The 72,089-nt window shown below is 44.1% G+C and overlaps 1 long non-coding RNA gene across 1 annotated transcript; it reads left to right on the top strand.

Annotated features, from left to right (window-relative positions):
• Positions 1-19,295: 19,295 nt before the first annotated feature.
• LOC141112302 (uncharacterized) lies at positions 19,296-43,399 on the top strand. The gene is made up of 3 exons (XR_012236565.1): positions 19,296-19,373; positions 42,516-42,675; positions 42,759-43,399. It is a non-coding gene; the product is annotated as an uncharacterized lncRNA (long non-coding RNA).
• Positions 43,400-72,089: the final 28,690 nt, after the last annotated feature.

The following is a 72,089-nucleotide window of genomic DNA, read 5'->3' as shown; positions in this document are numbered from 1 at the left end:
GTCTCCCTTCGGGCCGCGCATCCGCTCTGATCGCCCCCCAGAAGACATAAGAGTCGCCCAGAATCCACACCAGGACTTGAGGAAAACCTGTAACAGATAACCAAAGAAAAACATATAGCCCAAAACATAACTCCAACAGATCGATAACATTATGAAAAAACATTATAGCAGGTGCGGACGTACATAAATTTTAAAACGATCAGATTCCCACCTCCCTATGCGCCTAACCATCTGTGGACTCAGACCCCAATGAGCTGCCTCCGTAGCTGCCCCTACCCTAAAAGAATGAGTATTAACCACTTGAGCCCCGGACCATTATGCTGCCTAAGGACCAGAGGTCTTTTTCCAATTTGGCACTGCGTCGCTTTAACTGCTAATTGCGCGGTCATGTAATGCTGTACCCAAACAAAATTTGCGTCCTTTTCTTCCCACAAATAGAGCTTTCTTTTGATGGTATTTGATCACCTCTGCAGTTTTTATTTTTTGCGCTATAAACGGAAAAAGACCGAAAATTTTGAAAAAAAATGATATTTTCTACTTTTTGTTATAAAAAAAATCCAATAAACTAAATTTTAGTCATACATTTAGGCCAAAATGTATTTGGCCACATGTCTTTGGTAAAAAAAATGTCAATAAGCATATATTTATTGGTTTGCGCAAAAGTTATAGCGTCTACAAACTAGGGTACATTTTCTGTAATTTACACAGCTTTTAGTTTATGACTGCCTATGTCATTTCTTGAGGTGCTAAAATGGCAGGGCAGTACAAAACCCCCCCAAATGACCCCATTTTGGAAAGTAGACACCCCAAGGAAATTGCTGAGAGGCATGTTGAACCCATTGAATATTTATTTTTTTTGTCCCAAGTGATTGAATAATGACAAAAAAAAAAAAAAAAATATTTACAAAAAGTTGTCACTAAATGATATATTGCTCACACAGGCCATGGGCATATGTGGAATTGCACCCCAAAATACATTTAGCTGCTTCTCCTGAGTATGGGGATACCACATGTGTGGGACTTTTTGGGAGCCTAGCCGCGTACGGGGCCCCGAAAACCAAGCACCGCCTTCAGGATTTCTAAGGGTGAAAATTTTTGATTTCACTCTTCACTGCCTATCACAGTTTCGGAGGCCATGGAATGCCCAGGTGGCACAAAACCCCCCCAAATGACCCCATTTTGGAAAGTAGACACCCCAAGCTATTTGCTGAGAGGCATGGTGAGTATTTTGCAGCTCTCATTTGTTTTTGAAAATAAAGAAAGACAAGAAAAAACTTTTTTTTTTTTCTTTTTTCAATTTTCAAAACTTTGTGACAAAAAGTGAGGTCTGCAAAATACTCACTATACCTCTCAGCAAATATCTTGGGGTGTCTACTTTCCAAAATGGGGTCATTTGGGGGGGTTTTGTGCCACCTGGGCTTTCCATGGCCTCCGAAACTGTGATAGGCAGTGAAGAGTGAAATCAAAAATTCACGCCCTTAGAAAGCCTGAAGGCGGTGCTTGGTTTTCAGGGTCCCGTACGCGGCTAGGCTCCCAAAAAGTCTCACACATGTGGTATCCCCGTACTCAGGAGAAGCAGCAGAATGTATTTTGGGGTGTAATTTCACATATTCCCATGGCATGTTTGAGCAATATATCATTTAGTGACAACTTTGTGCAAAAAAAAAAAAAAAAAAATTTGTCTCTTTCCCGCAACTTGTGTCGCAATATAAAATATTCCATGGACTCGACATGCCTCTCAGCAAATAGCTTGGGGTGTCTACTTTCCAAAATGGGTTCATTTGGGGGGGTTTTGAACTGTCCTGGCATTTTATGCACAACATTTAGAAGCTTATGTCACACATCACTCACTCTTCTAACCACTTGAAGACAAAGCCCTTTCTGACACTTTTTGTTTACATGAAAAAGATATTTTTTTTTCCAAAAAAATTACTTTGAACCCCCAAATATTATATATTTTTTTAAAGCAAATGCCCTACAGATTTAAATGGTGGGTGTTTCATTTTTTTTTTCACACAGTATTTGCGCAGCGATTTTTCAAACGCATTTTTTGGGGAAAAAACACACTTTTTTAAATTTTAATGCACTAAAACACACTATATTGCCCAAATGTTTGATGAAATAAAAAAGATGATCTTAGGCCGAGTACATGGATACCAAACATGACATGCTTTAAAATTGCGCACAAACGTGCAGTGGCAACAAAATAAATACATTTTTAAAAGCCTTTAAAAGCCTTTACAGGTTACCACTTTAGATTTACAGAGGAGGTCTACTGCAAAAATTACTGCCCTCGATCTGACCTTCGCGGCGATACCTCACATGCACGGTGCAATTGCTGTTTATGTTTGACGACAGACCGCCGCTTGCGTTCGCCTTAGCGCGAGAGCAGGGGGCGACAGGGGTGCTTTTTTTTTTTTTTTTTTTTTTTTTTTTTCTTTATTATTTTTTTGCTTTTTTATCTTATTTTTAAACTGTTCCTTTCATTTTTTTTTTTTTAAATCATTTTTATTGTTATCTCGGGGAATGTAAATATCCCCTATGATAGCAATAGGTAGTGACAGGTACTCTTTTTTGAAAAAATTGGGGTCTATTAGACCCTAGATCTCTCCTCTGCCCTCAAAGCATCTGATGACACCAAGATCGGTGTGATAAAATGCTTCCCCAATTTCCCAATGGCGCTATTTACATCTGGCGAAATCTAAGTCATAAAATGCTCGTAGCTTCCGGTTTCTTAGGCCATAGAGATGTTTGGAGCCACTCTGGTCTCTGATCAGCTCTATGGTCAGCTGGCTGAATCACCGGCTGCATTCTCAGGTTGCCTGTTGAGACAGGAGAGCCAGAGAAAAACACGGAAGACGGTGGGGGGGGGCATTCCTCCCACGGCTTGTAAAAGCAGTCTAGAGGCTAATTAGCCGCTAGGATTGCTTTTACATGAAAGCCGACCGCTGGCTGAAAAGAATGATACCAAGATGATACCTAAACCTGCAGGCATCATTCTGGTATAACCATTCAAAGTCGTGAATGGCGTACCTGAAGACAAAAAAATGATTAACAATAAAGCACAGTAAACGGTAAAGTATAAATAATTACATACCTGAAAAACAAACATGATAAAACATAATAACAATAAAACATTGCAGAATAGAATACAGTAAAAAAGAGCAGAACAAGAGAGAGAGAATAGAGAGAGAGAGAACAATAAAACGACAACTATTTTTTTTTATTTTATATATATATTTTTTTTTTTTACACTTTTTTTGTAACTAACTTTTATAACGGTAACCGGTTCCAGGTTTAGGTCTCTCAAAATGCGATGGCATCTTGGGAGACCCTGTGAAAGTGTGCCTAGTCTGTGCAATGCTGTACCCTACGCTAATACTCAACTAGTGAATGGTAGCGTTCAAAACATTCACCAATGCAAAGACCAGGATTGTCAGGACAGGAGGGACAATAATAGCGGGTGTCACGCCTATATCCGCGCTTGCTGCAGACACAACATCTTTTTTGGGGGGCGTTGGGTAGGGGTACTCGGGAGGACATAAAGAAAATGCCTCTCATGCAGCCGACTGCATTTGGTTGGGGATGTGAATGGGGGAAGTACGGGTGCTGCAGAAGTGGTGGGTTCCCAATTAGGATTGGCGAATGCAGCAGGAAGGGCACTATGGGCACGACGGGCCTGTGTTTGTCTTTTTGGTGGCAGCGGGACACTACTTGTGCTTGCCACCTCACCAGCTTGAACTGCACTTATGGGACTCGCCACGTCACCAAGTGTTACTGCAGTGCTGGTTTGACTACGACCGGGGTGTACTAGGCCGCTGGCGCTTGCCAGTTCAATAAAAAGCTACCAAAAAAACTGTTAGCGATCGCAGGGATCAGGCCTGACTCTGCGAACGCTGCAGTTTAGTTTAGTGTTTTGTAAGTGACAGTGATCGATCGATACTGCACTTGGGTGGGCTGGGCCGGGCGGAGGGGCAAAATGCAGGTGCTAGCAGGTATCTGGGCTGATCCCGCTAACACTGCGTTTTTGGGAACCCTAAACTGCTGGGGACGCTAGTATAGATCTGATCGGATCAGATATTGATCCGTTCAGATACTATACCACTAAGGGAGGCGTATGCTGCATGCGTGGGTGTTAGCGGTACTGGCGCTAATCTGACGCTGCTTGGGGCTGGTGCTTGCCAGTTCACCAAAATACTACCAAAAAAACTGTTAGCGATCGCAGGGATCAGGCCTGACTCTGCGAACGCTGCAGTTATGCATTTAGTGTTTTGTAAGTGTCAGTGATCGATCGATACTGCACTTGGGTGGGCTGGGCTGGGCTGGGCCGGGCGGAGGGGCAAAACGCAGGTGCTAGCAGGTATCTGGGCTGATCCCGCTAACACTGCGTTTTTGGGAACCCTAAACTGCTGGGGACGCTAGTATAGATCTGATCGGATCAGATATTGATCCGTTCAGATACTATACCACTAAGGGAGGCGTATGCTGCATGCGTGGGTGTTAGCGGTACTGGCGCTAATCTGACGCTGCTTGGGGCTGGTGCTTGCCAGTTCACCAAAATACTACCAAAAAAACTGTTAGCGATCGCAGGGATCAGGCCTGACTCTGCGAACGCTGCAGTTATGCGTTTAGTGTTTTGTAAGTGACAGTGATCGATCGATACTGCACTTGGGTGGGCTGAGCTGGGCCGGGCGGAGGGGCAAAACGCAGGTGCTAGCAGGTATCTGGGCTGATCCCGCTAACACTGTGTTTTTTGGGAACCCTAAACTGCTGGGGACGCTAGTATAGATCTGATCGGATCAGATATTGATCCGATCAGATACTATACCACTAAGGGAGGCGTATGCTGCGTGCGTGGGTGTTAGCGGTACTGGCGCTAATCTGACGCTGCCTGGGGCGACGCATATCACCGCCGGGCGATCAGGGGGCTAAACCTTTATTCGGTAATAAACGGCGGGTGCCCTCACACTAAAAAAAATAAACAAACTAACCAGCGTCACCCGTAACACTTATACGGTGATCAGTGGTGAAAGGGTTAACTAGGGGGCCATCAAGGGGTTAAAACATTTATTAGATAGTATATGGGGGTCCCTGTCGCTATAAAACGCTGACGGCGAACCTAAATATTTACGTCCCTAACTAGCGTCACCAGCGACACTAATACAGCGATCAGAAAAATGATCGCTTAGCGACACTGGTGACAGGGGGTGATCAAGGGGTTAAAACTTTATTAGGGGGGGTTAGGGGGGTATCCTAGACCTAAAGGGGGGTAATATTCACTGTCCCAACACTGTAACTGTCACAAACTGACACCAATGCAGTAATCAGAAAAAAAAAAAAACTGCTGGTGTCAGTTTGTGACAGGGAGGGGGGGGTGATTGGGGGGGGATCGGGGGGCGATCGGGGGGGGGATCGGGGTGTTTTGTGTGCCTGGCATGTTCTACTGTGTGTGTAGTGTTAGTGCACTCACAGTGATGTCTTCTCTCCTCGGCGCTGCAACGGAATACCGAGCCGAGGAGAGATGACATAATTTCCTTTGCTGCTGTTTAGCATACAGCAGCAAAGGAAGTTATCTGATTGGCCGGCGGCGATCGCGAGGGGGGGGCCACGAACGGATGGCCTCCCCCTCATCTCCGATCGCCGTGGGACCAAAGACGACCGCCTCGGGCACCGGGGGGGGTCCGATCGGACCCCCCACCCGCGGAAGGCAAATCACGTATATATACGCGATTTTGCCTGTCCGTGCCACCTTGCCGACGTAAATCGGCGTGAGGCGGTCGTCAAGTGGTTAAATTGAGAGGCTGGCATTCCAACCGTCAACAAGCAGCGCTTAAAAATTGCCACAAACTGAAAACGCGACAAGGATGAACCATCCTCGTGCTGTAAAAAAGGCCCTTGTACGCCCTTCCGAACCTGAGCGAAGCACTGAACAGAAAGTACCGGACACACTGCCTCCGGAAGTACCTTAAATAACGTCACATAAACCCCTTTGCCCAATTGATCAGTTTTAGATCTACTGATAAGGAGCTGAACGCTATCCGCATTGATCTGTACCTCCGTAAACATCAAACCCCCCACACCGCGTTTATTTTTGCTCACCAGCTCCCTAATCCTCAAGGCTCCAAAGAAGCCAAAGGAAAGGCTGGCGTAAACAGTTGAACCTCATAAGGCGAGGAACAAACCCTGGGCAAAATTCCTACCATATCCTGTAGCAGCACAAAGGACACAGGGCGCCTGGTATCTCTTACCACGCGTCTGCGCCGAAAACCCTTCATGGCCTGACGCACCATAAAGTCCTTCGTAATATCCCGCAGGCCTTGTAGCTTATGAAGAAAAGCCAACGCAGCCAATCTCCGGTTCATTTTCGATACCGACTCTCCCTTGGAAAACTGCATCCCAATCACATATAACAACAATGAGAGCCTGTCCTGATCCGAAACACAACCCCCCACGGAACTTACCAGTTCATCCCATTCACGCCAAACCGAAGAGTAAGCCGCCCATGTTCCCACACTCACCGAACGCTGTACCAAGCCCCCAGCTATTCCAATGCCAGTCTCCACAGATGCGTAGGACAAGGAACCGACCTCTGCTCCGCCGCCGGCGCCAGCTTCCGGAACCTGTCCCACTGAAAACGAGACAAGGCATCAGCAATGGAATTCTCCACACCTGGCACATGCACAGCTTTTACGAAACAATTCAAACTCAAACAACGAAGGACCAAAAAACGTAATAAACGCACTACGGGCGGAGACGAAGCAGACAGACTAGACACAACTGCCACCACCTCCCATGTTATCACAGTGAAAACAAACTCGCCGATTTTGAAAGCGAGACCCCCAGTGTCCAATGTCCAGTGCCACCACAATCGGGAAAAGCTCTAATAACACCAGATTACTCAAGAAGCCCGCGACACGCCATTCCTCCAGCCACGCCTCCGCGCACCATGCCCCTTGACAGTACGCCCCAAAACCCAAACCGCCCGCTGCATCCGTGTACAAATCAAAATCAAAGGCCAACACCACCGGGGCCATCCACAAGGACCTCCCGTTATATGTGGCCAGAAACTCCTCCCATACCCGCAGATCCGCCTTGTGTTCGGCCGACAGCCGAATAAAATGATGTGGCATTCGTACCCCAGAAGTAGCGGCATTCAGGCGACGGCAAAAAATGCGCTCCATCGGCATGATGCGGCAGGCGAAATTAAGCTTCCCCAGCAAAGACTGTAATTGCTTCAGCCTAACTTTCTTCGCCTGTAAGGCCGCCCTCACCAACAATCGCATGTCCTCCAATTTTGCCATCGGCAAGCGACACTCCATTGCCTGTGTATCAATGATGATACCCAAGAATTGCATCTCTGTCGAAGGCCCTTCTGTTTTTTCTGGCGCAAGCGGAATCCCGAAACGCCGTGCAACGCCTTCCAATGTCCGTAACAAGACCGAACAAACCGTGGACTTCGGGGGACCAATACAAAGAAAATCATCAAGGTGCAGCACCGAGCGCACTTGTGATTCTTCCCGAACTACCCATTCGACAAAGGTACTAAACATCTCAAAATAAGAACAAGAAATAGAACAACCCATGGGAAGACAACGGTCAACAAAAAACTGACCACCCCAAAAACAACCCAGCAACGGCTGGCTATCCGTGTGAACCGGCAATAAACGAAAAGCGGACTCAATGTCCGTCTTAGCCAATAATGCCCCCTGCCCATATCTCTGAACCCAACTAACGGCCGTATCAAATGACGTATAGGACACCGACGCCAAGTCAGGCTCGATCGCATCATTCACCGAAGATCCCTTAGGATACGACAAGTGATGTATCAGCCGAAATTTTTGTGGTTCCTTTTTAGGCACCACCCCCAAAGGAGACACATGCAACCCAGGTATGGGTGGGTGATCGAATGGGCCAGACATTCTACCCATCTCCACCTCCTTAGCTAACTTATCTGTCACCACCTGAGGAAACTGAGAAGTAGATTTCAGATTCTTGGGCACAGAATCCCCAGACAAGGGTAGCGAACAAGGAATGCGAAAACCAAAGGCAAAGCCCTCGGCAAGAAAAACCGCCACCTCCCTTCTGGGATACCTACTTAGGTACGGCAGCATCTCGGACAGATTTACCGGCGTCTTCCCTTTTTGAAGCGGACTCACTAGATTGCAGCTTCCCTTTCTTGAAGCATTTGGCAAAACCGTGAGAGCCTCCGCATCCGGAGCACTCGTGACGGAACCGACAGGTTGTGCCAAAGCGGCACGCTCCTTCGTTGAACTGCCAACAGTAGTTTTTTCGTTGTGAGGCCGGCTGCCCAGTGCCTGAACCGCCGGCCCCCCCTGGAAAGGGCTGGCCCGAAGCCCGAGCCTGCACCATGAGCTTCATCCAAAGCCCAATATCCTTATGGTCCCATCTCAGCTGAGGCCTGACAGCTTTTCGCTGGCGAAACTGCTCATCGTAGCGAAGCCATGCCAGCCCTCCATATACTCTATAAGCCTCCCCAATAGCATCTAAATAGCAAAAAAGCGGAGAACAATTCTCCGGCTCCTTTTCACCTATGACGCTGGCCAATATCGCAAAGGCTTGCAGCCAGTTAGAAAAAGTCCTAGGGATAAGCCGCCAACGTCGCCTCTCCTCCTCCTCCTTTTTACTCTCATCTGCTTTACCTTTATCTATATTAAACTTCTCCAGGGGCAAGAGGGAGAATATCTCCACATATTCCCCCCGCCAAATCCTCTCCCTAACTTTGGGCTTAAGGTGCACCCCTAACGGACCCTCGAAGCACACAAAAACCTCGCCATGCGCTCTATCACCCAAACGAACCCCCTCGTCCCCCGCCTCCTTAGCCTTACACGACTCCGTGCCACTGACCTTCATCGTCTGAGAAGCAGACTCAACTACCACCGAGGATAATGGGATCTCTGTATCTGTTTGTCCTTCCCGCTGGGACGCCGTGCTCACTGCCGGCGGCAGCGTAGAACTACGCATAATGGGAGCATCACGGCCCAAACCATCCGACGCGGTCACGGCAGGGACCCACGCCCCCGTCGGCCCCGCTACTGGTCCCGAGGGCCCAGACGGAGCACAGCGGTCCAACAATTCCCGAAAACCCGCAAAAAATTCCGCCAAACCTGCCACACCAGGTTCCCTACCCATCTGACCTGCTCGTTCCCTGCCCTGTGACCCCCCCAGTCCACCCTCCGTGAACCCAACCCCTTGCCCTACAGAAGTAGCAGAAATAGAATTGGACTCACCAGGCTGCCTGCGCACCGAACCCCGAGCAGCCGCACATCCGGATCCCAGTTGACTCCGCACAGTAGGGCGCACGGGTGGTGATCGCCCATCGCCGCCATCGCTGGACACCTCGCCGGATTCTGCTGACGACTCACGCACGGACTGTGCCGCAGGCGTCCTGCCCCTCGATTCTTCCGGCTCCGCATGCCCCGGCGTATCAGCATCTTCATCCGCCTCCATCTGACAGCTGCGGGGTTCGCGTGCACCCCCAACCGTGGAAGGGGGTCGCCGGCCCTTTAATTGAGCTTGGCCACTCCCCTGTGCAGCTGTCACTCTATCATTGCTTGAAGATGACTGTAATGTCTGTGGAGAAGCAGCAGAGGGCGCCAACTGCCTTCTGCTGCCTGTTTCACCAGCCTTCCCACGCCGAGCCGACGCTCCAGCCACAGGAGAGGGAGCTGAGCCTGCAGATTCCGCTGACGAGCGCAGGTACCGTACCTCCTGGTACACCCGGTCCGCTCTGCCCACCGCTCCAGAAGGGACAGGGCTCCCGCCCCTCCCTGCATCCGCCTGTGTCCCGCGCCGAGCCGGCCTCCTGCTAGGCACATCAGCAGGAGAGCTGGCCGCATTGTCCTGTATCCCTGCAGAGGGGGAGGAGGGGGGAAGAGAGCGCAGCGTCCCCCCCTCCCGCAGGTCCCGCCGGTGTTGGGGATTCCTCCCAGGCCCTCCGCTGGAGCCAGAAGCTGATAGCCCAGCAGGGGACACTGAAGGGTTCCGTGTGGAGCTCCCATGCGGCCGCCGGACCCGGGGGGTATGTGATGGGCTCAACCGCTCAGGAGGGCGAACCCTCCTAGCGCGCTTAGATGAAGGGGGGGATCCAGGAGGAGATGGATCAACCCCCGACCCCCCTAACATGCCCAATAGCTGTTGCTGGAGCCACTGAGGACCCCGTGTAGAGGCTGCAGCCCTGACCTGGTTCCACAAGGCCTCCAAATCGCTCATCCTGCCTGTATTTCTCTCCGCAGGGGCCGACAGAACTTCTACCAACAAGGAATAATCTGGAATGATTTCCCAACAGCCTGTGCAACTTCCCAAGCCCTTTTCCTGCTCCACCCCAAACACCTGACTTGCTCCTCCAATAAGGTAAGCTATCCTTTTCCCAAACTAACTCAGTAAAAATATTTTAACCCCTGCCGACCTGTTCCTCCCATAGTCATGCCGATCCTCCGTCTAGATTTTCCTCCGGGTCACACTTAACCTATCTAGGAGTACTATTAACAAAATCAACGAAAAGCCTTTTTACAAATAACTTTAACCGCTTGCCACCCGCCAGCTATCATATGATGGCCAGGCGGCGCGGCTCTCATTCAGGGCGGGTGTCATATGCACTCGCGCACACCCGCCGTGTCACTGGGGACCTGATGCGCGTGCCTGGAGGCCGCTCTGTCCGTCGGGCACCCGCAATTGCCCAGGAACAGAGCAGGACCGTGGATCTGTGTGTGTGAACACACAGATCTACGTCCTGTCAGGGGAGAGGAGAGCGATGGTGTGTTCTCAGTACAGAGGAACACCGATAGGTCTCCTCCCCTTGTGAGTCCCCTCCCCCTACAGTTAGAATCACTCCCTAGGAATCATAATTAACCCCTCGATCACCCCCTAGTGTTAACCCCTTTCCTGCCAGTCACATTTATACAGTAATCAGTGCATTTTTATAGCACGGATCGCTGTATAAAAGTGAATGGTCCCAAAAATGTGTCAAAAGTGTCTGATATGTCCGCCGCAATATTGCAGTCAAGATAAAAATCGCAGATTGCCGCCATTACTAGTAAAAAAAATAATAATAAAAATGCTATAAATCTATCCCCTATTTTATAGACGCTATAACTTTTGCGCAAACCAATCAATATATGCTTATTGCAATTTTTTTTACCAAAAATATGTAGAAGAATACATATCGGCCTAAATGGAGGAAAAAATTTGTTTAAAAAAATGCACTAGGGCCATAACTTCACTGAAACACAATGGCAGACAGCATTGCGTTCTATCTACAAATCCACTCAATGCTCTGCGCTTTGGGAACTCACCCAAAAAAATCTCTACATTGGTATCTAACACCCACAAAATTAGCATAATTTAGTAACAGTACTTCAGACATCTGTTGGAGATGTAATGGAGCAAAAGGAGACCTACTACACATCCTGTGGTCGTGCACATCCCTACAAAGCTATTGGGAATCTATCTTTCGCATCCTGTCGGATATTACACAAAGCCAGGTACTTCCTTCACCAGCATTAGCACTACTAAATCTGTCGATATAATTGATCCCCACCCTCCTCAGACAGGCAGTAACTCATATTCTCCTAGTAGCCAGATAAGCTTAACCAGACTCTGGAAAACTAGCCAGACATCAACTATAGAAAACACTCTTGACCTAGTTAACCCACACTACAACTATGAACTAACCTTAGCCTCTAGCAAAGGCCTGATTACTAAAATACAATCAGAATAGCTCCCCTGGTCACAGTGGTCAAGAGCAGCGGTATTCATATAATTCCTGTATCTCTGATGGTAAACCCTGTACTATACTCTTGAGATTAGACATGTTGATTAAGCTGAACTAAATGTTTTGATGTTATAGAAATCGTAACCCACTTAAACATTGAAGATTCTACCTGTATTACTGAGCTGAACTACATGTTTTGAAACTATGAAAATTAGAATGTAACCTCTATTTTATTCTTGTAACATTAAAAAAAATCAATAAAAACTATTGGTTAAGAAAAATAAAAATAAAATTGCTGGTCTTTATTTGTTTATAGCGTAAAAAATAAAAAACGCAGAGGTGATCAATTACGACCAAAATAAAGCTCTATTTGTGGGAAAAGGAACATACATTTTATTTGGGTACAGTGTCGCAAGACTGCGCAATTGTCAGTTAAAGTAACGCAGTGGCGTATCGCATAAAATGGCCTAGAGATAAACATTTCGGAGCTGAAGTGGTTAATAATACAGAACAGCCATGAGATGCATACAGCACAGACACATGGATTTCATGGGACAGACAAAAGACAGAAACAGAACGAACTCTGGAATGACACAGGACAGACACACGATAGAAAGAAGACCGTCATACAACAGACACAATAATCACCAAAGACCTCTGAGGCTCCATTCACACTAAGGCTCCATTCACACTAATGCGTTTTTTAATGCATTTTGCATTTTGCAGAAATGCATGGGAATTGTTTAACATGGGTTCCTATGGAACATGTTCACATCAATGCATTTTTGTGCCTCTGCGTTTTTGGAAAGCATCGGGGACTTTTTTTCATGCAAAATGCAGCGTTTTGCATGTAAAAGAATTCAATGGACCAGCATCAAAAATGCAAGTACAGCGTTTTTGCAGCGTTTTTACAGCATTTTTGCGGCGTTTTTGCAATGTTTTTGCCGCGTTTTGCGTTTTTGGCGGTCTTCTTTCGTTTAAACTGTATACAGTCTAAAAAAAAAACTGTAAAAAAAAAAAAAACGCGGCAAAAACGCTGCTTAAAAACGCGGCAAGCACCACAAAAAACACTGCAGAAACGCTCAAAAGCAACATGCATAGATGTGAATGGAGCCTAAGGCTCCATTCACATTAGCGCGTTTTTTGATGCATTTTGCATTTTGCAGAAATGCATGGGAATTTTTTAACATGGGTTCCTATGGAACATGTTCACATCAATGCCTTTTTGTACCTCTGCATTTTTGGAAAGGGTCAGGGACTTTTTTCATGCAAAATGCAGCTTTTTGCATGTAATAGAATTCAATGGACAAGCATCAAAAACGCAAGTGCACCGTTTTTGCAGCGTTTTTACAGCGTTTTTGCAGCGTTTTTGATGCGTTTTTGGCTTTTTTTTTTTTTTTTTTAAACTGTAAAACTCCAAAAACGCCCAAAAGCAACATGCATAGGTGTCAATCGAGCCTTAGGCCTGGTTCACACCTATGCGTTTTTTAGTGCGTTTCAGTTTTGAGAAACACACTACAGTCCATTTAACATGATTTCCTATGGATGTAGTTCACATATGTGCATTTTATGGAAATGACCAGGGATTTTTTTCTGTTTTTTGGTTCCATAGACTTCAATGGATCAAAAATGTGTACTGAAAAATGCAAAATGCATCTGGAATATGCAAAATGCAACCTGCAACCTGCATAGGTGTGAACCAGGCCTTAGATATGACCATTGACAATATAGAATAAAACTATTATTACATGACTGAAATGGACACATATCCTAATTTTTCTACTACATATAGACAATAAGGCCTGGTTCACACCTATGCAGGTTGCAGTTTGCATATTGCAGGTGCATTTTGCGTTTTTCAATACACGCTTTTCATCCATTGAAGTCTATGGAACCAAAAACCTGAAAAAAGTCCCTGGCCCTTTCCATAAAATGCATGTGAACTACATCCATAGGAAACCATGTTAAATGGACTCTAGTGTGTTTCTGCAAAACTGAAAACGTACTAAAAAATGCATAGGTGTGAACCAGGCCTAAGCCTTGATTCACATGTATGCAGTTTAAGGCTCCATTCACACTAGCGCGTTTTTTTATGCATTTTGCATTTTGCAGAAATGCACGGGAATTTTTTAACATGGGTTCCTATGGAACATGTTAAACATTTTTGAGCAGCGTTTTTGTAGCGTTTTTACAGCGTTTTTGCAGCGTTTTTGCCGCGTTTTGCGTTTTTTTTTTTTTTTTTTTACAGTTTTTTTTTACAGTCTAAAAAAAATTTAAAAAAAAAATAACAAAAAAAACCAAAAAAACGGCAAAAACGCATCAAAAACGCATCAAAAACGCTGTAAAAACGCTGCAAAAACGGTGCACATGCGTTTTTGATGCTTGTCCATTGAATTGTATTACATGCAAAACGCTGCATTTTGAGTGAAAAAAAGTCCCTGACCCTTTCCAAAAATGCAGAGACACAAAAAGGCATTGATGTGAACATGTTCCATAGGAACCCATGTTAAAAAATTCCCATGCATTTCTGCAAAATGCAAAATGCATCAAAAAATGCACTAGTGTGAATCGAGCCTAAGGCTCGATTCACACCTATGCATGTTGCTTTTGAGCGTTTTTGGAGGTTTTTTTTTCATGCTTGCCACGTTTTTGAGCAGCGTTTTTGCCGCGTTTTTGCCGCGATTTGCGTTTTGCGTTTTTTTTTTTTTTTTTTTTTTTTTTTTACAGTCTTAAAAAAAAAAAAAAAGCGGCAAAAACGCATCAAAAACGCATCAAAAACGCTGCAAAAACGGTGCACTTGCGTTTTTGATGCTTGTCCATTGAATTCTATTACATGCATAACGCTGCATTTTGCATGAAAAAAAGTCCCTGACCCTTTCCAAAAATGCAGAGAAACAAAAAGGCATTGATGTGAACATGTTCCATAGGAACCCATGTTAAAAAATTCCCGTGCATTTCTGCAAAATGCAAAATGCATCAAAAAACACGCTAGTGTGAATGGAGCCTTAGGCTGGGTTCACACTAGTGCGAAATTGGATACGGATTTACCAGCATCCAATTCACATGACAGGAGAATGTGCCCAGTTCTCAATGGAGCCGATTCACACATCTCCGCGGCGGGTGAGGAGCGGCTTGCACAGGGGTCCAGTACATCCTCGGCACCGTTTCAGGTCCGAATTAAGGTAATAATTCGGGCCTGATTCATCCCTGAAATGGAGAACAGGGACGCACCGGATCCCTGCTGTGAGCCGCATGAGAATTAAGTGTGAACCCAGCCTCAAAGATCATCCTTAAAGCCCGTACACACGATCGGGCTTTATGTAAAAAAACATGCAAATTAGCTGTTTTGGGGCAACATCCGACCGTGTGTACGCTCCATCGGACAAACTTTTTTGGTTTTCATCAGACTTTTGTTGGCTGTGCGAATGGACAAACTTTCCGGCAACAAAAGTCCGATGGAGCAAAGTCCAATCGTGTGTACACAAAGCCATCGGACTTTCGTACAAACTACAGTACCAGCCCACGAGAATGTTTCTCGGTGACAGGGTACTGTACATCTCGCGCTGGCTGCAATAGGAAAAACACATTTTCCTATTGCAGCCAGCGCAAGAGGGAATTCCCCTCTGGGAGCATACCAGGCCCCTAGGTCTGGTATGGATTTTAAGGGGAACCCCCTACGCCTAGTCCTATCATGCCCCAGGACTGTGACGTCATAAGGGGGCGGGGTCACCGGGTGACATCACCCGGTGACCACGGTGCATGCCTATATAAGTCATTGCGCACCTCGCACACAGCATTACAGCAGGAGACAGCGTTGTGTCAACATCGGAAGAAGAGAAGAGGGAACAAGATGACGGAGAAGACCAGGCCACCGCTAGCAAAAGAGTGGCAAAAGAGCAGAATATAGCAGGGGAGCCCGGCAGAAGAACCGGAGAGAGGAAAAGAGGCTGGAGAGCGGCAGAAGAGGCCGGAGAGCGCGGAGAAGAACCGGACACCGAGAGAAGAGGCCGGAGAGAGCGGAGAAGTTGGAAGAAGACCCCCGAAGTCGGAAGAAGACCCCCGGAGCTGACTAATAAATTACTTCAAAAACCTGTCTAGTCTGTTTTTTTATTGAAGCTTTTTCCTCCAGGTGAATGGGAAGGGGTACGATGTACCCCATACTCATTCACATAGGGTGGGTTGCTGGGATCTGGGGGCCCCCTTATTAAAGGGGGCTCCTGGATTCCGATAAGCCATTCGCCCACAGACCCCGACAACCAACGGCCAGGCCAGGTTGTCGGGAAGAGGCCAGGGTTGTCGGGAAGAGGCCCTTGTCTTCATCAACATGGGGATAAGGTGCTTTGGGGTGGGGGGGCCCACAGGGCGCCCCCCTGCCCCAAAGCGCCCCCCAATGTTGAGGGCATGCAGCCTGGTACGGTTCGGGAGGGGGGGCGCTCGCTTGTCCCCACCCCCTTTCCTGACCGGCCGGGCTGCGTGCTCGGATAAGGGTCTGGTATGAATCTTGGGGGGGACCCCGCACGCCATTCTTTCGGTGTAGGGGGTTCCCCTTAAAATCCATACCAGACCTAAGGGCCTGGTATGCTCCTGAAGGGAAACCCATGCCGGTTTTTTATTTAAAATTTGGCGTGGAGTTCATGATTCATACCAAACACCTGTCGGCAATGCTTGTCGCTCATCGCGAAAGGAAAAAACACATTTTTCCTTTCCCGATGAGCGAGCCAGCCGACGGGGGTCGCAGGTGTCAAATCTCGCCGATACAGAAGTTGACCAAAGGGTGGCAGTAAAGAGCTGAAAAACCACGTGATTTGGTGAAAGTTGAATGAAAAAGTCCTGCCGTGTGTATGCTTAATTAGTTTAAGGCCAACGCCCTTTGTACAAAAATCCACAGGAAAGTTTGTACAAAGTCCTATCGTATGTATGAAGCTTTATTGTCACTATTCTCACTGTTATTGCTGCATATTGTCACAATAGCTCATTTGTTACTCTTTTATTATCATTATTGCCTGTTTGTTGCCAACGTATGGTTGTGATTGCTTTTGTTACCCATTCTAATGATTGCTTGTTTTAGTCAAGATATTATCAGGAATGGCTTTTTTGCCCCTGTATTGTCAGGTCAGTGCTGTTTGTTTATAGAACCATATTACCATATAATTTAATCCCCTGCAGGCCAGTAACTATCAAACCACAGCATGTTAGCTGCATATCAGGTTGTGACACCATTTCTCTGCGTGCCACTATTAGCCACTTTCTTTGGCCCACAGCTCAGCCCACCTCAATCTAAGCCTCATCAGTTTCGGAAAGTTCCCAGATATGCACACTTATTGCAGATCAATAATGTATCAAGTTTTGAAGCCAGTGGACCAATATAACAGCCAGAAAACAAAAAATGCATATCATTCATTTATGAAAAAGGACATTAAGCATGTTATTTAAGTGAATATTTTATTGATGGAATTTGTTATTTTGATGTCGTTTTTGTCATGCTTGTTATGTTTTGAGCACGTTTGATCACATAACATAAGACAGCACTGCACTGAAATAACAGTATAGAGTGAAATACATTGGGATCTCTGCTACTAGGTGAACGTCTGTAAAGCAGGGAGTTCAATAAATGTTGTACAAGGCTTCTAAACAGCAAGCGACTTTCCCTTCTCTTTGTGAGTACCCTGGATGTGTTCCTTGGATCCAGCATTCTGGGTCAGAGGATTTGCAGGTAGGTATGCCTGTAGTGGATCATTATTTATTGCACTATACTATGTATATAGATATATTGGTCTAGTATAAATTGTCTTAATTAAAGTCTATCTAATTTCAAAAAGTTTTTCAATTTTGGATGGATGGAGTGGGGAAGGGTTAAACCCCCTGTCAGGCTTTTGTTGCTCTATGTTGCTCTACCCTCTCAGGATAGGAAGAGTGGGGAAAATGTCTCACTGTGGACACCTGTTCTGGTAAGAACTAAGACCTGGTTCACACCTATGAATGTTGCAGGTTGCAGTTTGCATATTCCAAGTGCATTTTGCATTTTTCAATACATGTTTTTGATCCATTGAAGTCTATAAAACCAAAAACCAGAAAAAATTCCCTGGCCCTTTCCATAAAACGTGCCCCATAGGAAACCATGTTAAATGGACTCTACTGTTTTTCAAATCACCCCAATGGGACACAGGGGGCAAAAAAAAAAAGTTGCTTTATTAACAAAGATATAGTATGATGTAAAATATAGAAATATGAAAATACTAAAATGCAAGTCAAATTAATTAAATTATTTTAACAGAGCTTTATGAGCACTTCTTCTTAATGACCTTAGGATTATTATATATATATATATATATATATATATATATATATATATATATATATATATATATATATACACACATTTAAATATACTGTATATAGGATAGAACTAACCAAAAATCTATCTGTTCCATGAATAGAATATATCTTAAACATGCACACTTAAACATGAATATTTTTCTTTTTAACTGTATAATATGGCTCCACTTCAAATTGGGTAAATTTTTGTAAATTATAGTTATTTTGACTCAGCATTTGAAAGGGATTCATTAACAAAGTAAACATTGTAATGCTTAATCTTAGGGAAATGTTCTCATAATGAGATGATTAATTTTGAAACACAGCATAAGTCATACAATCCCTGAAATAAAATGAATCGCCATAGTTGTTCTGAGTTACATTTTCAATTGCGTTGATTGTTCATTAAATTGGGGGGGGGGGGGGGGAGCATGCATTTAATACAAAATGATTACTGTATTTGTTTTATCTACTACAGGCAATATTTCATGTTTAAATTCTCACAGTTAGCTTCAAGCTGATAGACTGAAGATACCCATCTGGAACAATGTATGTACCATGTTCTCTCTTATATGTGAATGTCCAACACATTGAATCATTCCTGCATGTGTCCTTCAGACAAACTCTTTTCATCTGTTGTAGGTCATCATGCTCTGGACATTTCGTCTTGGTTGATAGAAAGTTTTTTCCATGGCAGGATTCCTTAATTGGATGTAAGTGTCCCTGAGGGTTGCAAGGGTTCCAAATCCTGGAGAATGTTTTTTGGCTTTTCTTCAGCCTTTTTGCAGATGTTGTAGATTTCACATTGTTCTTAACTGAATGGGTGAGAATAAATCGCAAGGTATATTGATTGATCCAGAGAATAATTTAGGCCAACATCGGTCTGAGCATTGCAGATTGTACACAGAGAGTCTTAGCTTTTCTTGTTGTCTCCGTGATCATTTTCTGATATGCTTTGGGTAGCACCATGTCCCACGTCAGTGCTATGCTCTTGGGCATCACTGTCTACCTTTGATGGCTCTCCTGGCTTCTGGGAAGCATCCACCACTCCTGTGTCCTTGCTGGAATTGCAGCCCATGGCACTTGTCTGCTCAGATGACTTTTGTGTGCACCAGTGTGAAGCAGAAGCAGAATGAGATTGTTGTACTTTCTCCCAAGTTAAATATCCCAGGAAAGTAGATCGTAAACAGTGAAAGTGTGCTTGTTGTCCAGGTAACACTAACATACCTGCCCAGGCTGTGAAACATGCAAAAGGCAGTACAATAGGGATAGCTGGTGGTTTCTGTTAGGTTTTGTTCTGCTCTGATGACTTTCTGTATCCTGTCAAGTAAGTTTGGTTTAATTTTAACTTATTAGAGTTCTTAAGGCATGGAGAAAACCCACGTCTGACATCCACATCAATAGAATGTACACAGGATGGCTCTGTTTTTACATTGCACAGTAATTCTTTATAGGTAAATATTTGACTTTTAGGCTTTTGTGAAGGCATTAATGAAATAGTAAAATATCTTAAAAAAGATTTTGATGATAGGTTTGGGATATAGGTTCTCTTTTAGGTAACATGATCAACTTCTTGCATATATAAATAAACTTTCCGCGCTATCCCTATAGCTAAATCTAAGAACACTGTGCTACAAAAACGAAATGATATAGGAGGCAGCTGAATACCTGTCTGCATCCAACCACCTGTGCAAATGCAATTAATATATACTATCTTCAAAGGTGCAGTGCTCTCCTTCAATACATTAAGTGCTTAGATAAATTAAAATATAAAGTTCATCAGTGATCAAAATAATATTGATAAAATAAAATACAACTATTAAATACACAAATATATATATATATATAAATATATCAAAGTGAGTCCATCTTTCAGTGCCAGTTCATAAAGATATATGTTTTATGTGTAAAATCTGAATCGTGTAATCCCATACACCAAAAACAATCCTGTGTATATCGACCTGTGTTCACCACGGTGCCCTTCACCCCACCTGAGGGTGTCTTCTCACCTGCTTTGGTGGACCCCCACTACCTATAGGAGGTCAGCATGCACCTTTGCAGTGTAACCCTACGTTCACACCTTTTAGGTGCGTTTAGTGCATTTTGCAGTTTGTAGAAGCGCACTACAGTCCATTTAACATGGTTTTCTATGATACTAGTTCACAGCTATGCGTTTTGTGGCCGGTGCGTTTTTGGAAAGGGTCGGAGACTTTTTTCCCATGATTTGCAGCTAATAGGAGCTGCACCAGAAACGCAAGTGGTGCATTTTTTATGTGATTTTTTTATGTGTTTTGCATTTTTTTTACCATATATATAGCTGGTTGTTAAGCAGGGGACCAGGAAGCTGGCCACCACGTCCTTAGCAACCGATGAGTCATCAGCTGAAAGCTGAATGCAAAAATATTTGTGAATATAACTACGTGGGGTCCCCCCCCACAGGTCCATACCAGGCCCTTCAGGTCTAGTATGAATTCAGAGGGGACCCCCACACCAAAAACAAAATGGCGTGCCCCCAATCCATACCAGACCCTTATCCGAGCATGGCGCCGGGCAGGACAGGAAAGGGGGGGACGAGCGAGCGTCCCCCCTCTCCTGAACCATACCAGGCCGCATGCCCTCAACATGGGGGGGGTGGGTGCTTTGGGGCAGGGGGCTCTGCGATCCCCACCCCAAAGCACCTTGACCCCATGTTGATGAGGACAAGGGCCTCTTCCCAACAACCCTATCCAGTGGTTTTCGGGGTCTGTGGGCGGGGGACTTATCGGAATCTGGAAGCCCCCAGATGCCACCCCCTATATGAATGGGTATCGGGTACATCATACTCCTACCCATTCACCTAAAAAGCTGTGAAATGTAATAAAAACACAAGAGCAGTTTTTTGACAATTCCTTTATTAATAGCTCTGTCTCCTCTAGCTGCCTCTTCCCATTGTCTTCTACTTCCCGCCATCTCTTCCTCGAGCTGTCTCTTCCTGCTGCGAGTGTCCCCCCTCTCCTGAACCATACCAGGCCGCATGCCCTCAACATGGGGGAGGGTGAGTGCTTTGGGGCAGGGGGGCTCTGCGCTCCCCACCCCAAAGCACCTTGACCCCATGTTGATGAGGACAAGGGCCTCTTCCCGACAACCCTATCTGGTGGTTGTCGGGGTCTGCGGCTGGGGGGCTTATCAGAATCTGAAAGCCCCCTTTAAGAAAGGGGCCCCCAGACCCCCCCATGTGAATGGGTATCGGGTACATTGTACCCTTACCCATTCACCAAAAAAGCTGTGAAATGTGAAACAAAAACACAAGAGCCAGTTTTTGACATATTCTTTATTAATAGCTCTGTCTTCTCTAGCTGTCTCTTCCCATTGTCTTCTTCTTCCCGCTGTCACCTCCTCAAACTGTCTCTTCCTGCTGTCTTCTCCTTCCTGCCATCTCTTCCCCATGTTGAGGGCATGCGGCCTGGTATGGTTCAGGAGGTGGGGGGGTGTTTGTTGGTCCCCTTCCTTTCCTGACTTGCCGGGCGGCATGCTCGCATAAGGGTCTGGTATGGATTTTGGGGGGACCCCACGCCTTTTTTTCTTTTTAATTTTGGCGTGGTGGTCCCCTCCGAACCAATACTAGACCTGAAGGGCCTGGTATGGATCTGGGGGGGAACCCCACGCTGAAATGCAAAATGCACTGAAAAAACGTGTCTGAAAATGCATCAAGCACAGCCGCATAGATATGAACCTAGACTAAAAGTGGCACTGCTTCCACTGACAGATCAAATCCAATCCACAGCTCTCAGCTGGAGCTGTGCAAGCCGAGGATAGCACTGAAATTTGCCTCTATTTGACTTCTGAATTGTGAGTGGTATTTTTACTCTTAATAAATACATTGTATGGGCAAACTGCACTACGTTTTTTTTCCTCTTGCCTCTTACACTAACTTACATAACACTACGCTGAGAGCTGTGGACTGGATTTGATCTGTCAGTGGAAGCAGTGCCATTTTTGCACTGCAAAGGTACATACTGACCTCCTTTAGGTAGTGGGGTCCACCCAAGCAGGTGAGAAGACACCCTTAGGTGGGGTGAAGGGCACCATGGTGAACACAGGTCGATACACACAGGATTGTTTTTGGTGTATGGAATTACACGATTCATGGATTTGAACATATATATCTTTATGGACTGGCACTGAAAGATGAACTAACTCACTGATATATTTATACAGTATCTGTGTATTTAATAGTTATTGTATTTTATTTTATCAATATTATTTTGATCACTGATGAACTTTATATATTAATTAATTAATGCACCTAATGTATTGAAGGAGAGCGCTGCATCTTTGAAGGTAGTATGATCAACTTCTTGCCGTCTTTGTAGAGCATATAAAAAACACATGTGTCTATAGACTGCCGAGGTTTCCACGCTGAGAGCACATTCACTGCGTGCTCCCAGAACACTGGCCAAGCAATCAAAGAGAGCTCACAATCTCTAGTAATGATTGGGATCTGATGGGATGAGCTTCTAATCACGTGTCCACTGTAACTAGACATGTGCAAATCGTTCCAAATTAGTTTTTTTCAACAAATTCATTAATTCGGAAATATCCAAATTAACGAAAACCCGTTTAACTAATTTTTCTGGAAATTCGGAATTTACAAATTGCGATTATAAACGAATGACCCAAAAATGGAAAAAAAACACTAATGAAACGAAAGCAAACTAATTTTTCGGGAGTGCACAAGTCTAACTATAACAACCAATCACAGTGGTGACATGTTTCAATTTTCTAACCTTAGTTATCCCATCACCATTGACCATTACTATATCTGCTTTATTTTTTACCCCAGTTTATTTATTTAATTATTTTTCACCAAATTATTCTATACCTTCCCAGGGTGCTTTGGTTCTGCTCTGGTCAGTTTATGGGGGCAGTGTGAGCCAGGCTGGGCTGCCTGCCACCCGTGTTGGTCTCCTGGTCCGGGAGCTGTGATGCGCCTGGTGGGCCTCCTCCCACCTCTGGCTTTGCTTGCCTGGGGGGCGTGGGCACCGCCACTGCGCGTCTACGTCACGTACCCCACACAGGAAGTTCGCTGCTCCTTGGGCACCGTTGCGTCCCCAGCTGTGGTTGCCACGCTCGCGAGCGGTTTGGGGGATGGATGGCGGTGCTGGGTTGGGTGCCGCTTCTCGGATCCTTCCTGCCCCCTTCCCCCCTCCCCCTTTCTCTGCTGCGTTGGCGTGACGTTGGTGGCGTCATCGCCACGGCCCCTTTATAGGGCGTCTCCGGGGTTGGCTTTGGCACTCAGGGCTCCTTCACACATCCACACTGGTTCAGGATTCCTTCCCACTTTATCACAGGTATCAGCCTTTTGTCTATCCTCCCTTGTTTTTCACTGCACTGTCCCGGTCCCACGTGGTGGTCTTTTCCAGTTTCAATTCTTTTCTATTCACTTCATGTCAGCCCTTAGGCTGTCATCCTCCTCCTAGTTTCCCCAATCTGGGTTTCCTCATCTTTCCTCCACATACCCTCTCTGCACATAGTGTCAGCACATAGTCTCACCATGGTTCATTTTTCATTCCTACCCACACCTAGGTTGCCTTGTGTTCCATTGCCTGCTCTGGTTGACGCTTGTTGGGGGGGCTTCGGGCGAGATGTCCGCCGCAGCTCCTGGTTGGGAGTACTTGTTCGGACGGCTCATGGTACCCGGCATCACACAGCCAACACACGAACCTCAGTAAGTTTCCAACCTTGGGTTAGGGGTTTGTTACCCTATTATTGCTTAACTGGCCAATTTTTCTTACTCATAGATACATCTTGTGCGTGCTCCTGATGAGTGGCCTTCTAGCCACGAAACGCGTTGAGCTGCCATACGTCATGATCACAATACACATTACCCGGATACCAAGTTCACCTATATACCCCCTCCTTTGGACCAACGAGGTCATAGACTCTTATGGTTTATTGGTTTATCCAACATTATTTTGGTGCATTACATAAGAATCTTGTTTGCCATATATGTGATACTGCTTGTTTGATGCCACTTATACTGTATTATGATTTGATAGCACTACGGATGAATCCTGTTCTGCTATATACGTGACACTGCCCTTATGATGTCATTTATACTGTATTATCATTGTACCATTGTCATATGTTGTACCTGCTTTACTTAATTGTATTGTGTGGCAATCAATTAAAAATTACAAACACACAAGACTCTACAATGTTCACCTTATTTTTTTTATTTTTTTGGCTACCACGTGCCTCATTGAAAGTCCCACCCCCTTGTTCTCTCCCCCCTTTTTTTCTCACAGTGGTGACATGATTGAACAATATTTCCAGCTCCCTGGACCAAAATATCTATTTAAAGTGGAACTAAAGTTCCCTTCTTTCATGAGCAGGCAGGCTTTTTATTACAAAAGAGATATGCAATGCTTCTTGTGCAATAAACTACACCCACCTGCCTGCTCACAGCCCCTAAATGTAAACTGAGCTGTGCATGCACGTCCCAGCTTACAGCAACCAGACGGATCCCTGTGTGCCAGAATCTCCTGTACATGTGCAGGAATTAAGTCATCCTGTGTCCATTAGTCCTATTAGCTACAGTATTTACAGTTAGTGTAGTGAGTCCTCTGCACAGTGTGCACCTAAAGCTACCTGAAGCAAATTGGTGGGGTTCTTCTGATCCTATTAGTACCGCAGGCAGCTGCAGTATTTACAAGTTAGTTTAGTGCATCCTCTGCACAGTGTGCACCTAAAGCTACCTGAAGAAAATTGGTGGTGTTCTTCTGATCCTATTAGCACTGCAGGCAGCTGCAGTATTTACAAGTTAGTGTAGTGCGTCCTCTGCACAGTATGCACCTAAAGCTACCTGAAGACAATTGCTGTTGTTCTGATCCTATTAATACCACAGGCAGGCAGCTACAGTGTTTACAGTTAGTGTACTGTGTCCTCTGCACAGTGTGCACCTGAAGAAATTTGGTGGTGTTGTTCTGATCCTATTAATACCACAGGCAGGCAGCTGCAGTATTTACAGTTAGTGTACTGTGTCCTCTGCACAGTGTGCACCTAAAGCTACCTGAAGAAATTTGGTGGTGTTGTTCTGATCCTATTAGTAACACCCGCAGGCAGCTGTAGTATTTACAAGTTAGTGTAGTGCGTCCTCTGCACAGTGTGCACCTAAAGCTACCTGAACAAAATTGGTGGTGTTCTTCTGATCCTATTAGTACTGCAGGCAGCTTCACTATTTAAAAGTTAGTGTAGTGCATCCTCTGCACAGTGTGCATCTAAAGCTACCTAAAGAAAATTGGTGGTGTTCTTCTGATCCTATTAGTACCGCAGGCAGCTGCAGTATTTACAGTTAGTATAGTGCGTCCTCTGCACAGTATGCACCTAAAGCTACCTGAAGACAATTGCTGTTGTTCTGATCCTATTAATACCACAGGCAGGCAGCTACAGTATTTACAGTTAGTGTACTGTGTCCCCTGCACAGTGTGCACCTAAAGCTACCTGAAGAAAATTGGTGGTGTTCTTCTGATCCTATTAGTACCGCAGGCAGCTGTAGTATTTACAATTTAGTGTGGTGCGTCCTCTGCATAGTGTGCACCTAAAGCTACCTGAAGAAAATTGGTGGTGTTCTCCTGATCCTATTAGTACCGCAGGCAGCTGCAATATTTAGAAGATAGTGTAGTGCGTCCTCTGCACAGTGTGCACCTAAAGCTACCTGAAGACAATTGCTGTTGTTCTGATCCTATTAATACCACAGGCAGGCAGCTGCAGTATTTACAGTTAGTGTACTGTGTCCTCTGCACAGTGTGCACCTAAAGCTACCTGAAGACAATTGCTGTTGTTCTGATCCTATTAATACCACAGGCAGGCAGCTACAGTATTTACAGTTAGTGTACTGTGTCCTCTGCACAGTGTGCACCTAAAGCTACCTGAAGAAATTTGGTGGTGTTGTTCTGATCCTATTAGTACCACCCGCAGGCAGCTGTAGTATTTACAAGTTAGTGTAGTGCATCCTCTGCACAGTGTGCATCTAAAGCTACCTAAAGAAAATTGGTGGTGTTCTTCTGATCCTATTAGTACCGCAGGCAGCTGCAGTATTTACAGTTAGTATAGTGCGTCCTCTGCACAGTATGCACCTAAAGCTACCTGAAGACAATTGCTGTTGTTCTGATCCTATTAATACCACAGGCAGGCAGCTACAGTATTTACAGTTAGTGTACTGTGTCCCCTGCACAGTGTGCACCTAAAGCTACCTGAAGAAAATTGGTGGTGTTCTTCTGATCCTATTAGTACCGCAGGCAGCTGTAGTATTTACAATTTAGTGTGGTGCGTCCTCTGCATAGTGTGCACCTAAAGCTACCTGAAGAAAATTGGTGGTGTTCTTCTGATCCTATTAGTACAGCAGGCAGCTGCAATATTTAGAAGATAGTGTAGTGCGTCCTCTGCACAGTGTGCACCTAAAGCTACCTGAAGACAATTGCTGTTGTTCTGATCCTATTAATACCACAGGCAGGCAGCTGCAGTATTTACAGTTAGTGTACTGTGTCCTCTGCACAGTGTGCACCTAAAGCTACCTGATGACAATTGCTGTTGTTCTACCCCTATTAATACCACAGGCAGGCAGCCACAGTATTTACAGTTAGTGTACTGTGCCCTCTGCACAGTGTGCACCTGAAGAAATTTGGTGGTGTTGTTCTGATCCTATTAATACCACAGGCAGGCAGCTGCAGTATTTACAGTTAGTGTACTGTGCCCTCTGCACAGTGTGCACCTAAAGCTACCTGAAGAAATTTGGTGGTGTTCTTCTGATCCTATTAGTACCACAGGCAGGCAGCTGCAGTATTTACAGTTAGTGTAGTGTGTCCTCTGCACAGTGTGCACCTAAAGCTACCTGAAGAAAATTGGTGATGTTCTTCTGATCCTATTAGTACCACAGGCAGGCAGTTGATTCTGCTAGCTGTAGTATCAGTATATATATACATCCCAGCTTTGTGCAGCTACATCTCACTGCAGGCCATTAGTATGTCTGGAAGGCCAACAAGGAGAGGCAGACAGTCACAAGCCAATAAAAGAGAGCAAGCAGGCTCTGTGTCTAAAGGCAACAGTGCTGGTCATAGAAATGGTGCATCCTCATAAGCACGTGACCGTGGGACAGGCTTGTCCTTTTTTTCAGCAACTGGCCATGTTGAGCCGCAACATGCGGAAGACTTGGTAGAGTGGATGACCAAGCCGTCCTCATCCTCCTCATCCTCTCTCACCCAGGCTCAGGGTACTTTGTTTGGCAAAGCAGCTGCCAATGCGGCTTCTTCCCTCGGCTCAATGGCATCATTCACTCCTTCCCTAGCCCCACGTCCTCCTGAGTAGTCCCCCGAACTGTTTGACCACAGTGTTGGGTACATGCTCCAGGAGGATGCCCAGCGTTTTGAAGGCTCCGATGATGGTACCCAGCTAGAGGAAGGCAGTAATGTGAGCTCAGAGAAAGGGGGTGCCCAAGAAGGACAGCAATCTGGCAGTCATGTTTCCTCAGCTGCAGCATACTGCCAGCTTTGCTCCAGTGATGAGGAGGGAGGGGATAATGAGGTCACTGACTCCACGTGGGTGCCTGATAGGAGAGAGGAGGAGGAGGCACATCTCCAACGAGGCAGGATGCCCTCCAGGGGCCAGCTTAAGGGCAGCACACCAACTGCATCACACCGCAGAGCTCCGCATGTGCAGGGCGCTGCTGTCTCTGCGCATTATTCCAAGTTCTTTGGTGTGGGCCTTTTTTGAGACGAGTGCATCAGATCCCACCACTGCTATTTGCAACATATGTCTCAAGCGTATCTCACGTGGCCAAAACATCACCCGCTTGGGCACCACATGCTTGACCAGACATATGTCAACCTGCCATGCAGTTCGTTGGCAAGCGTACCTAAAAGACCCACACCAAAGAACAAAGCGGACCTCTCCTTGCTCCTCATCAGCTGGGATCTCTAACCCCACTATACCTTCAGTCCTCTCTGAAACCTGCACTGAGAGGAATGAAAATGTAGAATTAGGTGTGTTACGGGCAATCTGCTATCGGTACACTGACGTCAGATTGTACCAGGCAAATTTTCCTGCCCCAGCTGCTGCACCGAAAGAAGTTTACTCCCAGCCATCCACATGCCCAGCGGTTGAATGGTAGCTTGGCTAAATTGCTAGCACTTCAACTGCTGCCTTTTCAGTTGATAGACTCTGCCCCCTTCCGTGAGTTTGTGGAATGTGCGGTTCCTCAGTAGCAGGTTCCCAAACGCCACTTTTTCTCATGGAAGGCAATTCCAGCTCTCTACCGGCATGTGGAAGGCAATGTCTTGGCCTCGCTGGACAGTGCAGTCAGCGGTAAGGTGCATATTACCGCTGGCAGAGATTCTGTCAGCTCTGCAGGGGCAGGTTCAGAGGTGGTTGACGCTACGCCAGCTTAAGGCAGGTATGGTGGTTTGTGACAATGGCATCCTCATAAGCACGTGACACACAGGAAGAGGACGAGGAGGAGGAGGATTGTGTCAGCATGGAGGTGGAGCTTGGCACTTATCAGCAGCAGTCTTCAAGGGATTATTTACAGTCCAAAGAAACCCATGGACTTGTACGCGGCTGGGAGGAGGTGGCTGCAGACCATGTCGTCCTTAGTGACCCAGAGGACTCTGGACTGAATGCCTCAGCAAACCTACGGCTGCATGGCCTCCCTGATCCTGCAAAGCCTGCGGAAGGATCTTCGTATTCGCGGAATCAAGGGGAGGGATAATTACTGGCTGGCAACCCTCCTTGATCCACGTTACAAGGGTAAGGTTGCGGACCTTATCTTGCCGTCACAGAGGGAGCAGAGGATGAAACATCTTCGAAACATCAACGCGTTTCCAGAGCCTGGGAGGTTACAATTTCCTGGTCCTCCTGGACAACGTGTTGCTGAGGCTTCGGTCAGTCACAGAAGGAGCGGTGGAGAAGGTAGCCGTCTGACCAATGCGTTCAGAAAATTTTTTAGTCCGCAGCCCCAAGGTCTGATCGGTTCCAGCAACCATCGCCAGCGTCTGATTCACATGGTGCAGGATTACCTAGGGGCAAGATCAGACTTGGACACCTTTCCCACCGAAAATCCTCTGGGTTACTTTGTCTTGAGGATGGATCACTGGCCAGCGCTTGCACAGTATGCAGTTGAGCTACTGGCCTGTCCTGCATCCAGCGTTCTTTTGGAACATACATTCAGTGCTGCAACAGGCTTTGTAACCGATCACAGGGTGCGCCCATCCACCGAATCAGTCGATCGGCTGACGTTCATAAAAATGAATCTTGAATCACCAGCTACCAAGCACCTGATGCTGATGTAACCAATTATTTTTTTTTTTAATGTGAGATCCCTTCAAGACTGCCTATGCTGTTGCTGAGTGACTATCCTGTTATGCTGAGTCACAATCCTCTTCCTCCTCAATTTTCATGCTGATAGCTTGTATGAACATTCTTGGTTCTGGCCACCGCCACCAGTGGCCAAGGCCCAATTTTTCTGCCCCTGTTTAACAGGGGTGTATAATTACAATTTTTAATGCAATACTTTGCAGCAGGGCTCATTCCTGCGCTCCAACTATAGCATCTGTGAGGGGCAGCAGTGTTGTGGCAATTTTCCCCCCCCTGTTTAACAGGGGCGTGTAATTACAATTTTTGATGCAATACTTTGCAGCAGGGCTCATTCCTGCGCTCCAACTATAGCATCTGTGAGGGGCAGCAGTGTTGTGGCAATTTTCCCCCCCCTGTTTAACAGGGGCGTGTAATTACAATTTTTGATGCAATACTTTGCAGCAGGGCTCATTCCTGCGCTCCAACTATAGTATCTGTGAGGGGTTGCAGTGTTATGGCACCAGCACCAGTGCCCAAGGCCCAATTTTTCAGCCCCTGTTTTAACAGGGGCGTATAATTACAATTTTTCATGCAATACTTTGCAGCAGGGCTCACTCCTGCGCTCCAACTATAGCATCTGTGAGGGGTTGAAGTGTTGTGACACCAGTGCCTAAGGCCCAATTTTTCTGCCCCTGTTCAACAGGGACATGTAATTACAATTCTTGATCTAATATTTCACAGTAGGGCCCATTCCTGTGCCTACCAAGAGTAACTGTGAGGGCTTACAGTGTTGTGGCAACACCACCACCACCACCACCAAAGGCCCAATTTTTCTGCCCCTGTTCAACAGGTGCATGTAATTACAATTCTTGATATAATATTTCACAGCAGGGCCCGTTCCAGCACCCACCAATTGTAACTGTGAGGACTCACAGTGTTGTGGCACCAGCACCACCACCACCACCACCACCAAAGGCCCAATTTTTCTACCACTGTTCAACAATGGCATGTAATTACAATTCTTGATCTAATATTTCACAGCAGGGCCCTTTCCTGCACTCGCCAAGAGTAACTGTGAGGGCTTACAGTGTTGTGGCAACACCAACTCCTAAGGCCCCTATTTCTGGGCAGGCCCCTACTTTCAAACATCCAACTTACAAACGACTCTACTTGCAAACGGAAGGAGACAACAAGAAGTGAGATGAAATTTACCCCTAGGAAGGGAAATTCTCTCCCGTAACAGTTAATATGGGAAAAACGTGTCTCCTCTTCACTGATGCTTTATCACCAATCCTTGTTTCACTAAAAACCCCAAATTTTCAAAAAACATTTGTCATTGGGACAGAAAGTAAGGTGAAATCTTCTGAAGAGGTGCACAAACAGCAAAACAAATGTTACAGGGGTGATAACCCCTTCCTATGTTTTCCAAAAAGCTTAAAAATAGATTTTTTTGGCTGGAGCTACACTTTAAAAATGTACCAGTTCAAAATTACAAACAGATTCTATTTAACAACAAACCTACAGTCTCTGTCTTGTTTGCACCGCCTGTATACTGCTGTTCAGAGGGCCTGGGGCCCCACGCCTTTCCTTTTTTTTAATTTGGGTGTGGGGTTCCCCTTAATATGCATACAAGACCCAAAGGGCCTGGTAATGGACTGGGGGGTGGGGGGTATCCATGCCGTTTGTCTCACTGATTTTCATCCATATTGCCGGGACCTGACATTACATTAAAGCCGCAAGCAGTTTTAATGACTTTTATTCCTTTAAAAATGTCATTTTGTGCAGGGACTGTTCTAAGCATGGGAAACACGCACCACTTTACAGGTATACTATAGACACCCCTATAGACATGATATTTAAAGGAATATTTCACTTTTTTTTTTTTCACTTTAAGCATCATTAAAATCACTGCTCTCGAAAAATGGCCGTTTTTAAAACTTTTTTTGCATTGATACATGTCCCCTGGAGCAGGACCCGGGTCACCAAACCCTTTTTAGAACAATAACTTGCATATTAGCCTTTAAAATTAGTACTTTTGATTTTGAACGTTAGAGTCCCATAGACTTTAATGGGGTTCTAAAGTTTGCGCAAACTTTCGGTCTGTTCACAGGTTCTGGTGCGAACCGAATCGGGGGGTCATCCCTAGTCCCAAACATGAAGCCATTTACTGTTGACTGTCTCACTACCTCTGCTGGAAGTTTATTCCATGCATCAACTACCCCTTTCAGTAAAATAATACTTTCTAAAATTTAGTTTTGAACTTTACTCCAGTTAGTTTGAGGTCATGTCCCTGTGTTCTTGTTCTTGGCTTCATATTAAAATAAAACTGCTTTCCTGAACCTTATTCATACCCTTAATGTATTTAAAGATTTCAACCATGTCTCCCCATTCCCTTCTTTCCAGACTGTACAAATTAAGTTTCTTAAGTAGTTCTTGATATGTTTTATCCCCCAAACCTTTCACCGTTTTTGTTACCCGCCTCTGGACTCCGATTTTATCAATATCTTTGTGTAAGTGAGGTGTAAGTGAGGTCTCCAGAATTGGACACAGTATTCTAAATAAGGTCTCACTAAAGATCTATATAGGCGAATCAGGACCTCCTTCCTCCTGCTGGTGATCTCTCTAGTGATGCATCTTAGAATTTTGTTTGCTTTTCCCATTGCCTGGTCACACTGTTTGCTGATTTTGCAATTACTGTATCTGAAATAAGTACCCCCAAATGTTTTTCCTCTGTAGTTCTGACCAACACTGTACCCCCAATGTTGTACTCTCTCAAGGGATTCTTTTTCCCTAGATGCATTTTTTACGTTTAGAAACATTTGAAGTGGTTGTAAAGTCAGAAGGTTCTTTTTATTTTAATGCATGCATGCATTAAGATAAAAAGCCTTCTGTGTTCAGCAACCCCCTCAGCCCCCCAATACTTAACTGAGCCCCATCTCTGTCCAGCGATGTCCACGAGTCCCTTGGCCGTCCGAGACTCTCCCTCCCGATTGGCTGAGACACAGCAGCGGCGCCATTGGCTCATGCTGGTATCATTCAAAGTAAGTTAGCCAATCAGGAGAGAGAGGGGGCAGGGCCGGGCCACAGCTCCTGGGCTGCTCTGTGCAAATCCACTGCACAGAACAGTGTAAACTAAAATAAATAGTAGCGCTAAACAGTATTAATAAATAAACCCAGTGACAGGTGATAGTGATTAACACTAATACATAAACAATTAATAATAAAGTTTGTGCAAAAATAATCCATACATGAGACTGAATTGTCTCAAACAAGGAAAGCTGAATATATCCTGATGTGAAATCTTCAAAACATTCACCACACTGCGTTCACTCAGTGTTTCCACTCCCCTTCGGTTAAACACTCACCGAATGGCGATGCCTTGCACTCTCATGCTCGGCAAAACAGCATCATCCCTTACAGGGTTAAATATCCACCGATATCCAGACGTGACACCCGATATCATGGACTCTCCATATATAATGAAACAAAGTGCTCCAATAGTGCAGTATCATTGTAAAAAGTTTATTCCATTAAAACAGTTTCAAACATTGCACTCACATATGCTCAAAACAATGAAGCCTAGAGGCATCCACTTGCAGCAGCGAGTACTGGAGTAATGTGGTCTCAGCGGACACAGCATAGGTGAACTGAATCTCACCAGCGAATGATCCTGATCCTCTGAGCGTCACTTCCGGTATAGCATCAAGCGTAAAAAACTGGTTTGCGGTACAGCCACGTCCCGACGTTTCGTCGTAACGATTTACTCATGGGATTGGCTGTACGGTACGGCAACCCTCCCTTTTATAGTGCCGTGTTAATTAAATGAGAGACACCTGCATCACACGTGCTAACAGCATGTTCCCGCAACCACAATACAGCCAGCACTTCCTCTATCTATACTCATATTGCAAGATACAACAACAATTATAGTCAGCGCATTCATATAAAATCTACACAGTGTAAAGCATAAGCGATTCCGCCACTGCTAATCACTAAATCAATGCATATGCCTATACTGCTAAACAATAAATATAAATATATGCATCATAAATTTTAAAAAATATATTTATAAAACATGTTTTCATATAAACAAAATCCTTTTAAATTTTACATACTACATAGCAAACTACTTCTTATTTAACCTCCCTGGCGGTATGATTATGTCAGATTTTTGCGTCTCAAAGTGGTACAATTATTTTGCATAGAAATTTGGCATTTTATATTTGTAGGCCTGTAATTCTTAGCAATAACACACTTAAATCTTTCCAAACAAGAGTCTAGCAGATATCCCAGATATGATGAAGTTTGAAACACAAAATAATAAATTATAATATAATAAATAATTTTAAAAAATAATTATATAATGATAATAAAATGAATTTGCCCACTATTCACTATCGCTCAATTCTGCAAGTGTTCTAATTTACTATCGCTGTTTTCTAGCTGGTCTAAAACCACTTTTGACATAAAGGGACACTTTTTGGTTGCTACGGACAATCTCAAGTTTCCAGGCAGAAAGAACAGTATTTATAATATATGCATATGCATGCAGAGCACTGGACAAAGCACTGGGGAGAAAAGGGATGTGAAATAATTTCATACAGTAATGTAATCTGTAAGATTGCATAGTACTTTTCCCTGTTCTTGAATTTGCTGTCAGGCTCCGCCCGTGCGTTACAGAGCCCGCGGACATAGCGGGGGGACATCGCAGGATCCTGGGGACAAGGTAAGCAACCTCTTCCAGGATCCTGCAATGCAATCCCAAGTGTGGCTCGGGGTTACTGCTAATGGTCCTGAAATTTAACCCCGAGCCACACTCAGGAAAAACGCCAGGCAGGTTAATCGATTATACAGAGAAAAACAAATCCATTTAACATAGTAGAACACATCACCCCCAAAAAAAGAGTTAATCCAGAATTTATTAAAGATGGTATCAAATTACTAGAGGAGAGGAAGGAGGTCATTATAAGGCCAAGCGGATAAAGGGGGAAGGGGGAGTGTTGTTTTGATGGAAAAATCCTTTTATCACAACCAATTAATGGCATTATTAAGATAAGGGTCGACTTACAAGACATCGGTGTCTGACCCTATGAAATTTCATAAATCTCAACTCAATTTTTTGGTTGAATTGGGATTTAGAACTAATGCTATTAATCCCAAAGAAAAGAGATATCTTAATCCGAGTACTTGTAGAATTCCGGTAATTTACACATTACCTAAAATTCATAAAACTCCCCTAATACCCCCTGCACGCCCGATTGTCAATGGGTAAACTTTGTCAATAGGTCTAGAATATGATCACCTCGGGTTGAGCTTTCTACTAACCGTTTTAGAGAAACCCCATTCAGTGCTTCCATTACATCCCTGCTCCTGCTTGGAATAGCAGTTTGAGAATTCCAGTTAATGTCAGGCATGTTGAAGTCACCCATAATCAAAACCTCTCTCTTCATTGCCATTTGAGTTATCTTGTCAATCAACAAGCTAATACAATCTTCAGTCTGTCCTGGGGGTCTGTATATTACACCAATTCTAAGGGAAGATCCCTCTCTGGTTGGAAGGCAGACCCAGAGGGTTTCGAGAATATAAATTGTTTTTTGAATTAGTGTTAGCATTATGCAGGGCTTTTTTTCCCTCAAACAATAGGTGCAGGAACTCCCCTTTTCCCCGCCCCTACCCACCTCCGAGCACCGTCCCTTGGTTCCACCCCCTACCCACCAAAAGTTTCATTTCGTGGTCCTAAGTAATTGGTATGGAATTTGGTAATGATATCAAGAAAAGCAGTAAAATAGATCACCTTCAGCCAGCAACTATAGATCCCCCTAACAACAATGTACCACCCACAACAAAATCCCCCCCCAGCAACAATAGACTCCTGGCAGCATCAACAGATCTTTGCACAGCCAGCATTAATAGACTCTCTGGCAGCCATCAACAATAGACCCCTCCCCCAACAGTAGGTCTCCTTCAGCAACAACTGACCCCCCCAGCAACATAAGACCCACCCCTAGCAACAATAGACCTCCTCAGCAACAATAGACCCCCCTGCAAAAATATATCCCCTCCAGCTAGAACAGATCCCCCAGCAGTGAGCATCAATACCCTGCAGCACACCCCAGCTCCCCTTGCCATTACATACAGTCAGTCCAGGAGGTGCCGGAACTCCGTTCCCCCACGTTCCTGCTGAAAAAAAGCCCTGGTGTTATGCTATCTTTGACATATATGGCAACTCCACCTCCCCTCTTCCCTACTCTCTCGTTCCTGTATAGTGTGTACCCTGGTATTGTTATTTTCCAGTCATTTGAATCCTTGAACCGTGTCTCTGTATTTGCAACAAGGTCCAACACATAAGAGTTGTCAGCTCACAAAGCTTGCTACAAGCATTAGGGCACATGACATGACAAACGCTGCTATCTACTGCTTTATTTTTACCATTCGAAACTTCAACAGAACTGACTACGCCATCAACCCAGTCCTTAGCAACACAAACCCTCACATTTGTTTCAACCTGCTGGGGACAGAAATGCTCCTCCTACATCTCTGCCCCCATTTCTCAGTTTTAATGCATGTTTTTTTTTCTGTTATATTGCTTGCTTTGTTTATGTTATAAAATTTTGCAATTAAATACTCTTCATTCATGAACTGAGGCCGGTACAGTGATCAGTGACAGATCGTCCTGCGATATGATGTCCACCCGGATTGAGGAGAGGCCAGCCCCGGCGTCATCCTCCCATAGGCCAGGCGGGGCGGGTTAAGGAAAATATTTACTAAAGAAAAAACAACAAAAATGTAGGTTTTGCCCATGTTTACCAATCAGAGTTTCTGGTTTATTTTCCCAGAGTATAAAAAATTAAATGTGGATGCCCACTATGGGAGATAACTCACTTTTTTTATTCCCATTTACCTTTCTCCAGCTAGTTCATTAAAAAAAAAAAAAAAAAAAACCCCTAGGGCTATGTTACCTTTGTGATCTCCCAGTTGTATTATCACACAAGCAAGAATGTACCCTGACAACCTCTGACTATTTATGAGTTTTGTAACCAGTCATAGTTAAATAACTTGCAGGACTGGTCATAGACTGCTTGTAGTGAACTGTAATTACATAGTTAGTGTGTTTGAAAAAAAGACACAAATCCATCCAGTTCAACCAATTCATAAATGACAGTGCAATACCAAAACTGTTTACAACTAACTTTGCTGCCAACATGCAGATTTACTAAAACTGGAACACTCATAATCTGGTGCAGCTGTACATGGTGGCCAATCAGTTTCTAACTTTCACTTGTTCAGTTAAGCTTTGACTATAAGGCTGGGTTCACACTGCTGCGGTGCGGGAACGCAGCGAATTTACTGCGGGTTCCCGCATCGCACCAACTCGCACAGCAGTTCACACTGCCATATGCGAACTGCTGGGGAGTGTCATACAATGTTAATGACACCCCCAGTTCAGCCCGCATATCGCACTGCGAACTGACAATTCGGACATTTTCGGATCGCATAGGTGTGAACACCCATGCGATCCGATTCTGGTCCGAACAAAAAAAAGGGTCCTGTGCGAGTTTGGACCGAATGCGGTGCGATATCAGCCATACTATCTGTATGGCTGATATCGCACAGCACAGACATCGCATGTGATGTGAACAGCAGTGCGCTGCGAATCACATACGATGTCTGCCACCGCAGCAGTGTGAACCCAGCCTTAAACCCGCAAGTTGATTGCAAAATCTGGTAAAGATCTGCATAGAAACCAATCTCCAGCTTTAGTAAACTGCCCGGTCATTTGAAGGTTGGTAGGGGAGACTGGTTTTCACCTTGTCATCAATCAAGTAAATTCTTTTGCAAAGCTAGCTTTTTTCTGAATTCGCTAAATATTCAGGTCACGACATAGCATCACCACTTTGGGTGATATTATGCCTCAGGGTGCTTTACTATCGATTTCTGCCCTCAAATTTAAGTTACCCCAGTGGATGCGGTTCAGATACTTGCAGCTGCAACATGCTGTTAGGGCACAATTTCCCCAGGTGCCTCTCCTCCAGGCTGATCCAATAGAAGAACTGCTACCTCCTGGTGAACTAGACAAGCCTCTATAGACTCTATACGCTGCACTCCTGGGCACCGACTCACCTAAAATGGACAGGTTATGGGGGGTGTGACATACTGTCACTAGACAAGGAAGAGTGGGAGGATTGTCTGGATCAGGGTCCTGGATTGGTCATCTCCTCCAGGGATAAGCTCATCCAAGTAAATTTCCTCCACAAGATTTGCTGCACACCTCAGAGATTACACCGCATATTCCCAGATCGGGACCCCAACTGTCCTGGATGTAAAACACAGGTAGGGACTTTTCTCCATATGTTTTGGGATTGCCTGGCTATATCCTCCTACTGGTCAGCAGTGTTCGGTGAAATTAATCTTAAATTACAGTTGTCCCTCCCTGTGTTGCCGGAATTAGCGTTGCTGGGGGTCCATGATGACGCGCAGCGGTCTCATCATTTAACCACTTCAGCCCCGGAAGATTTGGCTGCTCAATGACCAGGCCATTTTTTGCGATACGGCACTGCGTCATTTTAACTGACAACTGCGCGGTCGTGTGACACTCTACCCAAACAAAATTGACGTCCCTTTTTTCCCACAAATAGAGCTTTCTTTTGGTGGTATTTGATAACCTCTGCGGTTTTTATTTTTTGTGCTATAAATGAAAGAAGAGCGACAATTTAAAAAAAAACACATTATCTTTTACTTTTTGTTATAAAATATATCCCACATTTTTTTTCAAAAAAACTATTTTTTTTCCCTCAGTTTAGGCCGATATGTATTCTTCTTGGTAAAAAATTGTAATAAGCATATATTGATTGGTTTACGCAAAAGTTATAGTGTCTACAAAATAGGGGATCGATTTATGGCATTTTTTTTTTTTTACTAGTACTGGCGGCGATCTGCGGTTTTTATTGGGACTGCGATATTGCTGCAGACAAATTGGACACTTTTGACACATTTTTGGGACCATTGACAATTATACAGCGACCAGTGCTATAAAAATGCACTGATTACTGTATAAATGTCACTGGCAGGGAAGGGGTTAACACTAGGGGGCGATCAAGGGGTTAACTGTGTTCCCTAGGTGTGTTCTAACTGTGGGGGGGGGGTGGAACTGTCTAGGAGGAGAGAGAGATCGGTGTTCATACCTAGTATGAACACACGATCTGTCTCCTCTCCCCTGAGAGAACCGGGATCTGTGTGTTTACACACACAGATCCCGTTTCTCACTCAGTCAAGCTGCAGAAACCGGGCTAAACAGTCCCAGGACTGTTTGTGTAAATTGAGCTAGATTGAATGCACTTAGATGGCACTGAATAGAAGGCAGAAAAATGTTCTGATGCACACACGTTTAATGCATCTGGTGCAGTTCGTTGAAAGTCCTCTAATCCTTGGATCAATACACTCCACAATTCATTGGGATACATTCAGATCTATTTATGTTACAGATTCTGCTGAGGCTCCATGCACACTAGATGCTCAAAAAACGTTTGTTTGAAAGTGATTTTGCAGTGTTTAGGAACCTTTTTAAAAGTGTTTAGGAGCGGTAGTGTTTTTGCTAAGAATCGGGTGGTGAATAGCTGCCTGTTAAGGAGCGGGCCTGGAAGCCAACTGCCATGTCCTTAACAATGGATGACTCATCAGCTGTCAGCGGGGTTCCCTGCAGACAGTTGAATGTAAACACAATTGCCGACAATAAAAAATTGGGTCTGGTATGGATTTTAGGGTGAACACCACACCAAAAATTAAAAAAATGGTGTGCCCCCCCCCCCAAAATCCATACTGGAATGTGTGCGTCTCCACAGACCCTGCAATGGAGGCAGTTTCCTATGATCTAGATATGTATGTTTGTATATGTTACATGCATTCATCGTGTTGGACTCATTATTGGTCTAGTATGGAGGAACAAACAATTTTTATTGGTATGTCCCTTGTATGTATTTGTGGGTCCATATGTATATGTGCAACTGCACATGCATGCATCTCCATATGGGATGATTGATTTACTATCTATTATAATGTCCATCCTCTCTTTGTTTGATATATGTATATTTATTTTTGTTTTTTTTCCTTTTTCAATATGATTTTATTGGTGTTTTGTATATAAATCACAATGTTTCTATGCGATTGTTGGTCCATGCCCTTTTGTGTATGGATGATTTCTCGGTATGCGTGGGAGTATGGACTTTCAGTTTGATTTTCTATTCAAGTCTCCAACTGGATGCTCCTAGGGGCTGAAGCTTGGTGATTGATCGGGCTGTGTCTTACTGAGTATCACCGCCCCAAGAACACCTGTAGCTACTGGGGCGGTCTATTTAAGTTTTAGCAGTATTTCAGTCATTGTAATGATTAAGCACAAGATGTATGTGTGAAACGCGTCTACATGACCATATGTTGGTGTCTTTGGTGTTATCTTTGTGAACAATAAAAGGCAATCGGAATTTCTGGATGTGTAACCATTTCTTTCTTTTTTCATACCCCCAAAATCCATACCAGACCTTTATCCCAGCATGCAGCCTAGCAGGACCGGGTTGTGAGGGGGATGAGAGATTGCCCCCCTCATGAACCATACTAGGCTACATGCTCTCAACATGGGGGGTCCTCATGTTGATGAGGACAAGGGGCTCTTCCTCACAATCCTGGCCCTGTGGTCGTGGGGGTGCGGGGGGTGATTTATCAAAATCTGGAAGCCCCCTTTAACAAAGAGGCCCCCAGATCCCACCCCCCCATGTGAATGAGTATGGGGTTTATTGTACCCCCATCAAAAAAGTGTCAAAAAGTAAATAAAAACACACACACAGTTTTTGACAAGTTCTTTGGGGTTTTTTGTTAATTTTTTTTTTTTTTTTATAATGTCCCCCCGTGTAGATCCATCATCAATCACGATAAACACTGGGCGCCGACTAGAAAAGGTCCGCTCCTTATAAAGGCTCCCACTATTTGACTGCGCCGCCGACTCCTGACACTAAATAAATTAAGAGGCAAGGCCACCCGTCCCCTTGGGATGTCATTGACTTAGCATTCCCCGGTTGACAAGGACTTGTCAAAAAAATGTGCGTGTGTTTTTATTTGCTTTTTGACACATTTTTGGTGAATTTTTGAAATTGTATAATGTACCCCTACTCATTCACATGGGGCAGTGGGATCTGAAGGGAACCCTGCCCAAAAGAACACCCTCATATTGGCATGTCCTCGCTCATCCCCCTCCCATTTCCTGGCCTGCCAGACTGCATGCTCAAATATGGGTCTGGTATGGATTTTGGAGGTGACCTCACACCCTTTAGCATGGGGTTCCCCCTAAAATGTGTACCAGACCCGAAAAGGGCCTAGTATGGGGGGGGGGCTTTTTGTTCTTTTTTCTCAATTTTTATTGCCAGCAATTGTGTTTGCATATATCTGACAGCGGGGAAACTCGCTGACAGCCGATGAGTCATCCGCTATGTACAAGAGTACTTCTTCCTAGTATTCAAGTGTAATATATGAATCAATGTCACTGGGAGTGAAAAGATGGGTTACTGTGCTTGTGAAGTCTGGTACAGGCTCAGCAGTACCAGCTCAGAAATTTTGTATAATACAACTTGAGAAGAGCCATGAAGGTTATTGAGGAACTGTTATTCATAGGGCACAGAGTGCAATGAGTTAAAGAACTGTGCCATGGATTACAAAGAGTTAATTGTGTTCTTTTTGAGAAGCATCACTTATAAGTTGGTGTGCTGCCTTAACACCAGTATTGCATTAAATGGCAGCTTCAACCTGCCTTTAGGGGCACTAGCCAATGCTCTCTCCCAGTCCCTATATAGGCGCAGTAAGCCTCGCCCACATGCTGTTAGGAGATTTACCCTCATACTTCTGTGAATTGAATAAAATTCAAATCATGGATGGCATTGCCTGCACCACTCAGCTAGACAAACTTCAATTGAGAGATCAAAGGAGGTGGGTGGAAGAAAGTCAGCCAAACAATGACTGCAGCCAATGAGTTGCATTCATTGTTTGGGCATTTTGACAGTCACAGGTGCTAACTATCTGTACACAATAACCAGCTGGAGATTTGTCCATCCATGCTGTTTAGGGATGCTCATATGTCTCTATAGTCACTCTAAGGCTCTGTTTCCACTAGTGCGAGTTGTTTTGCGACTTGACACATGTCAAGTCACATGACAAGTCAAAACCCATGTATTTCAATGGTCCCCGTTCTAATTGGTGCGACTCAAGTCGCAGTGACTCCAAAAAAGGTTCTTGCACTACTTTGTTCCGTCTTCGGTGCGACTTGTTCTCCATAGAAAGGTATTAAGTTGCAATGCAGTCGTATATACATGTCTGACACCGCGACTTTGTTGCGACTTCCACGGAAGTCTACGGAAGCACATGATCTCTGCTCCTCCCAAATACATCACTTCCTATATTGATGTATGTGAGTGTGGAAGACAGCAGGAAGCATGCCTAGGGCTAGAAAAAACAAGCGACAAGTTCATGACAATGAGAAATTATTAGGCTTGTCAGACAACATCCGGCAATATATGACCTCAGAGATCCAGGTTATAAAGATCATGCAAAGACGGAGAGAGCATGGTTGGAAGTGGCTCGCATATATTATGATACCTGGGACTCTTTATCAGCCACAGAACGTTCTTCAAAAAGTAAGTGGTTGATATATGCTGCTTAGCACTTTGCGCCTTGCACCTATTTAAATATTCTGCAACCAATGGGTGTGTGTTAACAATGTGCACTGTGTTTTCTTGGTGGGGACCGCTTCTCCTGCCAGGAGATCACAATGGTTTGGCAGGAGGGAATCCCCTGTCAACACTATCTGTGTTGATGGTGGAATTTATATAGTTACTTTCCTGTAACCTGTGGCTGCAGGAAAGTAAATCTGTGTGTGTGGGCCAGCAAATAATATTTGACCACGGTCCAAATAATATTAAATAATATTAAAGATGGCCCTGTCAACATCCTTCAGCACATGGCAAATTATGCAGGTGTCATGGGTAATATATTTAGCGGTTGTTTTAACACCATCCATATCAATTATGCAGCCTAGCAAATGAATGACCTATAGGCAGTTAATAAAGTTTTTTGTTTAATTTATTATTTGCTTTATATTTTGTAGTGCACTCATTACAAACTCGATGGAGAAGTCTCAAAGACTGCTGCAACCGGTACTTACGAAAATTAAAAGAAGGAAGGAGTGGTTCCGGCTCAAAAAGATTAGCCCCATATGCCCATGCCGGGGATCTTGATTTTTTAAAACCAGTGTTGGAAATGCGAGAGTAAGTTATCAGCAGGCATATGTTACGAATTGTACATATCAAATTGTAATGCTTACTTAAAAAATATGTGATTTGTATTTCAGAACCCAAGCAAGCTGGGAAGACAGCACACAGGGTTTGGCAGCAGAAGATGAGTCAGAGGAAGCTGCTGCGAAGGAGGAGCAAGAACAATTCCAAGACAATGTTGACAAGGAACTGTTCGTAGATGAATCAAGGTCAACATCAAACTCAATGAATGAGGAGGATGCAGAACCAGGGCCTAGCAATGTCTCTAGGCCTTTGCGAAGATCTTCAAGGGGAAGTGCCCGGCCTGTGAAACCCATGGATAAAATTTTAGATGTAGTCAGTCAGATGTCCACTAAAATGGCTGAAAACCAGTGTGAAGACACAGCATTTCTCACTGTAATTTTAGGCATATGTAAACAGGTACCCCCTGAGAAAAAATATGCACTCAGGATGGCTTTGATGTCAACTGCTCAATCATTTGTGGGTGAGGGGCCAACAACATCCTCAGCATATATGCAACCCCCCCTTCCCCAATATCCCCCTTATCAACAATACACTCACTTTCCAAGTACACAGTATGCTCCACCAATAAACCGTCCATACTGTGACCAGTATGGTAATATGCTGAATCTCTCAAGGCCACGCATGTTGCATCCAATTCCTGCCCCCACTACCTCTACCCTTGGCCCCCCAACCACTCACCAACTTAGGCAGCCTACACCCAGTCAGGTTCCGCCTTTTCTTGAAAGGAAATATTACCCTGGTCCATCAGTGGATTTCCCTGGACCAACCAATAGTTCAGTTTCCGGGACCACTGAAAACAAAACATACGAACAATTGTAATTTTCAATTATTTTTGCTGTGGGTTTAAGACTTGTTCTATATTTTTTGGTTGGTTGTGGAGGCCAAAACAACAACTGTTGAATTTTTGAGTTCATGGAACTTATTTCTTTATTCTTGCCTTCTTGCAAAAAGATTTGTCTTGTAAAAAAGATTCAGATTATATATTTTATTTTTTTTATGACTTTTATTTTTGTGTTGTTCAAAGTGAAATATTTTATTATTTTAATATTTGTTGTGCTTTTTAAAAAGTAAAAAAAAATGGTGTAGTTCACCAAAACAAAAAAAAAATTTTTTTTGGTGCATTCGTGCACAAAATTCAGGAAAATAAAAATTTTTCTGGTTACATTATGCATTTTCTAATTATCCTTTTTTCGAATTTGTGTTAAAGAAATGTTATTCTGCATTTGAATGCAATGAAACATAACAGACATCTAAATAATATTACAATAAAATGCATGACATACATTATGCAATGGCATCCTGCTGCCAGGGGACAGAACCAGCAGCAGACATAAAATACGACGAGAATCCCTCATGCACAGTGGCACCATTGGTGGTGCCCCTACTGGCACTCCATTGTGCACCTTCCAGATCGTGCATGAGGGAATCTTCAAAAAGATAGCCATCACGAATTCTAACAAAATTATGAAGCACACATGCTGCTTTTACTGCAGATATTGCATTCTCAAGTTTTAAATTAATTGGTGTATGTAGCAAACGCCACTTGTTGGCTAAAATGCCAAATGAACATTCTACCACTCGTTTTGCCCTCGTTAACCGGTAATTGAAGATTCGCCTCTCTTCACTCAGACACCTATTGGAATAAGGCCTTAATAGATGCTCACTGAGAGCAAAGGCCTCATCCCCAACATACACAAATGGCATTGGCGGCCCATTTGTTCCGGGCATCGGACAGTCCTGTGGCAGGTCCAGACCATTTTCCCTCAACATTCTTCCAAACGATGATCTTTGGAAAATACTGGAGTCTGAGCTGCTGCCATATGATCCTATGTCTATATAGCTAAAACAATAATTGCCATCAGCCACTGCTAGTAATACAAAAGAAAAATATTTTTTGTAGTTAAAGTATTTGGTTCCACTGCCGATGGGCATCACTACCCTCATATGTTTTCCGTCAATTGCCCCGAGACAATTCGGGAAATTGCAACGATCCCAGAAAACTTCCGCTATCTTTCACCAATCTTCGCAAGTGGGCTTCTTCAGGACCAAATCCCTAAGGACATTCCAGATGTCTCTGCAGGTATCGTGGACAATATTGCTGACAGTAGTTTTGCCAACCAAAAACTCATAATGCAAACTTGCAAAGGAATGTCCAGTTGCCAGGTACCTAAAATGGAACAGTACATACAGTTTATTATAATGATACATATTTACACTAAGCTACTTCAAAAAACTAAAAAAAAAAATGAGCTAGGAAGGAGGTGCCTGAGGAAGTGTAGGAAGAAGAGGAGCAGGAGAAAGACACTGGTGATGTAGAGGCAAAGTTAATATTGTAAAAACAATCTCACGCACAATTACATGCTAGTATTTATTTTTTTTACTTCATGTAAAGAGGATGAAAGAATGATGTGGATATCCAAATGCCACATAGAAGTTAAGAAGAAGAAAAAGTAGGTATGAAAAGTTATAATGAGTCTTTCAACAGCTGGAATACTCCTTCTGAAACTTGTGTTTTGTCGCTCTAGATGGCTAGAGAGCAAAGCCAACAATTCATCAAAACTGTAAAGAGAAAAAATATGGCTCTTATCTACATTGACCATGTGAAAATCAAACATTTAAAAATCGAGTTCCATTTTTGAAACAATTTGATCAGGTTATAGTTAACACTTCTAGCTATTCAAACCTTAAAATTATAAAAAGAGTCATACTGACCAGGCATATACACCTTTTCATAAATATATCTGGCAGCATTTGCAAGTTGACATCAAAAAATGTTCTCACCTTCTAATTGACATCCTTATGTAGTTGAAGAATTTGTCTTCATGAGCACGGAGGTCGTTCTAAAGGACCCCAAACTGGCCTCTCACTTCCCTTTGGGCGATGATGGGATGGATCCAAAACCTATGCCTTCTCCTCCTCCGGTTATCCTCCTCTTCTTCGTCTATAAATGCTGCTACAGCAGCCAAAATGACTGCTGACCCAACATATTGCATGGCCAACATGTTTGCTAACAAACATACAACACGTGACAATGAAAGAGGAAGGGGAAATAACTAAGCAGGATAAGGAATTACATCACTATGACTAAATCGATGAACATCAAAGTCGCACAAAGTCGTTTTTAAAGTTGCTACAAATCGGAACACAAATCGCATCACAAAGTCGCAGTGTAAATCGTGCGACTTTGGGGACGCACTAGTGGAAACATAGCCTAAAGCCTCGTACACACAATACGATTTTTGGCCAATCAAGCATCTGATTTTTGTCAAAAGGGCGTGTGCCAGGATCTTGTCTTGCATACTAACAGTACACAATTATTGTGTCACAAACATGAACGTAGTGATGTACTACAAGGAATTTCAGCTCTTGAGCGCCACCCTTTGGGCCCCTTCTGCTAATTTTGTATTTGGTGAGCATTGATTCTGAGCATGCGTGTTTGTACTTTCGACTTCTATGTGACGGATTTGTGTACCGACCATACGAAAATCTGACGTCAAACCATTGTCCGCCGAAGGCCATTGCGGCCGGAGGTGAGCAGATTCACACGGGGGGGAGCACAAGTTTGTTGTCACCTTGTCAACTTGTCAGCACAATTTACTTTTTTTTTTATTAGGTAATAAGTTTGATATTATCGTTTTGCACTAAGTCATTCATGCACTTTATTTATATGTGTCATATCACATTGGTTACTTCAATATAGTGCAGCATTTTTCATTGTTTTAATTTGCCAGCACAATGGACATTTTGTATAATATATGTTATTATGTTTAATATCATGCACGGTTTGCACTAAGATATTTATGCATTTTAGATGTGTCGTATCACATTGCTAATCTTACTATAGCGCAACATTTTATTTGTTTTTATGCTGGCCATAGCTATTTGCAAACATCTCTGACTCCCAGATGCAGAAATACACCAAGCTTTTAGCACACCAAGCTTTTAACACTTGCAGTGGCGGGGGGCCCTCATTGCAAAGCTGGATTATTTTCATTTTCTGGAGTTGGGCTTTAACAGACCTCTGATAGAAGTAAAAACATGATGGAGAATAACCCTTCACCACGTTAGCCAAAACCATACCTCCCAATTTTCTGAGGTGGGAAAGAGGGACAACTTGTAACAAAAAGTATCTAAGCAAAGGACACACTACTTTTACGCTTCTGTTACTGTACATTGAGAATTAATACTCAACAAATGATTGATTAAATCTGCCTTTCTCAAACTTTTCACCCCACAGGAACCCTTAATCTCTTCATGACAAAGGGTAAAACAAATCCTAAAGCCTGAAAACAATTTTGCAACTTTGACATGTGTTAGTACATTTCTTCGCAACTACTTAGTGTCTCCAAGTGAATAAGACCTTGCTGCTTTCAGGAAAAATTGGGCTGGTGGTAAATGGTAGTGTATATCTCCTATTTTTTATTATTATTATCATAGAAAAACTGGCCCAAAATAGTTAACAATATATATATTTTTAAAGGGGTTGTAAAGTTAGAAGGTCTTTCATTTTAATGCATTCTATGCATTAAGATAAAAAGCCTTCTGTGTGTAGCAGCCCCCCTAATACTTACCTGAGCCCCATCTAGATCCAACAATGTTGCAGGAGTGTCTCAGCCATACAGGACTCCCCTCCTCATTGGCTGAGACAGCAGCGCAGCACCATTTGCTCCCACTGCTGTCAATCAAAGTCAGTCAGCCAACGAGGAGAGAAAGGGGGCCAGGGCTCCGTGTTTGAATGGCTCGGGTGCTCCCATAGCAAGCTGCTTTCTATGGGGGCACTCAACAGGAGGGAGGGGCAAGGAGTAGGGGTGCAACGGATCATCACCGATCCATGATCCGAATGGGTCAACCTGTTCGGATCGGCACACGCGCGCTCCGCGGAGCGCTCCACTGTCTCGACCTTTCCGCGGCTTCGGCCTAGCTCTGGAGCAGCACCCATCTTGGTACACCCGGCGGCGGCCTAGGTGAGTGGCGCACTGACGTCATCATCACCCGCCTCAACTGCAAGCAAGCAGGGAGATGTGGATATTACAGTGGGGGGGAGATGTGGGGAGATGTGGATATTAGTGGGGGAGATGTAGATATTAGTGGGGGAGATGTGGGGAGATGTGGATATTAGTGGGGGAGATGTGGATATTACAGTGGGGGAGATGTGGATATTGCAGTGGGGGAGATGTAGATATTGCAGTGGGGGAGATGTGGATATTGCAGTGGGGGAGATGTGGATATTACAGTGGGGGAGATGTGGATATTACAGTGGGGGGAGATGTGGGTATTACAGTGGGGGGAGATGTGGGTATTACAGTGGGGGGAGATGTGGATATTGCAGTGGGGGAGATGTGGATATTACGGTGGGGGAGATGTGGATATTACAGTGGGGGAGATGTCCATTACAGTGGGGGAGATGATGTGGATATTACAGTGGGGGTGATGACGTGGCTATTACAGTGGAGACGGAGATTGTGGATATTACAGTGGGGGGAGATTGTGGATATTACAGGGGGGGAGATGGTGACTATTACAGTGGGGGAGATTGTGGTTATTACAGTGGGGGAGATTGTGGATATTACAGTGGGGGAGATTGTGGATATTACAGTGGGGGTTATGTTTATTTGTCTTGTCTTTTTTTTTTGCTGATCCGAAAAATGATCTGATCCGTGACTCTGATCCGAGGTATGATCCGAACTGTGAGTTTTTTGATCCATTGCACCCCTAGCAAGGAGCACCGAAGAGGGACCCAAAAAAAAGGGAGGATTTGAGCTGCTCTGTGCTAAACCACTGCGCAGAGCAGGTAAGTATGATATGTTTGTTACTTTTAACTACAAAAAAAAGAGACTTTACAATCACTTTAAATGTAGCTGTATTTTTCTTGCTACTACCATAACCTATCACCAAACAACAACCCAAAATAAATTCTCCTACTCCTAATAATTGCAGTGATACCACATATGTGTAGGTTATTTGTTGTTTGTACCCATAGGGCCCAGAAACAATAATGCACATTTTGCTTTTTTTTATCATACCTAAAACACCCTGACACTAATATAAAATGTTAAAAAATATGTTTTGCTTTGTTAAATTCTACCTAAAATATACTGATCTTGACCTTTGACTCTGATTTGACCTTTTGACCATAACATTAACCCTAACTCTAACCTTGACACTGAACTAGATAAAAACTTAAACTATCTGTATCATACTCTCCAGTCAGAAGAGAAAGCATACACAGGGGTGGGCTTTACGGTGACTGATCACTGTGATAGCCAATCAGAGGCTACCACAGTGATCAGGTGATTGGAAACCAGGCTTTCTGTTTCTTGATCCTTGTTTAGCACAAACACGGGTACCTATGTATGCAGCCTCCCACAAGAATACCAGGGGTTCCAGGAGCATAAATTACACATATAATTTCTTGACTACCTCTTGCACTTTTGATGTCCCTGAAGCACCAGGACAATGGAAACGCCCAAAAAATGACCCAATTTTGGAAAGAAAACACCCCAACGTATAATCTATGAGGCATAATGAGTCTTTTGGGCATGTCATTTTTTTACACGTTTTTCGAAAATGTGGAAAGAAAATGAAAACGCATTTTTTTTTTTTTACACAAAGTTGTCCATTTATACAATATTTCTAACACACAGCATGTATATACCAACAATTACACCCCAAAATAGATTCTCCTACTCCTCCTGAGTATAGCAATACCACATGTGGTAAACTTTTCCACAGCCTGGTCACATACAGAGGCCCAACATGAAGAGAGCACCATCAGGTGTTCTAGGGGCATACATTTCAAATCTAATTTGACTACCTATTACACTTTTGTGAGGCACTGTAGTGGCATGGATGAGAACTGATGTGGCATGGATGAGCATGAATGGGGATGGATGAGCCATGGATGGGGATGGCTGAGCATGGTTGAGCATGGTTGAGCCATGAACGTGGATGGCTGAGTATGGATGGGATGACTGAATATGGCGGGTATGGCTGAGTATGGATGGGATGACTGAGCATGAATGAGTATGGCTTGGTATGACTGAGTTTGGCTGGGTATGGATGGGAAGACTGAGCATGAATGGGTATGGCTGAGTATGGCTGGGTATGCCTGAGTATGAATGGCATGCATGGGATGGCTGAGTATGGATGGCATGCATGGGGTGGCTGAGTATGGATGGCATGCATGGAATGGCTGAGTATGGATGGCATGCATGGCATGCCTGAGTATGGATGGCATGCATGGAATGCCTGAGTATGGATGGCATGTATGGGATGGCTGAGCATGGATGGCTGAGCATGGATGGCATGCATGGGATGGCTGAGCATAGATGGATGACTCCGCGAATTGTCACAGAGCAGTACTGTGGGCACTACACATCCAGCCCGCAGCGCTGCTGCAGCCGATCCCGATCCACCATGACGCCAGTTTGTTTACAAGTGATCGCTCCATCAATGGGGAGTACTCAGAATGGTCCAATGTGGAAAGTGGGGTCCCTCAAGTTTATGTCCTGGGACTAATCCTATTTAATTTATTCATAAATGACCTGGAAGATGGGATAAACAGCTCAATCTCAGTATTTGTGCACGATACTAAGCTAAGCAAGGCAATAGCTTCTCCGCAGGAGGTGGAAACCTTGCAAAAAGATCTGAACAAATTAATGGGGTGGGCAACTACATGGCAAATGAGGTTTAATATAGAAAAATGTAAAATAATGCATTTAGGTGGCAAAAACATGAATGTAGGGGGGAAAACTCTGGGGGAATCTAGGATGGAAAAGGGCCTGGGGGTCTTAGTAGATGACAGGCTCAGCAACGGCATGCAATGCCAAGCTGCTGCAAGCAAAGCCAATAGAATATTGGCATGCATTAAAAAGGGAGTTAACTCTAGAGATAGAACGATAATTCTCCAACTCTACAAGACTCTGGTCCGGCCGCACCTGGAGTATGCTGTCCAGTTCTAGGCACCAGTCCCCAGGAAGGATGTGCTCTAAATGCAAAGAGTACAGAGAGGGGCAACAAAGCTTATCAAGGGACTGGAGGATCTTAGTTATGAGGAAAGACTGCAAGCACTGAACTTATTCTCTCTGGAGAAGAGACGCTTGAGAGGGGATATAATTTCAATGTACAAATACCGTACTGGTGACCCCACAATAGGGATAACATTTTTCCATGAAAAGGCATTTAAAAAGACTCGCAGCCTTTCACTAAAATTAGAGGAAAAGCTATTAAACCGAAAACTGCGTAGAGGGTTCTTTACGGTAAGAGCGGTAAGGATGTGGAATTCTCTTCCACAAGCAGTGGTTTCAGCGGGGAGCATCGATAATTTAAAAAAACTATTAAATAGGTACTTAAATGACCACAACATACAGGGATATACTATGCAACATTGACATAAAAGTGCACACACAGGTTGAACTCAATGTGTCTTTTTTCAACCTTACCAACTATGTAACTATGATCAGTAGGAATAATGCAGCCCATATGGAGTGGTCAGATTGCCACCGTTACAGACATCTTCAGTAAAAAGATCATTGTGTCATGCTGATGGCTTTGCCAAGTGGCGCTGGTCCTGGAACTACGCAGATACTATCAAATGGATGGACAATCGGCCACAGCTCAAGGAAGCCCTAGCAACCTCTGAAGAAAGCCTAAGTGCCGGTTCACACTGGGATGACTTGTCAGGCGACCTAGTCGCCTGACAAGTAGCATCCCGTTCTGTACAATGGAACCGTTCTAAATCGGAGCGACTTAGAAAAAGGTTCCTGTACAAATTTGGGAGCGACTTGCATCGACTTCTATACAGAAGACGTTTTGCAAGTTGCCGCTCCTGTCGTGTCCAGGTCGCCTGAGGCAGCCGCACTGCAAGTCGCGCTGCCTCAGTGTGAACCGACACTAAAGTTCCACATTCTTATTTCTCGTTAAGAATGGCTGGGTTAAATTCATAGGTGCTTTTTTACCACTACTATACTGGCTTTAGAAACTTACAAATGCAGCAGTTTAGAAACAGAATGAAAGGTTTAGCACTGTAAAAATCTTTTTGATAGATAAAAGGTGCATATTATTTAGAGGTATATACATCAGACCAAAATGTGGGACAAATGAGGAGGAAAGAGGGACAGCGGGACTTTATTCCCCCAAATCAGGGACAGTTGGGTAGACATACACTTTAAAAATCAGAATGATTACATTGTTCTTGTTCAGTTTATTTAACTGTCAGGTGACACACTGACACGTTAAAACAGATAACAACTGATCATATTACATAACCAGATTAGGTTTATCTCAGCTGTTCAAAGCAGTATAAATAAAGTCAGATTATACAGTCATGAGACACATGTAGCCTTACAAAAAAAAACAACATTGTATCTTGGTAGCCACTAACAATGACTTTTGTTTGTTCTTTTTTTATATACTGTACCTAGAAACCTTTCTGTCCTAACAAAAACTGTGGACAATTTTTGGAACTGGTTTGTTGTGTATTATAGCTTGCTTACATCGGCCAAACTGGATTGCTGACTCACATGGCTGGAAAGAATGTGCCCCTTATTAGGTGCATTGTTAATTTGCTGTGTACGAAGTCTATGGTAATGTAAGCAAGGCCTTGTTGAAAGTGATTTAATCACAAAGGAATGTTTACCAGTATGGATTTCACTCTCCGGGAGGCACTAATGTGGTTTTGTGGATCAATGACTACTGATTTACTTCCTCCTTTTAACTTAAAGTTCATCCACAGGACTCTAGTGAAAGGAAAAGTCAGTATTAATTATAATAATCACATACATACAGTGGGGATGGAAAGTATTCAGACCCCCTTAAATATTTCACTCTTTGTTATATTGCAGCCATTTGCTAAAATCATTTAAGCTGATTTTTTTTTCCTCATTTATGTACACACAGCAGCCCATATTGACAGAAAAACATAGAATTGTTGACATTTTTTGCAGATTTTTAAAAAAGAAAAACTGAAATATCACATGATCCTAAGTATTCAGACCCTTTGCTCAGTATTTAGTAGAAGAACCCTTTTGATCTAATACAGCCATGAGTCTTTTTGGGAAAGATGCAACAAGTTATTCACACTTGGATTTGGGGATCGTCTGCCATTCCTCCTTGCAGATCCTCTCCAGTTCTGTCAGGTTGGATGGTAAACGTTGGTGGACAGCCATTTTTAGGTCTCTCCAAAAATGCTCAATTGGGTTTAAGTCAGGGCTCTGGCTGGGCCATTTAAGAAAAGTCACAGAGTTGTTGTGAAGCCACTCCTTCATTATTTTAGCTGTGTGCTTAGGGCGATTGTCTTGTTGGAAGGTAAACCTTCGGCCCAGTCTGAGGTCCTGAGCACTCTGGAGAAGGTTTTCATCCAGGATATCCCTGTACTTGGCCGCATTCATCTTTCCCTTGATTGCAACCAGTCGTCCTGTCCCTGCAGCTGAAAAACACCCCCACAGCATGATGCTGCCACCACCATGCTTCACTGTTGGAACTGTATTGGACAGGTGATGAGCACTGCCTGGTTTTCTCCACACATACTGCTTAGAATTAAGGCCAAAAAGTTTTATCCTGGTCTCATCAGACCAGAGAATCTTATTTCTCTCCATCTTGGAGTCCTTCAGGTGTTTTTTAGCAAACTCCATGCGGGTTTTCATGTGTCTTGCACTGAGGAGAGGCTTCCATCGGGCCACTCTGCCATAAAGCCCCGACTAGTGGAGGGCTGCAGTGATGGTCGACTTTCTACAACTTTCTCCCATCTCCCGACTGCATCTCTGGAGCTCAGCCACAGTGATCTTTGGGTTCTTCTTTACTTCTCTCACCAAGGCTCTTCTCCCCCAATAGCTCAGTTTGGCCGGACGGCCAGCTCTAGGAAGGGTTCTGGTCCTCCCAAACGTCTTCCATTTAAGGATTATGGAGGCCACTGTGCTCTTAAGAACCTTAAGTGCAGCAGAAATTTTTTTGTAACCTTGGCCAGATCTGTGCCTTGCCACAATTCTGTATCTGAGCTCTTCAGGCAGTTCCTTTGACCTCATGATTCTCATTTGCTTTGACATGCACTGTGAGCTGTAAGGTCTTATATAGACAGGTGTATGGCTTTCCTAATCAAGTCCAATCAGTATAATCAAACACAGCTGGACTCAAATGAAGGTGTAGAGCCATCTCAAGGATGATCAGAAGAAATGGACAGCACCTGAGTTAAATATATGAGTGTCAAAGCAAAGGGTCTGAATACTTAGGACCATGTGATATTTCAGTTTTTCTTTTTTAATAAATCTGCAAAAATGTCAACAATTCTGTGTTTTTCTGTCAATATGGGGTGCTGTGTGTACATTAATGAAACTTAAAAATGAACTTAAATGATTTTAGCAAATGGCTGCAATATAACAAAGAGTGAAAAATTTAAGGGGGTCTGAATACTTTCCGTCCCCATTGTAAATGAAAAACCTTGTTTATTTGTTTTTGGGATTTTGATACAATGTTCGGAAGAAAAAAAATTATGTTTTTTTAAGGCTACATTTACATTACGATTGGGCTGCTGTGTCCAGAGGTGGCTAATACTCTGGACGCAGCAATACTCTGCGCTATGGCCACATACAAACTGGCTGATTAGCTGTGAACAGTAGTTTCTGTGCAGCCAGAAGTCCACAGAAATGCCAACCCTGGACACCCATTGTCTGCATCCATAGGTCAGTTGAAGGCTCTATTTGCATTCATGCATAGTGTGTGCAGGCAGCGTTAAGAACCAACTTCAAGAATCTACTGATTCTTACCAGTTGTCGCCCCTGTACACCCATGTGAGTGTACTCTTAAGCTAAGGTTGTGTAGCAGGAGGCTTCAACAATGTCCTGCTCTTGTGGGTTTCCAATACCGATTCAAACAGCACAATTCTATCCAACTGTAAACTTTCTTTTGGATCCACACAATGGCTTAGATAGAAATCTCCCCTCTGATTTGGAGAACTGAATTGTGATTTTCTGTGTGTACAGTACATGGTTGCTACCAATAGTTGCTATTAACAATCCTTTTCTTATCCTGGTTGACCTTTGATGAGTCATACATCACACATTACACATTATTAGGGACACCTGCTAACAAATGTATGTAGGCATAGGACACGCCCCCTTAAAGGAGAATTAACAAGAAAAAAGGTTAATTAAATCCACAAGGGCTTTTTTTTAACCACTACTATTCCTTTATATTGGCTTTTAAAATGTACGAATGCAGCAATTTAAAAATTGGATGAAAAGTTTAGCACTGGGAAACACTTTTTGAAAGATAAAAAGTGTATTTTATATTCAACTATATAGATCAGACCAAAATGAAGGACAAATGAGGTGGAAAGAGGGACAGAGGGACATTGCTCCAAATCAGGGACAGTCCCTCGAAATCAGGGACAGTTGGGAGCTATGAAGTAAGGGTATCCTTTAACCCCTCAGAACAAATGTATTTTCAACAATATCACAGATACAGAATTTTGAGCTATACCCCAGTTTCATAACAAGGCCTGGGACTGAGAAACATGCACAGGGGCATATTGCTTGTTCTCTGCTGCAATGTTAATCAGCATTCTCATGGAGGGTAGTGTCATGCCTGGGGACTTAAGTGTAGACCTCATTCACATAGGCCTGCGTACCTACCTGGATGCACAGGTGTGCAGGATGCATGCAGGCAGTCCAATACATGTTCATTTGAGCACAAAGGGTACATGGACACAGCTGCTGGTCCCAATTTGACAGCCATGCCAGTGTGGGTGCGTGTCCCCGAACACACACTATTTGCATTCAGATATGAATAAGTATGCCTGTGTAAACAAAGCCTAACTGTGGGAGAGCTAAAGATAACATATGCTGAAGTTTCTCATTAACATTTATTTGTCATTAGCATTTACGCAGCAGGTTTTGTTTTTCTGAGGCCTCCTTGTAACATAGGTGTATTACCTGTTGACCCTGCCAGTAGATCTGGTATTTTTACTACAGCCCCACTGCAAAGGAGAATTTTTCACTTTTTCCGGAGATGGGCTTTAAGTAACACTTAAAAAGCTAACACAATTTAAAGCAAGATTACCAAAACCAAAAATGTAATATATTGCAGCTTACCAATCATTAGCTGTGGTGGCTGCATTTGTTTTCTTTTTTTTTTGGCTTGTCTCTCTGTTTTCACCGGGTGATCTGACCAGTAACACATTTCCATAATACAATGCCCCCGCTCTAGATGAAGACGCACAGGAGGCACCTTTGGACAGCAGCACTGTCCATCTGGGAGAAGGGGATGGTTAGATGTACTAGCAGATTTAAATACACTCACAAAGTGAAACCAAACTCCAGCTCACACTGCAGTTACGTACACAAGCAGTTATAGTGGGTCATTGTAAGCACTGCTGTCAGGGGTAAATATTTGGTCTCAGCTCTAAAACTGATCTGCAGGACAGCTTGCTCTTTTGAAAAACAATAGACTTACTGGCCAGGTAACCAGATTAAAATGGAAGAAAGAAGGCCTAAAAATGAAAACTAATGCAATTTAATAAACGTTTGCTTTGGGGTTTAATACCACTTTAAGAAGTTGAAGCAACAGTTTATTTTTTACATTGAAAGATTCAAGCCATTTGCATTAAAGATGTCCGGTGTAAGCACCTCCAGTAGTGTTGTATGGTTTGTTCCAATTTTGACTTTTGCTGCACAACTTGTCCGGTTACTGGAAGTGGAAAAATAACAGTTCCACTGGCAAGTTGTAATTTAATATCTGCTCGGAGTCAGCAACCTTTTTCCATAATAAGCGCCAGTAGACAACTGTGCAATATTAGTATGGTTTTTTTTTTTTTATTTTTACACTTATGCCCCGTACACACGGTCGGACATTGATCGGACATTCCGACAACAAAATCCTAGGATTTTTTCCGACGGATGTTGGCTCAAACTTGTTTTGTGTACACACGGTCGCACAAAGTTGTTGGAATTTCCGGTCGCCAACAACGCGGTGACATCAAGCACGTAAGATGAGACTAGAAAAGGCCAGTTCAGAACCAAGCGCGGCACCCTTTGGGCTCCTTTTGCTAATCTCGTGTTAGTAAAAGTTTGGTGAGAGACGATTTGCGCTTTTTCAGACTCGTGGCTTTCAGATCGTTTTCTGCGGCTCAGTTTGTGCTTGTGGGTTTGTATCTGGTCTTCAGTGCGTGCAAGCAAGTTCCGCGTGACTTTAATTAGTCATTGTGTTCTTGTTCGTTCGTTACTGTTTTTCAGGTCGCTCTTCACAGGCCTTGCTGTTCTTCAGTGCGTTCTGTTACTTCGTTCTGAGCAGCCGACCGTTTTCTAGCCATGTTTCGTATACGTACTCCTCGTAGAGTTCGTGCTGTGCGGGGGCTTGGTGTTGGGGTCCTGACCTTGACACAAGCCCAGTCCATGAACAGGGTGGGGAGGAGTTCATGGACCAAGAATTGGTTGCTTCAGCGTGACCAGTTCTCTCATATGCCTTTGCTCCGTGAGATCCGTGAGAATAATCCTGATGATTTCAGGAACTTTCTCAGGATGACGGACCCTGTATTTCACCGTCTGCTGGCTTTGCTGACCCCCTATATCAGCAGGCAGGATACCTGCATGAGGCAAGCCATCACTGCGGAGCAGAGGTTGGTCGCTACCCTGCGGTACTTGGCGACAGGGAGAAGCCTGCAGGACTTGAAGTTCTCAACAGGCATCTCCCCCCAGGCTCTGGGAATTATTATCCCAGAGACCTGTTCTGCCATCATCCAGGTCCTGCAGAAGGAGTATATGAAGGTAAGATTTTTATCCTTTAATATCACATTTTATTGTATTGAATGTTTGATAATATATTGTATTTCTTTCCTCATTCCCTAATTACCATGATTGTAATATGCTGTGAATGTCCCCTTTGTCCTCACGCATGCTGGATTTTTATGTCCTTCATACATATTTGCCCTCACTAAGCTCCCCAGCATGCTCTCCTGCCCCTATATTCACCTCATGTAGTTACTTAACAATGTATTTTATCAGCTTCATAGTAGTGCTTTACCCCAAACAACCCCTAAAATATGTTTAGAAATGTGATTTGTGCTTTAAATTCAGGCAGAGTGCCAGAGGCTTTTTTTTGTGGTGTCCCCAAATCATTTTTATTAACCCTCCCTCCCCCCAACTGCTAAGTCAGCTGATCCCAATTCTCTATCTATCCTCAATCATCTATCTGCTGACTTTGCCAAACCCATACACACTATACCCATCTCTTTTGTGGTCAGATGTATGGATGAATTCCCCAAAGCATGTAGTGCAAGGGCCTGCCTGTATACTTTCAAATGGTACTGTTTAAAGTTTTGGTATCCTATTATTATCTTGATAGGTAATAACAGAATGTCCAAATGTGCTCAAATGTGTACAATGTGTATTCATATCTTTGTATTATGACACTTCTTACCTGTCCAGTGGGCTGCCAATAGTGTAACTAAGGAGGGGCAGTTCCAAGTAATACCCTGTATTTAGGCATTCATCTCTCAATGAAGTGAAGAGGGTTACCTGTCCAAGATCCCCCCCCCCCTATAATGTTAGAAATGGCCCATGAGAAGGGGGGGAGGGGGAATATGATAGGTGTACCTTATACTTTGGTGTTGTAAAATTCCCCTTAATAAATGTTATCTGGATGTTGGCCAAGAATGTTTGTGTCTAATCTGCTTTCCATGTTTATGTGCAAAAATACTAATTTTTTTTTTGTTTTCCTCAACAGTTTCCTTCCACGCCACAGGAATGGCAGACTGTGGCCTCCCACTTTGCCCAGCGGTGGGACTTTCCTAACTGCGGGGGGGCAATTGATGGGAAACATGTCCACATCGTCCCACCACCCAACTCGGGGTCGTACTATTATAATTACAAGGGGTTCAATAGTATTGTGATGTTGGCGGTGGTGTCGGCTAATTACGACTTCTTGTATGTGGACATGGGGAAGAATGGCCGGATGTCCGATGGTGGAGTCATCGCCCAGACGGAGTTTTACAGGCGTCTCTAGAATGGCAGCTTGGACTTGCCACCTCCAGAAGACAATGTGGAAGGACTCCCATTCGTCTTCGGTGCGGATGAAGCATTTGCACTGGGGGACCATCTTATGCGGCCATTCCCAATGAGGACCCTCACCCCAGAACAGAGGGTTTTTAATTACCGGCTGGCCAGAGCCAGAAGAGTGGTGGAGAACACATTTGAAATCCTGGTCAGCCGGTTCTGCCTATTTCTGACACCCATCCATGTGGCGGAGTATAAACTTAATCATATAATCCTGGCGTGCTGTGTTCTACATAACTTTTTACGCCAACATTCAGCCAACTATGCTGGCTCAGTTGGGCCTGAGGCCGGAATGATACATGAAACCACACTGACGGCGCTTGAAAGTGGCCGTCCTGGCTTGCCCTCCCTGAGTGCCCGTGATGTCCGGTTAAGATACCTTGAGTTCTTTGCGGGTAGGGGGGCCATCAATATGCCAGCAAATTTGTGAAGCCTTTATCAAGTAAAAAACAAAAAAAAGAAAATATTTGTTGACATTTACTGCTTGTGTTTGTTTTAGCTGACCCTGACAGAAATGTGGTGAGTCCAGAAAATGGCGTGATTGTGTAACTTTATACAAAGCACTGTTGGGTGTTATTTACTAAAGGCAAAGCCACTTTGCACTACAAGTGCACTTGAAACTGCACTGAAACTGCACTTGTAGTGCAAAGAGGATTTGCCCTTAGGAAATAACCCCCATTTTCACAGAAAGCAGCAATTACATCACCACAAAAGTGTTGTAGCGTTGAGACAATAATCCACACATTCTTGATTCACAATCTTTTTAATACCTGCACAATCACATGTGCATTTAGAAAAGGTTTTTCAAACAAACCAACATGTTTGTTGTATAACAATTTTTGGGGTAGCATTATAAAAAATAGAAATGTCCATTTAAGCTAAAACAGGCATGTGTAAAACCAACAAGAAAGACACAAATCTTGAACTTACGAAGTTCACATTTGGTAGAACTTGAAGCCAATATCATACATGAACTGTGTTTGATATTGCGTTCAGATGGGGTGAATTCACCCCAGGAAAAGCCATATTTGGAAGATGCACACAAATTTACCAATGTCAACATGTGCTAGCTGCCATCACGGGGGATCAAGGGACGTGTTTTGGGGGAGCAACCCCTTCCTTTCAGCTACTCTATTATTGAGGAAGGGGTTGCACCCCCAAAACGCATCCATTGATCTCCCGTGATGGCAGATAGCACATGTTGACACACTGTGTGCATCCTCCAATTTTGGCTTTTTGAAAAATTGCTAAAAGATTTTTAACATTGTAGCACACAAAAAAACAAAGGGATTTGGAGGGGTTTTAAACTCGCCCCAAAACATCAATGATGTTTTTATTTTTTTTAACAACATCATTGATGTTTTTCTTGAGGTTTTCCAGATGTAAATTACAGCCCATGATCTCCCCGATCAGGATCTGGGCACTTTCTGATGTGAAAGGATCTGGATTCACAACATCACGATCACCTAAAAAGAGAGAAACCAAACAAAAACAGGTATCAAAAATATGCCGGCATCCATCTCTTACCTGAGTCTGTGGTCGCAGACACTCACCTGTTGTGGTGACAATTTCCACCACATCTTCTTCCTCCTGCCCTTCTTGTGTTGGGTGGATTTCCCCTTCTTCCAGAGGTGGGGGGTCTGTGGTCTCCTCGGATTAGGGGTGTCCTCCGAGTCTTTTCTCCCCTATGAAAAAAAAAAATGGTATAATTAGCACACAGATATTTGATGGCAGAACTATAAATAGGAAACATTGCTTGGAAGTGGGGTACAATTGTCTATTTTGTCCGAGTTCCAGAATGGAGCATTTTCAGTGTCCTTTGTCAAGCTTCAATACTTTACCTGTCTTGTACAAGCTTCACAGATGGAGACACCCCTATAGTATACACTGGAGCACCTGTGTGGCCCCCTAATAAAAAGGGTGTTCTTGTGTCCCACACTAGTGCTCCAGCGTCCAGATGTGAAAACAGCTGCTCAGTGTCCTCTCCTTACACAGAATCTAGTTTGCATTTCATTCTAGTAACAAAGCCACCTACACAACCAAATTAGTTTCATACAAGTAGGGCGTAAAAATTGTGGCCAAATGCATATGGTCAAAACAATGGTGTTTTATAGGCCGAAAGAAAAATGTTTGATACGAACGAATAATGTGCCCATGAACATGAAAGTTGCCATTTAAAAATGTACACTTGTAAGAAAAGCACATGGAGCAGCACGAACGTAATAAACATAAAGAATAGGAACACAGGACAACTACTTACTTTTTTGCAGCACTTTCCGGATCTTTCTGTACTGCTCATGTTCTCTCAATTTGAGGTCCGACCACCGTTTCCTGAGCTGATCTTTCGATCGACGTACCCCAAAATGCCGGTGCAGACTCCTGACCACTTTCGCCATGATCTTGGCCTTTCTGACATTGTGGTTGGGGTAAGGTCCATACTTCCCATCATAGTCGGCCTTCTTCAGGATGTCCACCATCTCCAACATCTCCCCAAAGGACATATTTGAGGCCTTAAATCCTCTCCTTCTGGATCTGGACGTTTCCGGTTTCCGGCTCCTCATTGCTATAATTAGCACACACCTGCTGTGTATCCGCCATGTGCTCTTCCCCCACTGCGCCGAACGAAAAGGGGCGGGGAATAGACTAGAAAGAACGTCAGGGGTGGGCGGAGTTACACGCATGCTCAGTGTGTATAAAGCGTACCACGCGTGCGTATTACGTACGATCTGTGAGCGGAGGAAGGAGCATCGGAGGCGCCGATCGTGATAACGAAGGTAAGATCTAAACTTGGGCCTATACTGCTTCGAAATTGAAGCCTATATTGTAACAAGATTAGGAGAGTTTAGCCTGACCTTAGGGTTTTTCTTGTGTTGTGTCTTGCAGAGAAAATTGATGGCTTCAATGACCACAACTTCCTCCCCCTGTTCATAGACAAATACAGGGAGCTGCCCTGTCTGTGGCAGGTGAGACATCCACATTATAATCATAAACAAAAGAGGCAGGCAGCACTGGAGAAACTGCTGGAGTTGGTGAAGCCGGTGGTCCCCACAGCAACCATCCCCTATTTAAAAACCAAAATTGGTGGCCTGAGGAGCACTTATCTAAGGGAGCGCAAGAAGGTCACGGATTCCCAGAAATCCGGAGCTGCAGCAGATGACATTTATGTCCCCAGGCTGTGGTACTATGAGAGACTGCGATTTCTGTCAGACCAGACTGAAGTCAGGGAATCCCTCTCCACTCTTCCTTCCACTCTTCCTTCCATCCCAGCTGAGGCTTCCGATGTCCAACCTGGGCCTTCCAGCCAGGAAGAAGTGGAGGAGCCCAGCTGGAGCCAGGTATAGCATTCTTCTACAGATTTCTGGTCAATAAATAAATGATCTTTACTAGATGTTATTATTGATCACTAAATGCTGATTGAAAAAAGTGTTTTACATATCAATAGTAGTGGGCACCCAAAATTGGGACAAGAATGAAAAATGCTGGGCTCAGAAGGATAGTCTGTTATATTTGTTAACCTTCAATTTGCAACAGTCACGAGGTGAAAATTGTGTGTGATTGATGAATCAAAAAATAAAACAATGTCCCTTTTTCATACACAGGAAGACCTCAGCCAGGAGGAGGTTGTGGAATGTGGCAGTCAGGATTAGTGGCAGCCAGGAGGCGGTGGGGCTAAGTGGCAGCCAGGAGAAGCCTGGGACCAGTTGCAGCCTGACTGAATCGCAGGTTCCTCCCCTCCGCCTTCCATACAAAAGGGCGAGGAAGGCGACTCACATGCAGGATTCAGCGCTCAGGCTAATTCAGGAGGCTTCTGCATCCCTCCGAGCCTTACCCACTCCTGAAGAGGCCTTTGCCTGCATGGATGCCACAAAACTGCAGGGCATGCAGGAGGGTCAACGCAAGCTATGTGAGGACCTGCTTTATAAAGTCCTAAGAAAGGGGGTGAGTGGGGAACTAACACCCAAGACCAACGTCATTGAGTTGGACCATCCTCCTCCTCCTCCTGCTGCCACAACTCCACCACCAGAGCCACAGCGTGGAAGGAGGCGTGGAAAGAAGACCAGAGAGTGATGGCCCTGGGTTCAGTCTGGTCTGACAAAAGCTGCAGTCTCTTGTATGACCACAGCCTGGGGACACAGATGTCATCTGCTGCTTTCCAGATCTCTGGGACTTCTGGACCAGACTGCACTCCCTTATATATGGACTCCTCAGGCCACCAATTTTGCTGGAAAATAGTTGATGTCTGCCCTGGGGGTCCAAGGCTTCACCCATTTCTGCTGTTTCTCCAGCGTTGCCTCCCTCTTTGTTTAGTTGTGAGCCCTTAATAAATGATTTTTTTGGAAAATTATACTCTCCTATGTGTGTTTTCATTCAAAAAGGACAGTTTGTTGGTGACGATTCAGGTACATTTCTAAAATACAATGTGAAATTAACAAGGGACACCAACACCAAACAATCTCCTACAGATTAAATATAACAACATATCAATGGTGTTGTGGTAACTTGACACAAAAAACACACACAAAAATATTCTGGAGTAAAAATAAAAATACAATAAAACAAAAATCAGCCCTGAAAAAAATGCAAACCAAACTAATCTGCCTTAAAACCAAAAAAAAAAAACAACACCAAAATAATGTTGTCAGATGTGACAAATCAAAATATATTGAGGGAATCCCGATAAATAATAAATAAAGAAGTTTGTGAGAAGTCTGTGTGAATATGAGCAGCAAAACTACTTCATTCTTCTTACATTATAAAGAAGAAGAGAGTGCGCTGTATTAAACCATTTTTTACATTGCACCGTGACGAAAGTGCTGTATCCATTGCGAATGCTAAGTTTACCAGACCGACCTGTTCCGTGTCGGAATTTCTTCTGAGCATGCGTGGCACTTTGTGCGTCGGAACAGGCCACACACGGTCGGAATTGACACGATCGGATTTTGTTGGCGGAAAATTTTATAGCCTGCTCTCAAACTTTGTGTGTCGGAAAATCCGATGGAAAATGTCCGATGGAGCACACACACGGTCGGAATTTCCGACAACACGCTCCGATTCCATCGGAAAATCCGACCGTGTGTACGGGGCATTATAGTAGTACTGCTATCGCAATTTCAGCTCAGTTATATTCATTGGTGCACACGCAAATCAAATCCTAAATACAGCTATTCGTTTCCGGTGTCTCTGTGTGATCTCCTGTACCCCTGCCAGCCTGGACTGTGCTCCTTACTATCTGTGATCCACACACCTATGTGCTACAAGAAAATTGTCCTGCATACCTATCCTAACCTAAGTAGCTGCCTGCTCAGATGAGTCAGAGGGCTGCAACCTGGGAGCCATCAGCAGTAAATCTATCACTCCTTGTGGGATGCTGTGAAGAAGCCCAGGTGGTTAATCTGCACCTTCTAATGCCGTGTACACACGAGCGGATTTTCCGTCAGAAAAATCTTGGATGGTTTTTCCGACGGAATTCCGCTCAAGCTTGGCTTGCATACACATGGTTCGCTGAACTTTCAACCGTCAAGAACGCGGTGACGTACAACACTACGACGAGCTGTGAAAATGAAGTTCAATGCTTCCGAGCATGTGTCAAATTGTTTCTGAGAATGCGTAGGAATTTTGCGCGTCAATATTGCTACAGACGATTGGAATTTGTGATCGGAACTTTTTCCGACCAAAAAATTGAGAACATGCTCTCAATCTTTTGCTGGCTGGAACTCGGCCAGCAAAAGTCAGATGGAGCATACACACGGTCGCATTCTCCGACCAAAAGCTCTCATAGGTCTTTTGCTGGCCGAATTTCCGATCGTGTATACGCAGCATTAGACTCTGGTCCTTTTAAGGCCTCCCACCTCCATAGAATGAGTGGGCAAGCTGAGCTCTCTTCCACTGGTGACAATGACTATCCTGCCCTTCCACATCTGCTGCCTTTCTCAGCTCCTTGAAGCTCTCTATCATCTGTGTGGCATAAGCCATTGCCTGTCCCAGATGCTATAACTATATCCTGGTTAGCCAGTGTGTACTCTAGTAGGGATGGACTCCCATTCATAACAGCTTGCTCAAACCACCTTGTCCAGAGGCTCTACAGCAAACAGCGGAGCAAACTAAGCACCTCTTCCAAAGATGTATTGCCTATGACCCAAGTTCACATGGTATGCCATCTCCACTCCATCACCAATCATCTAAAATCAAATCCAAGCCTTCCTTTTTGCAGCACCAGAACAGCCAGCCCTGTCTCCCCTACCTCCTGCCCAGCAGCCATGGCATCTTCTCTACAGCGTTGACCAGCTCCCTGTTTCTCTAAAGACCCCAAGGCCTTACATGGCTTGATTAATCAGTGTAACATCTACTTTAAACAGCATTTCCAAACTGACTGTGCTAAGGTGGCTTATGTTGTGTCTCTGCTCTCTAAGGATAATTTGACCTGTGCCAAGCCACTTTGGGAGAAGTTGTAGCCTGTTACCAACAGTATAGCAGCATTCCTTGAACTGTTTAGGAAAGTCTTCAATGAGCCTGCTCCAGCTTTCTCTGCAGAGGGTGCTCCTCTTTGACACTGTCAAGGTATTCTAACAGTAGGGCAGTATGCCATTCAATATTAGGCACGTGCAATTCGTTACGTTCCGAATTCGTATTTTAACGAATTTCGACAAATTCCTTAATTTGGGAATATCCGAATTAACGAAAACCTGTTTAACGAATTTTTTCCGAATATTCGTAAATTCGATAAAATTGGACATTCGTAAATTCGGGCATTCGTACATTCGCAATTTACAAATGTACATTCGTACATTCGTACATTAGTAAATTAGTGAATTCGTAAATTTGTAAATTCGGAAATCTGAAATAATAGTTAACTAATAATAACTTAACTGTTAGTAATTACTAGTAACTTTTAAATTATAGGTATTGTAATTTCCTTTCAAATTTGGCTGTTAGTGAACGTAACACATACAAATTTATCCGAAGTTATGAATGATCCGAAAAAACAGAATGGAACGTAATGAATTAATAATAATAAATAACAATAATAATAATAACAACGTTTTATTATTATTATTTATTATTAATTTGTTCCGTTCCATTTGTTTAGATGCAGCATTCGTATTGGATAATTCGTAACTTCGGTTAAATTCGTATTTGTTACGTTCACTGACAGTCAAATTTGAAAGGAAATTACAATACCTATAATTTAATAGTTAGTTACTATTTCAGATTTTTGAATTTTCGGGTTTTTGGATTTTCAAACTTCGAATTTACAAATTTCCAAACTTTCTAATTTACAAATGTACGATTTTACGAATTTACGAATTTACGAATTTACGAATTTATGAATGTACAAATGTAAAAATGTACGAATGAACGAATGTACGAATGAACGAATGTTCGAATTTACGAATGTACAAATGTACGAATGAACGCATTTACGAATTTATGAATGAACGAATTTACGAATCGCGATCATAACGAATGACCCGAAAAACTAAAAAAATAATAAACGAATGAAACGAAAACGAAAATGAACAAATTTTTTGTCTGTGCACATGTCTATTCAATATCACACACTAGCTGCAGAACTGTCCTAAAACAATGATGCTCTCATGACTACCTTTTGGCAGAATGTATTACAGATGAGCTGGCAGGTCAAGAAGTCCCTACTATTCTCAATAATCTAATCTCTCATGCTGTTTAGATATCGGTTTCCAAAAGTGAACTTAATCTACATGCTGGGTGCTGGACACAATGGGGGGGGGGTGTTTAAGCAAGTGATTAGAGCCAGAGGCTCTAATAGGCTTAAAAAAATGGGTGTGTGACAATAGTGAATGAATATTCGCTATTTTCACACTGATCTTTCTCTCGGTAAATCCGATTGGCTGAAAGGACAGGCGATCCCATTGGATGCCTAAGAAGGAGGAGGGAGGAGATGCACGGCGGAAGCCGCCGTGATGCAGAGGAGGCCCACTCGGCGCCCGTCATCCATAGTAGGAGCGCTGCCCGCCTGCAACCGTAGATGGGGTAAGTGACGGCCGACCGGGGAGGAAGTCTTGCCTGCCTCCAGATCCCCTGCAACACACTATCCCTGTGTACAGAGCTCTGGTCTGTCCTCCAGCTTCAGTTATTCCTCCATCTAACAGCACTGCTATCCAGGACTACAAGGGTGAATATAGATTCACGCCCATGCTGGGAGTGTTGAATACATGCTTTCTATTTTAATTATGTGAGTGGCCAATTTGCATTTGATTTTAACAGTAAAGCCTTTAACTCTACTGCACTTCGTGTGCACTTTTCTTGTTTGTTTGTATGTCAATCAAAAGTAAGGCAGACCTGATTGGAAACTAGTCTCTTAGTCCATCATCAGGCTCCACACACCCAGTGACTTAATTTTTCAAATATGGACATTGCCTTATTTGAGAAATGACATCACCAATATCCCCATGCCCTTCATTTACATTTAGCTTTCAGCCAGGGAATCCCCCAGCTGACAGCTGAATGGAGCTGGGGATAGAGCCTTCTGCAGGGAACTGTGACTTTAACAGCTTTCCAGCAAAGACATGCCCACTCTGAGCAATGTTGTCTCTCTTTACACCAGCTCAGTTATAATCTTAACTAGTTCCTGCCTGGCCTATAGCAATTTGACAGCTGAGCGGGACTTTAATGCCGCGTACACACGGTCGGACTTGCCAATGGGATAACCTCCGTCTGCATTTCCGACAGAAAAATTTAGAACGTGTTCTCTATCTAAGTCCATCAGAAATTCCGATAGAAAAAGTCTGATGGGACATACACGCAGTCAGAATATCCGACCAAAAGCTCCCATTTGACTTTTTCTGTCGGAAATTCCAACTGTGTGTATGCGGCATTATCGTTCCGGGCGGACATGATAGGATGTCCTCCCTGAATGAGTCTTGCGTGTGGCCACACTGTGGGCATGATCTGTCATTGGTTGTGTCTTCCGGACAGAGCCAATGACTGATCAGTAAACCGACCTGCTGGATGTACAATGTAATCGCTGTGACCAATCACAGCAGATCACGTGACAATTGTAAACAATGAATTACTTCAATTCATGCCATTCATTGTTACAATTGTGTTGTTAGCAGTGATTGGTCATAGTGATCACATGGTACAGACAGGGCCATTCACAGCCCATCTGTACCATGTGATTAGTTGTGGCCAATCACAGCTAATCACAATAAAACAAACTGAATTAATCAGTTTCATTCCTTAAAATGCTTGCTTATAGCAATGAATTTCATGGCTATTAGGCTCCATGTACACAGGACGCTGAGACAAAGTCCTCTGAATTATTTTTTTTGACACTTTGAAACCGGCGTTTAAAATGTCCATTTAGCTGCGTTTGCATGCCGTGTTTTGCCGCGTTTGCGTCTAGAAGCGTTTAGTTAAAATAACATCATAAGACCCTCCCCAAGCTCAAAAAACAGCATTATTTAACTATTTCAGCCATTTTGTGAGACCAGAGTGAGTAGCAGCAGCTGAGAGAGCAGCAGTGTGCTTGTATTTGGCATGTAACTTGCCACGTCGCCTGCCACAAGTTGCGGATTGTTCACTTGCCACGTCACCTGCCACAAGTTGTGGATTGTCCACTTGCCGCATCACCTGCCACAAGTTGTGGATTGTCCACTTGCCACATCACTTGCCACGTCGCCTGCCACAAGTTGTGGATTGTCCTCTTGCCATGTCACTTGCCACAAACTGTGGATTGTCCACTTGCCACGTCACTTGCCACGTCACTTGCCACATCACCTTCCACAAGTTGTGGATTGTCCACTTGCCACGTCACTTGCCATGTCACTTGCCAGGTTGCCTGCCACAAGATGTGGATTGTCCACTTGCCACGTCACTTGCCACATCACTTGCCATGTCACCTACCACAAGCTGTGGATTGTCCACTTGCCACGTCACTTGCCATATCATTTGCCACATCACCTGCCACAAGCTGTGGATTGTCCACTTGCCACGTCACTTGCCATGTCACCTTCCACAACTTGTGGATTGTTCACTTGCCACGTCACTTGCCACGTCGCCTGTCACAAGTTACGGATTGTCACTTGCCACACGTTGCGGATTGTCCACTTGCCACGTCACCTGCCACAAGTTGTGGATTGTCCACTTGCCACATCACTTGCCACGTCACCTTCCACAAGTTGTGGATTGTCCACTTGCCATGTCACTTGCCATGTCACCTTCCACAAGTTGTGGATTGTCCACTTGCCACGTCACTTGCCATGTCATTTGCCACATCACCTGCCACAAGCTGTGGATTGTCCACTTGCCACGTCACTTGCCATGTCACCTTCCACAACTTGTGGATTGTTCACTTGCCATGTCACTTGTCACGTCGCCTGTCACAAGTTACGGATTGTCACTTGCCACACGTTGCGGATTGTCCACTTGCCACGTCACCTGCCACAAGTTGTGGATTGTCCACTTGCCACATCACTTGCCACGTCACCTTCCACAAGTTGTGGATTGTCCACTTGCCATGTCACTTGCCATGTCACCTTCCACAAGTTGTGGATTGTCCACTTGCCACATTACTTGCCATGTCATCTGCCACAAGTTGTAGATTGTCTACTTGCCACATCACTTGCCACGTCACTTTCCACATCGCCTGCCACAAGCTGTGGATTGTCCACTTGCCATGTCACTTGCCATGTCACTTGCCACGTCGCCTGCCACAAGTTGTGGATTGTCCACTTGCCACATCACCTGCCACAAGTTGTGGATTGTCCACTTGCCACATCACTTGCCACGTCAGTTGCCACGCCACCTTCCACAAGTTGTGAATTGTCCACTTGCCACGTCACTTGCCACCTTGCCTGCCACAAGTTGTGGATTGTCCACTTGCCACGTCACTTGCCACATCGCCTGCCACAAGCTGTGGATTGTCCACTTGCCACGTCACTTGCCATGTCATTTGCCATGTCACCTGCCATAAGCTGTGGATTGTCCACTTGCCACATCACTTGCCACATAACCTGCCACAAGTTGTGCATTGTCCACTTGCCACATCACTTGCCACATCGCCTGTCACAAGTTGTGGATTGTCCCCTTGCCACGTCACCTGCCACAAGTTGTGGATTGTCCACTTGCCACGTCACTTGCCACGTCACCTTTCTCAAGTTGTGGATTGTCCACTTGCCACGTCACTTGCCACATCACTTGCCACAAGTTGTGGATTGTCCACTTGCTACGTCACTTGCCAGTCACTTTCCACGTCGCCTGCCACAAGCTGTGGATTGTCCACTTGACACGTCACTTGCCATGTCACTTGCCATGTCACCTGCCACAAGCTGTGGATTGTCCACTTGTCACGTCACCTTCCACAACTTGTGGATTGTCCACTTGCCATGTCACTTGCCACGTCACCTGCCACAAGTTGTGGATTGTCCACTTGCCACGTCACCTGCCACAAGTTGCAGATTGTCATTTGCCACGTCACCTGCAACAAGTTGTGGATTGCCCACTTGCCCCATCACCTGCCACAAGTTGTAGATTGTCCACTTGCCATGTCACCTGCCACAAGTTGCTTGTTCAAATCTAACAACATATGGGTCAAATTCCAATTATACCTCTGATAACAGCAATGCTAGTAGTGTATTGGATTAGGTCAAGGGCTCATTAGAGTATATAAATAGTCTATGAATCATTGCAAGCAATTACAATTTTTTAAACATTTTTTAATGGTTTTTCCATCATTTGCCATCATTTTTGGGATTTTTAATGTAAAAAAAATAGGGCACCTTTTAAAAACTCTCAAACGAAAACGCGGCTAAACGCCGCTACCGCATTTAGCAGCGTTTGGCGTCTGAAACGTGGAAATCTTTGGCATCTGAACTAATTTTTTTGCCTTCAAAGAAAGCATGTTAAACACAACTGCCTAAAAACGACTATACACAAAACTGTGTACCTGGTCACATAGGATAAAATTGGATGAGCTCAGGGGCAGTTGAAAAAAACGCCCAACTGCCTCTAAACATCCATTTAACAGCCTCAGTGTACATGGGGCCTCAGAATCATAATATGTAAGACTGGTTCCCAAGCTGGCAGTTAGAACTACCTGAATTTGATGGCTGTTTCGGTAATGTTTGCCTGTAGTCCTAAAGTTACCCACTGCCAGAAAAGTGTCATTAAGCTTTTATTGAATTCCCTACTGTGTATTAAAAACAGAGATGTTAGTTTCATATGTGTGGAAGTCAAACTGCCTCATCAAGGCCCCTTTGTGTAGTGTGATCCCTAACTCTAATCAAACAGGGCACCCATCCTGGGTCATACACAGCAATAGATAGATTAAAGGTAGGTATGTCTGAAGGTAATGAATACCTTTTAAAGGTGCTGAGACACACCAGAGGCCCAGGACAGCCAAAAGGCAGCTGAAGATCTATAACCCCACAATCCATAACTAGATTTTTAAAGCAAAGTGTATTTTGCCAACACAATTCCAAGCCAATATAAATGTCCTAAGAGTGTGTAGCATACATATCTTGAGGGGTGTGCCGGGGACAGTCAAAGCCAAAGTAGTTAACATCCAACATATTTCTCACATGGCAACCAACTGGCATAGAAAAGTGTACAGTCACCAGTGACACTGTATAAAAGGCTTCCACATAGATTTGCAAATATAAAACTAACATTTTTGTTTTTAAATACACAGTGTTTAAGGAGTGGCTAGGTTTTTAATTTGGATTTATACTGTGCCACCGTTGGCCAACCAACCTTCCTGTTGTGTCTCCAGGATGGAAAGTAAAGCTCCGAAATGGGACACAGTCACTCCAAAAATAGCCTTATAGGAGTTTTAACCCTTCCCTAGTCTATTTAACCACTTGCCGACTGGACCATAGCTGAATGATGGCTACAGCGCGGTCAGCTTATTCTGGGAGGGTGTACAATGAAGTCCCCTCAGCACCCAGGAATGTCTGTGATGAATGGTTTTGGTTGACCATACACTGTTAGGGAAATGAAAACTGCCTTTCTCAAGAAAATAGGACATCAATTTTCCCATCAGCTTCAAGCAGGAATGTGACTTGGAACTGTAGCAAAGCTTTATTTTTGGAAAATATTTGTTTTTCTTGGCTTTAAACTCTATTAACATTTCTCAAGAACGAGTTTACTTTGAACCAATATGTTGACTAGATCAACTGCTATCTCTTTTGATGAGTGCTTAGTGCTGTGGCAAATTTGCTTTGGAATTCCTTAAAATCCAAGTTTAGTCCTTTTCTCTCATTAGTACTAAAACAATATCAATTCAAGGGTTTCTGACAAATAAGCAGGAAATATGAGTCTCTGTCCCCAGCAACACTGTGTTTTACACATCCTTCTTCATCT

Source organism: Aquarana catesbeiana, linkage group LG11, assembly GCF_042186555.1.
Source record: "Aquarana catesbeiana isolate 2022-GZ linkage group LG11, ASM4218655v1, whole genome shotgun sequence".
NCBI lineage: Eukaryota > Metazoa > Chordata > Amphibia > Anura > Ranidae > Aquarana > Aquarana catesbeiana.
Note: the sequence above shows the minus strand (reverse complement) of the source record. Positions and strands in the feature narration are given on the sequence as shown.